General features: G+C 36.5%; 1 protein-coding gene across 3 annotated transcripts; it reads right to left on the reverse strand.

Annotated features, from left to right (window-relative positions):
- Window positions 1–2105: 2105 nt before the first annotated feature.
- Rtl3 (retrotransposon Gag like 3) lies at window positions 2106–39972 on the reverse strand. Of its 3 annotated transcripts, XM_058572406.1 has the most exons (4): window positions 39870–39972; window positions 25228–25437; window positions 24652–24724; window positions 2106–4023 (listed from the first exon to the last, which is right to left on the reverse strand). In XM_058572406.1, the coding sequence occupies exon 4, from the start codon at window positions 3816–3818 to the stop codon at window positions 2106–2108; it is 1713 nt and encodes a 570-aa protein (XP_058428389.1). In that variant the 5' UTR covers window positions 3819–4023; window positions 24652–24724; window positions 25228–25437; window positions 39870–39972. The 3 variants fall into 3 exon arrangements, with proteins under 3 accessions (XP_058428389.1, XP_046277750.1, XP_046277742.1); XM_046421794.2 differs by lacking the exon at window positions 39870–39972 and having other exon boundaries at window positions 25228–25589; XM_046421786.2 differs by lacking the exons at window positions 24652–24724; window positions 25228–25437; window positions 39870–39972 and adding an exon at window positions 4653–6058.
- Window positions 39973–72089: the final 32117 nt, after the last annotated feature.

Genomic DNA, 72089 nt, shown 5'->3' on the forward strand with positions numbered 1-72089 from the left:
TGGGAATTGTCCTATTTAGCTTCCTGCTGCCACAATCTCCTTAAGCCCTCACCACTGGGGCATACTGGTGGCTGTAAGTGAAAGGGCACACTTACTGTTTAAATTTGGGCAACTGAACTAGCCTTGCTAGGACTCTGCTCTTTGGTCAAATAGGAACAAACATACTTACTTCACTGAATTGTTCTGAGAAGGGATGAGATATGTTGTGTTGGTAAATGCCTGACATTGTAACTGGAGCATATTAGGCACTCAATGAATGGTAAATTCCTCCCTTGTGTACTTCTAGGATTATGCTCATTTATTTGATAATTGTCTAAGTAAAAGGAAGAATCCCATTCAAACGGTTTCAAAGGAAGGTTGCAAGCATGCAGGAAAATTATTAGGAACTGCTTTTACCTTTCTTCACATTGCACCTGGAGTCCCACTCTCTCCATCCCCTGGACCCTGTAGTGTGTGTGTGGCGGGGGGGATTTAAGCCAGGGCACTAGCTCCCTCTCAGGTCCACAAGTGTATAAGTTCTTTTCTCTTAAGTTGCTTTATGGGTGTGTCATGCAGGCAGCATGGCTAACAGGGCAGGAAAATCTGTAAGTATAGGAGAGGTAGCTAATAACAATCTGCCTGTGTAAAAAGCTGATTCCTGCCACACTGTTGCTCCTATGCACTGGTAAGAGCAGGTAATTAGGGACAAGTTCTAGGGCAAATTTCCCTGGTATAGGAAATAAGACCTTAACAATTTACAGGGAGGGCTGGGTCACCAAGGGGCTGTGATTACCTGTTCCGTTGCTCTTCTTTGGTTAATTTGTGAAGTCCAAGATGCTTATCTTCAAAGTTTCTCAATGTCTCTGTCATTGCTCCCTTTAATTGTAAGAATTTCCTCCCCCACCCCTTCCCTCTCCATGCAGCAGCCTTCCCCTAAACCATTTCCTCCCAGTCACTCCCCAAACTTTCTTCTGAAACTCACCTCCACTTTCCTCCTAATCCCTCCAAACCTCACCCAATCCCAGCCCCAATCCTTCCCTAATGTCTACATCTCCCCCTACTTTATCACCTCATTACCTGTTACTACTCCTGGAATGTTCAGGACCCCACCCAAACTTTGAGCCCTTTCCAATTCCCTCTCACCCTCCACCATTCCCTTATCCCCCTCCCTCAGCTAAGCCAAGAAATAATTCAAACAAGGGTAGAAATTGCCAATGTTTATTGATTCTTTTAAAAAATATCACTTGTAAATGAATTTTATTGAAACATGCAATTTTATGCTAAAGAAAATCTTGATAAGAAAAAAAAATTAAGTGGATCTAATAGCTACGATTTTCAGTATTAGTTTCTAATATCTATTCTCATGCATATTGTTAGTATAAATTGTAATTGAAATAGCCCCACATAATGTAGGGGTTGGGGGGGGGGAGGGAATTCATGCAAGGTAAATGAAAAAAAAAAAAAAAAGCAGCTCAAAGTCGTCAGGTTCAATCCATGATCCAAGAGGCAGGGTCGTTGTACAGGTAGCCTTAGTTCATAGCCAGAGGTTCAATGGAAGATTCAGAGCAGCAAATGCTGATGACAGCTGAGGTAACAGAAGACAGGTTTCCAGAAGTCACTAGGACCCAGGATCTACCCAGCAATTATTTCATCACGACGTCTTCTATTCCATCTGTGCCTGAAGCAATTGTAGTGACAATAACGTGATGGAAAGGACACAGTGCGAGTACTCCACTCGATGTTTGGGTCGTGCGTTTCCAGCCAGTGGATTCCAAGAATCAGAGGGTACCTCGGAGCATGAATAATGTCAAACTGGAGCTCTTCAACATGGTTTCCAATTTTGACTTCAACAGGTGGTGTTTCCTTGGTTATGGGTCCATTAATCAACGGACGTCCATCAACAGTTTCGAGCATCAGAGGAAAGATGTTATTGCGGATGGGCAGCTTCTCTCGAAGAACCACGGAATGGTCAATGCTGTTTCTGTAGGAGCCTGAATCCACCATTGCTTGCTCAAAGAACTGTCGTCTTCCCAGTCGGATTTCAACAGTCAGCCATAGGGTACGGGACATGGATATTGGAAGACAGGGGGACGCATATTTGTAGATTGGCCCGCCCGGGGTCCCCCTTACCGCCGGGCCTCGATGTTTCCCGCCTGCTGAGCACGTTGTGGCTTGACAGGGCAATCTCTGGCGAAATGACCAGGATGGCCACAGTAGAGGCACAAGTGGCTTTCACGGCGGCGGGCCCGTTCAGCTTCACTGAGGTGTGGACGATTACCCACAGCTTGCGCAGGCTGATTTTCAGCTGGTGGACTCTCAAGCCTATCTCTGTCTTTGGAAGGGCTTGCCCCTGGTGGGTTGGGATCAGCCTCACCACTCAGCTTCTCTTCCAGACTGATACATTGAGTGATCAGATTAGATAGGCTGGTGACTGAACTTGTGAGACACAGCTCATTCAGGATAGAACTGGCAAGCCCTTCTTGAAATTGGATGCAGAGAGTGCTTTCATCCCAGTTCAAATCTTGAGCAATAAGGTGGAAATGGGTTGCATACTGGTGGAGAGATCCCTCCCCTTGGCACAGCTGACGGGTGTGGTAGTTGGCATCTTCCAGGTTTTCTGGATTGTCGAAAGTATCCAGGAGCACTTGTAAGAAACTTTCAAATTGCTCCAGCAGGGGGCTTTGTATATCCAGCAAGGGCTGAAACCACCTTCCTGCCTCACCTGAGAAGCGATTGCCAATAAAGCTCACCAGGGCTGCTTCCGTGGGATACAGGTGCCCTCTGATTCTCATGTAACTACTCAGTTGGATCAGGAACTCAGGAAGCTTCTGGGCATCCCCATTGAAGGCTAAAGGATATTCTAGGGGGAAAGCAGCAACCTCTAACCCACTGGAGGCCTGAGGGAACTCTGAGGTGGCTGATGTATCCACCACTATTAAGCCTTCCAGGGACTCCTGGGGTGGTGCTGGGAGTCCTAGGAACTCCTGGGTATCTGAAGGATCCAGGGGCTCCTGGGGCACCCGAGGCTCCAGAGGCTCCTGGGGAGCTGGAAGCTCAAGGAGCTCCAGGTGTGCTGAGGTCTTCTGGCATTGTGGTGCCTCCTGGGATTCCTCAGCACTTGGGGCATATGGGGGTTCTGAATTCTGGGGCTCCTGGGACGCTGAGGTATCCTGGGTGCCTGAGGGCTCCCAGGGCTTCTGGGCCTCCTGGGGCTCCTGGAATGCTGTGGGCTTCCAGGTAGTGAGCTCCTGGGGCTCTGTGGGTCCCTGGGGCTCCTCATTCCCTGAGGGCTCTTGGAGTTCCCAGACTGCTGGGGTATCCAAGGGCTCTGGGGACTTCTGGAGTTCCTTGATCTCTGGGGACTCCTGGGACTCCTTGGTCTCTGGGGGCTCTCGGCACTCCCAGGTTGCTGGGGGAGCCAAGGCCTCTGTGGGCTCCTGGGGCTCCTTGATCTCTGAGGGCTCTTGGAACCCGTAGGTTGCTGGGGGAGCTGAGGTCTCTGGGGACTCCTGGGGCTCCTTGATCTCTGGGGGCTCTTGGAACCCCCAGGTTGCTTGGGGAGCCCGTGCCTCTGGGGACTCCTGGGGCTCCTGGATCTCTGGGGACTCTTGGAATCCCCAGGTTGCTGGGAGAGCCTGGGGCTCTGGGGACTTCTGTGGCTCCTGGGCCTCGGAGGGCTTTTGGAGGGGTTCATCCCCTTTGGCTGCACAGGCTCTCTGGAGCTCTGGGATCTGGGCCTGGAGGGCAGCATTTTCTTCCATCAGACGCTGCACTTGGGCCTGCAGAATTTCGTTCTCCAATTTCAGAGCAATATAGGAGGCAGCTAAGTCCTCTACCATCTTTTGAGGAAATGGGCTTGGTTTGGCAATTTGCTACCAAGAGAGATTGGGTGGGTGCTTGTAAGGTCTTTTCTGAAAGCCGCTCACAGGCAGATGTCAGGCTCCGTGAGTTTTCCAAGGGGTGGGGATTTGGGACCCGTCAAGGCTGATTACCAAGAGGTCACTGGGAGCCTCTGGAGCTCAGCAAGGGGAGGTGTCAGATACACTGTGAAGAGAGTGGGAGCTGAGGATCAGAAACTGTGGAAAGCACTCATTCAACATAAATCAGAACAAAATCTGTCCAACAGTGCTGGGTTTCTCTTATCACAAGCTCATATTCATGAACTGGTGCATAGATACTGGCTCTGGCCCCATTACATTTTAAGAATAGCACCTGACCCAGACTTTGCACGTCATTTTTGCATTCTTAACATTATATCAGAAGCAATTTCTCCATATTGTTTTGTTTTACATGGTCTTTAATTTCAAATGTCTGCCTAATACCCCAATGCAACACTTGGATTTTAACAGCTGCTTTCAGTGACTAAATCAAATATTTGAGCAATAAGGGGATTTTAGGCTCTGTGGTGGGCCAACCCAAAAGATATTTTTGGGTGACTAGGGTAGGAGGTAGGGGACAGCTCTTTCTGACACCTCAGAAATCATACCACATAAGTAACCACACATGACCAACCCCAGGAGAAAACAAGCAAAAGTTGACTAAATATATATACATGTATATATGCATATATATATATATATATATACACACATATGCGCTCAGCAGACACATGCATATTATTTATAAAATGCCTCAAAATAGTTAAGAAAATAATCTTTATAAATGTACATTACCATTCAGAGACTTAGTGCAGGAGCTCGGCTGTCTGCGTACCCATCGCTGAGGAGGGAAGTGTGTGAATGGCTGTGGAGGCTTGCCTTTTCTGCACACACTGAACTCAAACAAACACACCCACTCCCAGAACACGTTCCAACTCTCCTCTGTAACGTAGCTATTTCGAGTGTGGAAGAGTTTTTTTGACAGTACCTCACAGTTCAGAGCCGCAAGGAAAGTAGGATGCTGTGCTGATGTGAAGCAGCCTCGTGTACTCTGTCCTTGGTTACCTTAATAAATATTTGGCCAGGAAATTGGGAGTAATACCACTGCCCTTGTGAAAAGTTGCAAACATTTCTGAATGACCACAGCGGTTTGAGACTTGATTTTTTTATGTCTGTCTCATGTAACCTACGCTTACTTTATCCACACGGGGCCATTTGTTTAATTTCCACTTAGAGAGCAGCCTGCAGCCCTTCAGCCCCTTCCCCTGCCCACCTACTCGGTCTTAGGATCCCTTCTTGTAATTTTTTTTGGAATCTTTACCATGGACAGACCTAGGCTAGTTTAATAGGGTAAGAATATGAGGGAGGCCACTTTTTTGATGGGTACTTGGTTGGGGCAGTCTTTTATATCCCCTGGCACTTTCTGAATATCCTGGCCCAGGGTTCTCAGACTTTCTTGAGCCACTCTGGAGCTCCAGGCAGCACCCAGGTAGACTGATAAGGACTGGCCTCTTGCAAAGTGACCCTGCTTAGTATTTCACTTTCTTTTCTCATGCCAGATCACAATTATACCCTGGGCTTGAGCCATGTGGCCATTTTAGGCAAGGCTCAGGGGCAGTTATTTTCATCTCAGTAAGGAGTGGGGTTGGTGGTTGTATTTGGCCACTTCAAATCACATATCAACTTAGACATGATCTCAAGTCTCCTTTAAAAATGGTCAATTCCACATTAGTCAGCATAATGAGATAAACTCTGGAAATGGAATAAACCCAAAACATAACAAACTCACAATCTGGGCTAGCTGAACCTGAATGTGGAGGTCTTGAAAAGTCAAGATCTTTTTCAGTTTGAGTTTATTCTCTCCCTCCCTTTTAATGTTTTCTTTTCTAGAGGTGTACCATACATAAAAATACCACCATCAGGGCTGGGATTGTGGTTCAGTGGTAGAGCGCTCGCCTAGCACGGGCAGGACCTGGGTTCAATCCTCAGCACCACATAAAAATAAAGGCATGGTATTGTGTCCATCTATACTTAAAAAATAAATATTAAAAAAATACCACCATCATCAGGGAATGATGTGCTCTGTTGATGCTAATTTTTCAGATATCTGAAGCCTTCCTCCCATTTGAGAAGCCAAAACACTATTGTTTACTTTATGAAGAAATCAGAGAGGTATCTAAAGCATATGTTACCTGTCCTTATCCACTATTAAGTAGATGATTTGAACATAATTTGATCTATTTTAATTGTTTGGAGTCATACTTACAGAAACCCACCAGTTTCACTCTTGTAACACTGTGTTACCCTCTGAAAGCTACTGAGAAATATGAAGCAGTCTGTCTCCAAATACAAACTTACAAATTGCTATGTTTTCCAACTTCTTTTATTTTCTTATTCCTTTATATTTTGCTAACCTTTTGCTATCAAATAGCCCTTTACATCACTACCTATAAGCCAAGTATATACAAACTGGGTAAATTACTTAGCTGCTCTAAAATTTAGAGTCTACACCTCAGTTTATGAAGCTGTGAAATGGAGCTTTTAATTGTATTTAACTTTTCAGAGTTGTCACAAAGAGGCAGTGAAATGATGTATGTAAAAGGCTTAGAAAAATATTTGGCAGCTAGTGACACCCAACAATGTTTAATAATAGTGACAGTAATAATAAGCTGTAGTAGCAATAAATTCATTATAATTTATTCTTTCTTATCATCAGTGAATCAGAAAACTGGATTGGTGAACTTTCTCGAATTGTGTAGGAGTTGAGCAAGGGCTCTCATATGAATAAATCTATAGCACATGGATTTTAAAGCATTGATTTTTTTTTTACCCCTCAGGAGCTTTTATCTTTTCTTCCTGGCTGGATTATGGATGATTTAGTTTACCAAAAAAATTCTCTAGAATCAGAACTGGAGGTACCTTAGCAGGAAGATGAGATGATTAACATGGGGATTGTGGAACGGCCAAGATAGATGTTTAAAAAGTCCTTTGACTAAAGCACTGAACACTGCCTTGCCTACAGGCATATTTATTCAGTGGGTAAACACAGTGAACTTTCTTCCCCCACTCCCCTCCACTAAACAGCAAAGACCAAATTCAGTGTCTTTTGGTACAAGTTCCAAACTGCCTAAACATCGAGAATTATTCTCTTTTGAGTGGAAAGAAAGAGCTATACTGACTTTTGTCAAGATGCCTAAAGTGGTTTTAATATCCTGAATTAGTCAAGTAAGAATAGGAAAGTAATCACATCCAAACTCTCTTCATGTTTCCCCCACACTTTAATCCTACTTCTTACACTCACAACACGATGGAATTTATGGAGCCCTTAGAATGGTTAAGAAAACATTTTAAGTAAATAAAGTTTTGTTAACTGGGCAAATGAATATTTCAGGGAAAAAAAGACAATTATGTTCAGTTAACAGATATGAAAAGGCTGCACAATAATAAGAAATGTTCATGCTCAGTTATGTTAATAAGATACATATGTTGATTGTTAGCTTAGGAAGAAAGAGAAGGGAAAGGCTGAATGAGTTGAAATTCTACTTCGTACATTCCACTAAGAAACATAATTTTATTTTGCTAGTAAATGTACAATCTGAACATTTTTAGGTTTCTGCAGGGGTCTTCATCCCCCAAAACTGACTGTGATGCATTTTTAAGCAATTCAGGCTCCTAGCTTTCCTTCTTCTTACCCTGGAATATAATCAACAGGACACGTTACCCCATGGGTCTCTGGCACAATGCCCAGCTACCCCTTGGGGGCAGTCCCACCCTGGTGTCTGTTTTGTTCAACATGTTATTCCTATGATTGCGTTAGAGTTTGCAGCACTTTCTTAAATTTAACCCATCATGTGCTTAGGACAGATTGAAACTTCATTATCAACAACACACCATAACACAGCACTGGGGTACTGGGAATTCCTAATTCCTATGGATTTTGGAAAGCTGAAGAAGATCTATTCATGCATATGACTAGGATCCAGAGCACCTGGTAATTAAATGGAAACAGAGTCTATCCCAGGACAACTCTGAAGAAGTCAAAATTTGTCACTCTTTCCTATCCCTTTATGACATTTGTCATCTTCTTACTTTATTTCTTTTCCTATACTTAGGAGGTCTTTCCTCTTGAATAGCTGTCACTTTGGAAATGTAAATCCCTACTGAAGTATACTATCTTACAGGGGTTTAAAAGGAAATTTCTTGAGGGTGTTTGTTTTTTTCATAGGGTATTCTGACAGACTGCAACTCCTTCAAGACCCTTCTGTTAAGAGAGATATCCTGGGGACAGAGAGATCATTTTGGCATCCTTTAGGTCACAGCATGTTTTTGGTTTCCTAATAAGGAATCTTGTGTTAGCATATTTGCTTTATGAGTTAAATGTTGTGGTTTCATTGAACCTTAGTGATGTGCTAACCAGGGTGCCTTAGTTAAGAGCCAAGGCAACCATCATCGAAGCCTAACAGGAGTATAGGAATCCTCTGTTATAATCCCACTCCTGGGGAGGCACATATTGTAGGGATCTGGCCTTCTCTATTTCCTGGACCCCTACTCTCTGGGCTTTGCCAATATTGGTTGACCCAGAAAGCAAAATAAGTCTGAGCTGATGGTACCAAGAAGGCAGGGATGAGAGAGAAGTTGGTGGAGAGGGAGGAAGAGAAGGAAATGGAGGAAGAGGGATAGAGGGAGAAAAGCAGGGAAGAGGGAGGGAGGGGAACAAAAGGGGATGGGAGAAGGAAAGATAATATCAGAAAGTTTAGAAAGAAGCTCAAAACTTGGCATATGTACATTTTGATCAAAGGTAAAATTTAAATTTATGGTTCATCATTTAAAAAATAATGTAAAAGGTGCTTATCTTTTAGATACTAAGGCTTCCCTCTAAAGGACTTAGGTTATGGGGTGACTAAGGGGGAAGGTGGGAGTATAGAGTTGGATGATGCAGCAGGAGGGACAGAATCCAACCCTGCAGTTGTGCTGTGTACAAATGAGATAATAATTTTTAAAAGTGCTTGTTAAAAATGTGCTCATAGAAAGAACACAGGCTTTGAAGTAGGGCAGGTCTAGGTTCAACTCCCAGCTCTGCTTTTTACTAGCTGTGTGATCTTGGCCAAGTTACTAAAATTCTCTGGGACTCATTTTCCTCATCTGGAAAGTAGAAGATAATAATAGGTATTTACTGAGTTGCTGTGAAGATTAGAAATAACGTTAGTACCTAAAAATAGATAATTACCAAGTTGCAGCAAATGATAAAAATTAGCCAAACAAAATTCCTCTCTCTCAACTTTTTATATAAACCCAACTGATTGCTCCAATACATTTGTCTTTCCATAAAGTAAACTCACATTCCTTCCTTCTCACTCTTTCTACAGTAGTTATTGAGTATGCAAGCAGTTAAAGGTATTGTGTTGCAGTTGCTGCATGCATATGTGTGTGTGTGATGTGTGTTTGGTGTTTGTGTGCTGGATGAGGAATACAAAGCTGAATTCATTTGGAGCTCTTTCTTAAAGAATTTACAGGCGAGTGGAGAAGGCAAAATTCGTACATTAGTATAAATATGTAGATACCACTGCTGCTAAATGTCATCTGAGACAGTGACAGATAAACCCTCTCAAGGTGGAAAGAGTGAGTGAGCTTCTGCATATGGTGGTGGAGAGGAGTAGGGGGAGAATCTGGGAAGGCTCAGTAGAAGTGGTGGCTTTTGAACGGGCTTTTGAGTTGGACCTTGGAAGAAGGGTAAGATTTGATCATCCCAATATGGGGTAAAATTAGAAAAGTACATTCTCATCAGAGGAAACAGCAAAAACAAAGACATAGTGGTTGGGAACTGCAGCCTGTGAATGAAGAAGCAATAATTCAGCTTGGATGAAGCCTAGGGTATGTGAAGGAAGAGTATGTGTTCATAGACATAATGTGATACAGAGCTCTTCAGACAAAGTTGAATTTGGCAGAGACATGACAGTAAATGTGCAAATATTTTAAATATCATTGGTCAAGAAATATGTGATACTGACAATTCCTAACTGCCTTATATATCTTGTTAATTTACTAACCTCCTGGTATTCATTATCATTCCCTCAAGAATACCTGAGAGGTTTTTAATCTGCTCTATCAACTGATCTTCCTTCTTAATATCTCAAGAGCTTTCTAATGCAGGCTTTCTTAACACCCTGTAATTCTGACTCTGATTTCCTCCCTGCTAACCCTAACATGGGCCTCTTGGTTTAGTTATTTCATCTCAATCACTTCCTCTAGCAGCATATTTGCATAAACAAATTCCATTTTCCCATTTCCTTCCATTCCATTTCTGTCATTATTTTGTTCTTTGTCACTACTGTATTTGATTTTTCTAGCACAGCTGGATTATCTAAAACTGAGTTTCTGTTTTTGTGTATACCCCCGACAGAAAGATAGGCCCCTACTTATTCTCTGATTATTTCTTGGCTGAAAGACTGGAGCAGAAAATATCATTAACAAGGAATCACATCAGATTCCTGGAACATTTGTATTTTCTTCATGCATGCCAGCAGAGCAGATTCTACCAACATGTGCAAATGGGAAAGATTACACTGATGAATTATTTGTCAAGGACTGAAAAGGCATTTTGGTTTTTGTAATTTTTAAGAGAGTATAGAGATTTTTTTTTCAGTTGCCTTTAAACAGACCATGTGGTACTTATGGGGGAATTTTTTGCTTTCAGCATCTGTGTAACTTAGGTATGGTACAATGTAGTCACTGTGCTGCATTAGGGTGACTGAAAAGGTAACATAGTTTGAAAAATAAAGATTTTTAATTTAAAAAGAACTCTATGGAAGGCATTTCTGGCAAATTTCAAAAATATATTGTTAATCATTTCATTGTGACTGTGGGTAGTGGGGACAGAGGGGACTTTTAGTTTTCATTTCAAAACCCTCCAGTAGGCAGTACCATCCTCCCTCTCTGGCAATGTTCATTCCCTTCACATTTATACCTGCCTAGACTTGTTAGTCTCTACATTGTGCTACCCACACAGCACATCTATAATATCTTTGTTCTTGTGGCTATACCTCCTATCTGGCTTTCGACCTTTAGTAATCTGATCTGTCTTTCTAACTCATCTGAGAAGCTGCTCTTCCAAGTAGTTCTACATGATTTCCCTAGTTCACAACTACCTCTTTCTCTATCCTGTGCTAATTTGCAAATGCAGCCACATTGACTATTGATTATAGTTCTCATGATCTAATTATTTCCTGTCTCAATATCCTCTGACCAGTTAGAGAAGCTGTATGATTTCGTAGCAATTTCTCTGGGTGTGTTTCCTCATCTAAAAATGAAGGGTGTTGGATGATTTCCTCAGTTTCTTCTAACTATCTAGGATTCACATATTTGTAAAAGAGTTTTCGAAAATTCTAAAGCCCTATACAAGAGAAACTGATGTTAGGTTTGTACTTTTAAAATTCCCCATAGTTCTTACATTACCAGGTAAAATACCTACATCTCTGACAAACTGTACAACTCATCTTAAAGTTATTTTTAATTTTTTTTTAAATTTTTATTTTTTAGTTGTAGATGGACATAATACCTTTATTTATTATATGTGGTGCTGAGGATTGAACCCAGTGCCTCACATGTGCAAGCCACAGCCCCAGCCCAATCATCTTAAAGTCTAATCAAAACTCTACTGTTCTGTTTTGAGCTAACTTCCAACTTTCAAAGAAAAAAGGGAAACCTAATTTTTCACAAATTAACAGATTTGCACATTTTTCTTCTGTTGGCAGCTATGCCTTTTATTCTCGAGCTGAAAAATCACTTGAACATATTTTGATTAAATGAAGAACTAGCATTGGTAACTCATTTAAATGCTCTGCTTCATCAAGTCTGATAATTTAGAAATGTTCTGATATCATATTTTGATAACACATCCTAGAGAAACTAACTTCTCAGAAATGATAAATAATATTATTCCCATACCATGAAAACAACAACAAAACAACACTTCTATAGTACATACTAAGCACTGGATACTATACTAAGTTTTTTACATACATTAACTCATTAAATTCTTACAAGAACAGAATATGGTAGGCATTTCCCCCTCCATTTCACAGATGAGAAAACTGAGGTCCAGAAAGGCTAAATCATGTGCCAAGGGGGTTCTATAGTTGGTAAAAAGCAAAGACTTCATCTCAGGGAGACTGTCTTCAACTCTGCCCCTAACTTTCATTGTGACCATGGATAAGTCCCTTCTCTTCTGAGCCTTATTTCCTATTCTGGAAATGGGGATACTAGACTAGTCAGAACTTACCCATGGCTACCCACAGGCTTGATGTGGCCTGCAGATATTTTGATCAGTTTGTACTTATTTCAAATTTGATTAAGAGTGAGAAGATTCTACAAAAATAATCCATATTTTCAATTTCTCTTGAAAAATTGAGAGATCTGGATATACTAGTGCCACATTCCTACATGGCAATGACCAGCAGGAACTAAATACATTCAGGGAATTTCCTTTAGCAGGGGAGCACACCCTTGCTTTCAAGAATCCTACCACTCATTACTGCTTTACTCTTTTGGTTTTCTGTCTGGCTTCTTTCAGATATTTGAGCCTGAGTTCTAATCCCTGATATATAGTTTTTAAACTCCCCTCAAGCTTCAACATTTAATGCTTTTATGTGTAGTAAAAAATACTGTAGTTGCTACTAAATGCACAAGACCATGGGTGAATCCCAAAGACTTTATGTTAAGTGAAAGAAACCAAAAACCAAAGAGTGATACTGTTATATGAAGTTCAATAACAGGAAAATTCAATCAATAGTGCTGTAAGTATGAATAGTAACTAGTTTGGGGGATAAGGGAAGGAGCACAGGAAACTTTCTGAGTTTGAGTGATAGAAATATTCCATATGTGATCTGAGTGACAGTCACATGAGTGAACACATATGTAAAAAGTCATCAAAGATTTGTGCATTATACATTATGTGAATTGTATATGGTATTTTGAGTAAAGTACTTATAAAACAATGTGTCCAGTGATTTCCATATGCTGGTTTTCAAAGGGTGGCATCAGAAAAATCTGACATGTTTTATTAAAAGAAGATTCCCAGGACCTGGGGAAGACTAATGTTCTAGAATCTCTGGAGTTAGGGCTTTTAAATCTATATTTTTTGTTTTGTTTTAATTTTGATTTGTTATGACAACAGAATGCATTATAATTCATATTACACATATAGAGCACAATGTTTCATATCTCTGGTTATATGGAAAGCAGTATTTTTTAAAAAGTATTTTTAGTTTTTGATAGACCTTTATTTTATTTATTTTTATGTGGTGCTGAGAATCGAACCCAGTGCCTCACACATTCTAGGCAAGCGCTCTACCACTGAGCCACAACCCTAGCCCTGAAATCTGTATTTTAACAAGGACTGAGAACTTTAGAAAGGAGCCAGATTTGGTGACTCCTGTTTCTTTTCTCTTTCTGGCACTTTTAAATCCTGTTCTGAAATGAATTAAATTGTTGGCAGGCAGGTGGGATGAGAAGAGGAATAGTAACTTAAACTCAACAAAACAAATCTAAGCAAAGGTTTATTTTCTGGCTTGCTTAGAAGTATGCCTGTGGTTTGTGGGCTAATGGAGATATTGTGTGTGTGTGTGTGTGTGTGTGTGTGTGAAAGAATGAAAGAGAGATGGAGGGAGGGAGAGGGAGAAGGAGAGAAAGGGAGAGGGAGAGGGAGAGAGAAAGCAGCTGAGAGATTTCTGGATTTAAAGAAAGATTAGTTCTAATACTTTTACAAAGATAATCAAGAAGATATGAACAGTGTAATCAAGTTAGCTAGACAACTTAAAGGCCAGAAAGATGTAAAGGCCAGAAAGATGTGAATTAATGGTCAAAATACTTATCTCACTCCTCATTCCGAGAAATTGGTGGCAGATTTTGCCCTCAGTATGGTGTTTAAGTTGTCATCTACTCTGCCTGTCTGCTTTTGGAGACCTTCCTACTAGGTGGTAGATTCAGTACCTGGTATCCTGCCAGAACATAAACTATCTTCACTGCTAGAAATTAGTGACTTTCTCTGCTTCTTTTACAGGGAGAATTTACATTTTACAGGGAGGCATAGTTACAGTATTCATTGTTTGAACACAAAGAGAGTCCTGTATGGTAGTGCTTTAAAACAGTAGCTGCACCCCAATTGAAGAGACATTTTAACATAAAACTAGTTCTGGTGAGACAGCCAGGCTTTACATTGTGGATTCACCTGTATCTAAATCTAAATCTGTGGAAAATAGGCTGCATTCTGTTCTGAATTACTCCATGATGTATAAAACAGCAGTTTTCAGGCTGTGACTAAACCTTGTTACTCAATTTTGTAAAGCAGTAGTTTGCCATAAGCTACTCCATTTTGAGTTTGAGTGCTGAGGTGGAATGACTCTTTTTTACTTGTACAAACAAGTAAAAAATCATCTGCCTGGCACCACCATAAGGCATAAACTGATAAATGAATCATGCTAATAAGAATGACCACTTGTGGGCTGGGGTTATGCCTCAGTGGTAGACTGCTTGCCTAGCATGTGTGAGGCACTGGGTTCAATTCTCAGCACCACATATAAATAAAATAAAGGTCCATCAACAACTAAAAAAACATATTAAAAAAAGAATGACCACTTGTGAATTTATCAAATCAATCAGAAGCACATGGAAGCATGAGCATATTAAACTCATGTCAGAAAAACAAGGTACATAAGGTTATTGAACACACAAGCCCAAGCCCACCAAATGATGCAACCTCTTCACTTAAAATCCATGAAAGGAGGAGCAACCTGAGAGTGGACGTGGTAGCAACATGGTCATTCTTCAGGAACCTTGACCAAGAAAATCGCCAGTGATTAACCTCCAAATCTCTGTTCTCAGCCTTTAGCTGAGTGCAATTTCTCCTGCCTGTGATGATCATGCAAGCTCCAATCAAAGCTGATATCACAAGTTGATACTCCAAACTGCTGCTCTCCCTCTGGACTTTGACCTAGAATAAGTTCCTGTGCTTTGACACCTGTAACTCTGTGCCCTGAACAAGTTCTTTGATTGAATAATAATCTTATCTGACCACCTACAGTGACTCTTTGCATTCATATATGTTTCCTGCCTTCTCTCTCAGTTTAGCCTTCTTAACCCCTGTGGCTGCATTAACCCTTTCTTAGACTTCTATAGCGTGTGTGCGCACACACACACATGTTAAGTGTGATGTGTGACTTGAATGTTACAGATATTAGATTGGGATACAAGAACCTGTGATTGTACAGCTTGTGACTACGAAGTGACCCACAAATATTTAGTGAACTGCCACTGATGAAAGTGGTACAGCCTATGAATTTATTGTCATTCAAATAATTTCTGACATTGTGGAAAGACACAAATGTATTTGGTCTACATTAATGACATAGCACACTTAGGACAAAACCTTGCTCCTTGCTTCTCATTTCAGATATTGAATAATACAGCATATGCCTATTGGATTAACTGATGTATTGATAAGTTATTTTACCTCTTCCTCCAACCTGATTTTATTTTGTTTTTGATAATATATAGAGATTATAACAGTCACTATTACTTGAATGCCTGCTCTATGCCAGTCATAGTGCTGGCCAGATTCAAAGGCAGGTTCACTTTTCTACCACAGTAGTTAAGAGCTCATATAAGAGAATTATAGAGCTCATGATTTCAGGTTCCAGATTCTTCTGTGCTATATAATAGTAAGCTTTGTTTTCTAGAAAAAATAGCTTAGTTTTCTGAGCCCCATGGTTTTTGTCTAAAACATGAGGACAATGAATAGTAGTACCTACCTTATAGAGCTTCCTTATAATAGTCCTTATAAGATAGTAAATATTTCATAAGATTATGTATGTATAGCAATTAGCACAGTGCCTGGAACATAGGAGAACCTTGGCAGCCATTGTCATTATTTTGGTTACCCTGCCTTTCTATTTGAAAGTCCTTAGTAAATGGTAAACCCTACCCCTCAAGAAAGATTATCTAACGTTGTAGTTTACTATGAGTATTCTCTGATCACAAGTTATTCAAGGTACAAAATGTTGTGAGTAAAGTATTCTATTTTGTGACCTAAGAAACTGTTATGCTTTGTTTAGTCAGGTTTTAAAATATTTTCCAAGTATATTTCAGGTAGAATTCCATTTATAGCAGGGTGCAGTGGAACAAACTGTAATCCCAGCAACTCAGGAGGCTGAGGTAGAAGGATTGCAAGTTCAGGGCCAGCCTCAGCAACTTAGTAGGGCCTTAAGCAACTCATCAAGATCCTGTCTCAACATAAAAAAAATACATAAATGAAAATAAAAAGGTATGGAGGTTTAGCTCAGTGGACGAGTGCCCCTGGATTCAATTCCCAGTGCAATAAAACGAAACAAAACAAAACAAAAACCCTCCAGTTTTAAAACATCGATTTTCCCCATTGGGAGAAATAAGCAAAATTATGGGGCATCTAAGACATTAGGAAAATGGGTCCTGGATATCTTAATAGGCCTGGGCTCAAACCCTGCTGGTAGATATGTTATATAGGAGGACATTCTCTTCCAGGGCTCTGACTCTAAGCATCTTTAATTAATAAGTGGAAATAAAACATTGCCCCAAATGACTAAGGTGTGGACTGTTATGTACTGGGCTCTGATGTCGTGTGGGGTTATTTCTAAATTCATAACTGCCATTTTTTAGATGAATTACTATGGCTAAGTTCCTTGATTGCCCTAATTCTCAGGTTATTTTCACGTAAATGGGAATAAGTAACTCACAGGTTCTGACAATTAAATAATAAGATTTGCTTAGACTATTAAAGATAAAGTCAGAGAACTTGATGGGAAGCAGGTACCCATATTAATTACAGCAATAATGGCTATCATTTTAAGAGTTTACCATATTCCAGGAATAGTGCTCAGTTCTTTAAATGAATTATTTATTCTAATAGTCATAATACACCTGTTATGGTTTAGATGTGGTGTTCCCCAAAAGCTCACATGTGAGACAATGAGAGAGGGTTCAGAGGGGAAATTATTAGGTTGTGAGAACCTTAAACTAATCAGTGAATTAATCCCTGATGGGGATTAACTGGAGGCAGATGGGATGTGACTGGAGGAGGTAGGCATTGTGGGTGTAGCCTTGGAATATATAATTGTATCTGGGGAGTGGAGTTTCTCTCTCTACTTCCTGTTCATTTTTGTTAGCCACTTTCCTATGCCATACTCTTCCACCATAATGTTCAGCCTCACCTTGAGCCCCAAGAAATGGAGCCTGCTCTCGATGGACTGAGACCTCTGAAACTGTGAGCACCCAAATAAACTTCCTCCCCTGAAATTGTTCTGCTCAGATCTTTCAGTCACAACACTAAAAAGATGACTAAAACAATACCTATGAGATAAACAAAATTATTGTATTCATTTTTCAGTTGGGAAAACTGAGGGTCAGATAGTTTATATTATTTGTTTAAGGATGTGTAGCTAGGAATTAGGAGTAGTAGGTTTTTACATCCAGGCAATCTTTCTTCAAATCCTGTGCTCTTAAATTAGAGAAACAACAGAGAATGTGAGACTAAAAAAATCACATCTAAAACATTAGGAAAATGGATCCTGGATATCTTAATAGGTCTGGGCTCAAACCCTGCTAGTAGACATGTTATGTAGGAGGACATTCTCTTCCAGGGCTCTGACCCTAAACATCTTTAATAAGTAGAAATAAAACATTGCCCCAAATGACTAAGGTGTGGACTGTTATGTACTGGGCTTAGGGGAATTAGTATGTTAACAATTGTCCTAAAAGTAAATATATGGATACTTAAAGAGTTCTTAAATGAGTAAAATGCATTGTGCCTCTGCTTAGATTATTTTATACCTTTTCCCAACTTGTAAAGTAAGAATAACAATAAATTATTAAATATATTAGAAATTATATCAAGGACTGATTTGGGGTTAGGCAGGCTATGGGTGCTATACATGATTTAGTCCATTTAACCTCCACAATGAATTTATCAAGCAGAAACTATTTTTAATATTATTTTATAGATGAAAATGAGGTCATGGGATATCATGAGTTGCACAAGGTCATGTAACTAGCATGCAACAAAGATGGGATCCACATGCCTTGAGAGAAGGACTTGACATTGACTCCCAAAATCTTAGGTATCCAGCAAAGCAAATTTAATATCTCCAAAATATTAACATTTACAGAATAGCTAAGACTTCAATTTTCTTTCTTTTTTTTTCAAAAATAAATTCAATTCATTCTGCCTGAGAATCGATATATAGGCCTTCAAATGGCTATCCTGTCTCCCAAACTGTCTTTCAGTTTCACACTTGCCATTTCACACTTGACATCCTCTTTCACTAAGGAAAATATATTATTTTGCATTAAATATTGCCTCTGTACAGAGTTAAATAGTGTCCTCCAAAAATTCATGTCTTCTTGGACCATAGCATGTGACATTACTTGGAAATTGCATGTTTGAGGGTATGAGTAGTGAACTTAAAATCATTCTGAATTAAAGTGGGCCCTAAAGCCAATGGCTGGCGTCTTTATATGACTGCTACTCAAAGACATGGACATACATAGGGAAGATAGTCACATGAAGTTGAGGAAGAGATAGGAATGATGCACACACAAGGCAAGGGATGCCAAGAGCTACCAGAAATTAGAAGAGGCAAGGAAAATATTTTCCCTAGTGTTTGAGGGGGGACATAGTTCTGCAGATGCCTTAATTTTGGATTTCAGGCTTCCAGAACTTTGAGAGAAAAATTTCTGGTTTTCAAGCCACGTAGTTTGTGATAATTTGTTATGGCCAGCCTAGGAAACAAATATAGCATTGCATATCAAATTCTCAAAGAGAAGCCCCTGGGTGGGGCATGCTATGAAGTCAGAGACTCTTTTTGTGGGAGAGCACTGGGATGAGAGGAATCACTAGAAAGGGTAAAAGGCATTGGAACAGGGAGCAGGGAAGGGGAGAGGAAAGACACCACCCACATGTCTGATTACACAATCTAATACAGGCCCTGTGGAGAGTAATCTCCAAAGACTCCTTCAAATGCCCCTACTCTGGCCAGCTTTCTGTCCTGTACCAATATGGAATCAACAGTGAGCAGCTGTCGCCCTAGCTAAGTGCTTAGGAACTAGGAGTTGAAAACAACTTCCACACCCTGGAGACATGAGCTCTGCCCAGTCTTTTCCCTCCTCAGAAATCATCACTTGTAAGTGGCCTGGCCTTGGGGTGATTTACATGAGTACTAAAGAGTTTGGCAGGCAGGACAATGCTCCTTGTGTGGCCCCTATTCCTCTGTCTCAAGCAGAATTGGGAAATTTGCTATTATCCTTTAAAATTATCTTTTGTATGTGTTTATTTGTTTTGGTTGTTTGCCTTTTTGAATGTTCATCTGTATATTTGTTTTAACTCCCCCTCCACCCTCTGTTTGGCAGTGCCTCTCTAGGCTTGACTAAACTTGGCTTTGTTTTCTGCATCAGGTGATGTTTCATTTTGACTCACCACCCAGGGGAGTGGGGGTGACCAAGGGTGCTTAGGCTTTGCTTTGCATTTTGCTGACTGGTCCAGGGCAGGATGGCTGTTTCCAATTCATTTTACAGTTTACTTTTGGCCTAATTTGCTTCCTGGAGAAAGAATATTTGTTTGCCTTTTCATATCTCAAATGCTTCTATACTGCCAGAACATTGGGTTGGGTGGGTAGCTGTCACAATAAAGATACATATATCTGACTTTGTTGTATTCAATTTATAAATCACAATTTTGTTGACCTTGTCTTCAGTGCAGAGATTCGCTGAGCTGGAGCATGGGTTTGTAAGGCAGAGATTTAAAAAATGATATAAAAAGATATTTAAAAAGATCTGCCAAATAGGAGAGCTAGTGATTTGTTAGGCAGGGTCTGGTCAAGTTGTCCTTTCTTTCCAATCTCTGCACCCAGGAACAAAAGCTGTTCACTTAATAATTTTGCTTATGATTGACTTAATAGTACCACTTAGTTGCATGCTCACATAGACTACACTTTGTTTTGCTCTATACAAAGTCTATGAAACAATAATTTATAATGATGATTGAAGAACATAAACTAGCACATTGCTTTTGTCATTAATATTGTGATTCTAAAAACCATGCTCTCCTGGAGGGAAGAGTAAGAATTTTATTGGGTTAGGAATTAAGAAATTTGAGTTTTCACCGATTATGAACCTCCCACTGCTAATGCAGCCTTTTATAAGAATTCTGTAATATACTTTGGTGAGAATCACCACTCTTAATTTTTGTCTCCCAATCTCTTTTCTCTCACCCAGCTCAGGGCCTGATTACTTTGTGGAAATAAGTTTAATGGGCATACTACTGATCTCTAAATAAAAAGATCTCCATTTCAGTAATTATAAGGAGTACATAATTCAAAGAGTTTATTTTCTTTCTAACAATTTTTTAAAAATATTTTTAGTTGTAGTTGGACACAAAACCTTTATTTTATTTATTTTTAAATGGTGCTGAGGATCAAACCCAGAGCCTCTCATATGCTAGGTGAGTGCTCTACCACTGAGCCACAACCCTCCCCCTCTTTCTAACAATTTTACTGATATTATATTATTTTTTAAAAATTCATTGTTTTTTTCAATATAATATAGTCTCATTAGGACAGGAAATTTGTCTTATTCTATATGGTTTCTCTAGTTCCTACAATGGTTCCTTAGTAGGGATTCAATAAATATTGTACTTAGTAGGAGTTCAATATATATTTGTGAAATGAGTGAATAAATAAATCACTTCAGGAAGCTTTAAAGGTCACCTAAAAAAGTCTCACATTCTGTGACATCCTCTCTGACAAATACTCGTTTAGTCCTCCAGGAATACAGAACTCACCTTTTACCCAGATATCTCATTTTAGTATTGCCAGAAGGTTTGTCCTTATGTTGAGGTCAAATCTTATTAGGTCAAAATTTATGAATATTTTCATGCCTTTGTCTTTATCCTGTTATTTGTATTACATTGATTAAGTTTAAAATTTTTGATAGAGTGACCCTTCAAATTTGTAAATACTATATTAGGATATAGATATAATTATATATTTAAATATAGATTAAATATATAAATTATTATATATCTATATTCTCCTTAAATCTTCTCCAGATGAAATAACCTTTAGGGATTTCTCAAATGATATGCTTTTGACTACCTCTCATCATCCTGACCATTTATTTCTGTCTCAGTATTATAGTCTGTCTTGTGCACAACGTGTTACAACTAATCTCTCCTTGGTAGATGGAAATATTCATTAGCAGTTCATGGATATGGGTGTTAAAAATGTTCCATATCTAACTGTCCTGTTTCATTCAACATTTCATCATTTTGTTCACAGGACATCATGAAAGACTTTTGTAAAACAATTTGTTAAATTTAGATGTATTAGGCTTATGCCATCCAACAAATCTGCTGATACAGAGACTCCATCCAAAAATAAAATGAGGTTTATATATGTAGAGAAGCAATTCCAGCTTTTCATGCTTCTTGCCCACTTTCAAATGATCCTAAGCTATTTGTTTGAGATGACTGATGCAAAAGTGTTTGGAAAATTGAAAAATTTTAAAGCACTCAGGAATTTAAAAAGATTATTTTAACTGTTATGAACTTTTCAGATATATTTTATATTTATATATTCAGATATATTTATATCTACACATTTCTCAGTATGTGCATGTTATATATTATGTAAATAGGTATGTGTACATATATAATGTGTGGTCTAGGTGGTATGTATGTGTTTTCCATATTTCTGGCCAGAGAATCAGTGGGAAAATTGTTAATAGTGTCAGTACTGATAGCAAAACCTTATAATTAGACTTCCCAATTAAGTGATTTAGAAAACAGGAGGGTGGACCAATGGTACAGAATAGAGGACACAGAGACTAATCCACAAAGCTACAACTATCTTATATTTGATAACGGAGCTAAAAGCATGCAATGGAGGGAGGATAGCATCTTCAACAAATGGTGCTGGGAAAACTGGAAATCCATATGCAACAAAATGAAACTGAATCCCCTCCTCTCGCCATGCACAAAAGTTAACTCAAAGTGGATCAAGGAGCTAGATATCAAATCAGAGACTCTGCGTCTGATAGAAGAAAAAGTTGGCTCCGATCTACATATTGTAGGGTCGGGCTCCAGATTCCTTAATAGGACACCCATAGCACAAAAGTTGATAACAAAAATCAACAAATGGGACTTACTTAAACTGAAAAGTTTTCCCTCAGCAAGAGAAACAATAAAAGAGGTAAATAGGGAGCCTACATCATGGGAACAAATTTTTACTCCTCACACTTCAGATAGAGCCCTAATATCCAGAGTATACAAAGAACTCAAAAAATTAAACAATAAGAAAACAAATAACCCAATCAACAAATGGGCCAAAGACCTGAACAGACACTTGTCAGAGGAGGACATGCAATCAATCAACAAGTACATGAAAAAATGCTCACCATCTCTAGCAGTCAGAGAAATGCAAATCAAAACCACCCTAAGATACCATCTCACTCCAGTAAGATTGGCAGCCATTATGAAGTCAAACAACAACAAGTGCTGGCGAGGATGTGGGGAAAAGGGTACTCTTGTACATTGGTGGTGGGACTGCAAACTGGTGCGGCCAATCTGGAAAGCAGTATGGAGATTCCCGGGAAAGCTGGGAATGGAACCACCATTTGACCCAGCTATTGCCCTTCTTGGACTTTTCCCTGAAGACCTTAAAAGAGTGTACTACAGGGATACTGCTACATCGATGTTCATAGCAGCACAATTCACAATTGCTAGACTGTGGAACCAACCCAGATGCCCTTCAATAGATGAATGGATAAAAAAAATGTGGCATTTATACACCATGGAGTATTACGCAGCACTAAAAAATGACAAAATCATAGAATTTGCAGGGAAATGGATGGCACTAGAGCAGATTATGCTAAGTGAAGCTAGCCAATCCCTAAAAAACAAATACCAAATGTCTTCTTTGATATAATGAGAGCAACTAAGAACAGAGCAGGGAGGAAGAGCAGGAAGAAAAGATTAACATTAAACAGATACATGAGGTGGGATGGAAAGGGAGAGAAAAGGGAAATTGCATGGTAATGGAGGGAGACCCTCATTGTTATACAAAATTACATATAAGAGGTTGTGAGGGGAATGGGAAAATAAACAAGGAGAGATATGAATTACAGTGGATGGGGTAGAGAGAGAAGATGGGAGGGGAGGGAGGGGGGATGGTAGAGGATAGGAAAGGTAGCAGAATACAACAGTTACTAATAGGGCATTATGTAAAAATGTGGATGTGTAACCGATGTGATTCTGCAATCTGTATTTGGGGCAAAATTGGGAGTTCATAACCAACTTGAATCTAATGTATGAAATATGACATGTCAAGAGCTTTATAATGTTTTGAACAACCAATAAAAAAAAATTAAAAAAAAGAAAGATAATTAGGCAAATTATGAACTCTCCTTGGTCTTTTGTTTCATTATGGCAAGACACAAACTCAAAGATGTAACAGTACATGTGGTCCTATTTGGAACCTTAAAAAAAAAAAAAAAACAATGATAAAAAACACTTTTTTCTTTCTTCTTTTTTTTTCCTCTTTAGTAAAGCACATATTCAAGAGAATACAGTCTGCAGGAAATCTGGAGGAAGACCTTCTATGCTCAGGGTCCTTGTCACCCAAACTTCTATTGTTCCAGGTAATACTACATTTTTTTTATGTGTGAGTGAATTAACTACATTGTATAGGTTCACTTTGAATATTTCTGAGTCTGGGACATAGATTTATTAGACATTAAGTTCTAACCTAAAATGTAGGACACTAATAAGAGACCCTAATCAAATTAAACATTTGAACTCACTAAAAGCAAGGGCTTTTAGAAACCGATAAAAATTCAAGTGTGTATTCTCTCTCTCAAAGTACTACTGTTTGTTCTAAATTAAAATCTTTCCTTCCAAGTCATTTGCCAATTTGATTAGTAGTTCCCTGCCAGTTCAAAAATTCTGATTCATTAAGTACGGTATAAACACACCAGTATTTCATTATTGACTATAAAATTCAATGAGTTCAGGTTATAAATACACATCACATCCTGTTCTCTTAATGTTTGAATTTTATTGAAAGTTAGTTTTCCTTAAGCTTAAAATTTTGGTCATTTTCATATTACTTTCTTAACATCTGCCATAATCCTATCACTTTTATAATTAATTGCTTACTATTTTTTTTTCTTTAAATTGATTCTCTTCTAAAGTTCAAATATCTATTGTATCCTTTCCTAAACATTATATTTGTTGACATCATGGGCTTTCTGTGCTAGATAATGTTAAAGAAAGTTTGTCTACATATCATCTAAATTTATCTATAAATCACAAATAGTATACATATCTAGATACATGAAACCTTCTGACATGACTTCTACAGTCTTGACTCAACTGTGTAGGGCTTTTATTTATATGTATTCAGAACTTCAAAAGTTCATTGTAATATAGGTGCCAAAAACTGGATCAGCATTATCCTATGTCATGTATTTGTGGGAAAGAGGGATGAGAGAGCTGGCCATGAGACTGATGAAGGAGGAATTTGTCTCATCACTTTTCTCCCTGTGCCTCTCATGCTGATAGTTTTAGAATTTTCTTCAATTTTCAGCCATCTATTGTATGCATGGTTAATAATTCCTTGAAAAGTTTGCTGGATTTTACCTTTTGCCTTGGAAGAGGTTAGATTTTAGCATGATAGAAACATTCTGGAAATATAATTAAAAAGCAAAACAAATTTACCTCTCACAACTGATATGAAGCTTCAGTTGTTTTAGTTTTAGGGCTCAGATGAATTGGTCTATGGCAGCTGCAGCTGAAATAATAATAATATTTAGGGTACAATTAGAATTGTACTGAACTTCAATATAGCTGATTCTCTTTTTCTGCCTACTGTTGGGTAGTGTTCTACAGATGTCTTAGATCTAGTTGATTAATAATATTGTTCAAGTCTTCTATTGTTGATATTAAGCCACTGTTTTTTAATTTTAAAAAATTTTTAGTTGTAGATGAACACAATATCTTTATTTTAATTTATTTATTTTTATGTGGTGCTGAGGATCAAACCCAGGGCCTCATGTGTGTGAAGCAAGCACTCTACCACTGAGCCAAAACCCCAGCCCATTGTTTCTTTTTTTTTTAATATTTATTTTTTTTTGTAGTTGTACACAATAACTTTTATTTATTTATTTATTTATTTTTATGTGGTGCTGAGGATTGAACCCAGGACCTTGCATGTGTGAGGCGAGTGCTCTACCGCTGAGCCATAAACCCAGCCCCCACACTGTTTTTTTATTGAAGGTAGGTCATTAGACTCACCATTGAGATGAGTACTGGGGTCTTCAACAATTACTATTGAATTGTCTCTTCTTTCAATTTTGTCATATATTTTGCGGTCTGAGGCTCTTTTGATTCTAACGAAGGACTTTTTGCTGACATCATGGGCTTCCTGAAAACATTTTAGTAGCTACATCTTCTATCTTATAACGATCATTGAACCCTTTAGATCTCCAGCTCTTGAGTCAAAATCTGACAAAAAGGAAGAAGAGCATTGTCATTACTCTAAAGTTTTAAGTTTACAAAGTCAGTTTCATCTTCAGAAAATGTTTATTTCTTTGTAGTTGTTATGTCTATAATTCAGAGTGTTGCCTGACTAAGGCTTTATGGGTCAACCTACTAGGCTGTCTTCAAACATGTCAAATGACCTTGAGTTCATGTGCTCCTTCTCAACTTTGCTATCTCTAAATAAAACAAAATCCATATTCAAGCAAGACTGAATTACCAATATGAGTATTGACTAGTCTTTATTACTATTATAAAGAATATTCCATAATTTAAGGTAAAATTTAAAGAAATACACAGGTTTTGGTTTTTATCAAAGATGCACAATGACTTCTTCACAAAACTGTTGAGACAGTTTAGAGGGATCACTACCAGTGAATGACATTCTTATAATGTTTTAACCAGGTAAACTTCTTTATCTTTTGCTAAAAATCTGTAACTAAATCTCCATGGTCACTTAATGTTGCTTCCTGGATCAAGGACTGACAATATGATAAATAGATATGAAGTTTTATCAAATATCTCAAGTTTTATCTTGAGGGAAGACCTCAAGAAAAAACAGTCAAAGGTCTTCATGCCTATTGATTAGTGGTTCTCAATCTTTAATATATTTCAGAATCACTGGGAACATTTTTTTATAGTAAGGATTTCTGGGCCCCACTCGAAGAGATTCTGACCCTGTAGACCTAGTGTGGGGCCTAACAATTGGCATGTCTATCAGGTTCCCTTGTGAGACTGATGTTGCTGATCTGAGGCACCAGACTTTGAGAAACGCTGTATTTGGGCCACATATGTAAAAAAGTTTCATGGTATTTAGATAACATCAACATTTTCATAGGTTATAAATTAAATTCCTGAATGAATGTGACCTAACTTTCCTATGTAAATATATGAATATACTACAGTGAATCTAACTATAATGTGCGTTCAAAAGACACTAATTAAAAATATTTTTTGAATTATGAGTAAATAGCAGAAAGATTAGTAGAGGGAAGGGAATGGGGGGTGGAGAAAGGAAAGGAAAGGAGAAATAATAGGGACTGAATTAGAACAAATTTTATTCCATGCTTTTAATTATATCATAGTATATTCTATTGTTATGTATAAGTAAAAAGAACCAATAAAAATAAATTAAAATCAAAATGTCACAGAGGAGAGAGATGAACATTTATTGAGATCTACTGGGTCTGATGTACTTGCCTGTTGCCTTACACAGATATTTTATTTAATTTCATTTTGACTTCATAATCCATACTTTTCAGGTTAAAAAATGGAACTTGGCCAATTAACTAACTTTCTGAAGGCCACAAAATTATCAGACCTGAGAATCTCAGACCTGAGATTCAAACACAGGTCTGTCTAGCTTTAAAGCTTACATGTTTTCTGGTAGATCATCTTGGCAGATCCATTTAAAATTTGCCTAAATATGATTCTTAAATTTTGCTCAGAGAGGCAGAATTTTATAGAGGAAGTGAAATTAAGTGAGTTCCAGGACAATCAGTTTCCATCCCTGACTCTGCCACCAATATTATCCTTGGATCAACCAGTTCACACACTCATCCACTACCTATCCACCTGTACATCTATCCATAATTCAATTTATCCATTCATTCATTGAACATTTTTTAAGCATTCAGTATTTTATCCCTTCATTATATGTGCGTATGCTTTCCCTTCTTGGGCCTCACTTCCCTCGTAAGTGCAATGAGATGGTAGAACTTGATATTTAGGGTCTCTTTCATTCTTAATGCAGGATGATGTCCAAAGCTCCTTGAACAATAAAATTTACAGATTTTTCCACACAAATAAAGTTTTCCCTCATAAAAAATGAATTCAAAGGACAATTCCTGTGTAATTATGGAGTAACACTACTTGTATATGAAAAACATATACTGCAAAATATCTTGATCATTAAAATGGGGTCATAGTGGAAAACTTTGGTAGTTATAGCAAAGCTATTGTTAAATATTTCATGAAAATATGAACTAAAAAGTTACAAAAGCATAATTTACTAAATTCCAACAACTTCAAGTGCACCTAGACATCAAGGGATTTTTTTGAGGGGTACCAGAGATTGAACTCAGGGCACTTGACCACTGAACCACATCCCCAGCCATATTTTGTATATTATTTAGAGACAGGGTCTCACTGACAGGGTCTCGCTTTTGCTGAGGCTGGCTTTGAACTTGTGATCCTCCTGCCTCAGCCTCTCAAGCTGCTAGGATTACAGGCGTGAGCCACGGCGCCTAGCTACATCAAGGGATTTATATTGAATAAATAGTTAAAGCTAAGTTGATAATTTGTGACCATCTCATACTAAGAAGAATTTGAATTTTCAAGTTCTTAAAATAAATTGAATAATATTCACTTCATTCTTTATGAAGAAGACTTTTCATTTGATCTGTAAAAGTCTTTTCTCAATCTTGTTCTGTTTTGTTCACTTTAAGAAAACTCTTCAGAGGATCACATGCAAAACAAACATGACACAACAACGAAAAGCAGCATAAATGGAACCATGTGAGTGGGGATTGTAAAAAGCCAATGATAGTCAAGCTTTGCAAGTGAATGCCAGATTTGTCTGGGATTGAATTACAGCGTGAAATGACCTCATTCTTTACACAGATCTTGAGTTTTGGGTTAGGTTTGGCAATGAACAGAATAGGAATTTTTACCATATCTATCTCTATAGCTTTTGCTGGGCAACTTCAAAGATTTACCAGTCTAAATTAGTTCAGATTTTAGATCTTTGAACTTTCTTCTGTACTTGATGGAAGCAAAAATATTTATAAAAACTGTAATGCCAATCAGCCAAAGAGGCCCCTTCTTTGAAGCCATTTTTTATTACATTTTACATGTATCAAGATGGGAGATTCATTATCTGAGCCATTCCCAGAACTAGAATGATTTGCATAAGTTTGTGAATTTTAGCTGTCCTGTTTTCTAATAGCTCTTTCCCATTGGTTACCCTTCCAAAGGAGCAAACTAAATCATTCACTATGACAAAAGGAAGAATTTATTGGAAAGTAGATTACAATTGTCTTTTGACTTTGATGGAGGAGCTGTCACAAGAAACAGCACTATTTGAAGATTCAGAAACTACTTAGACTCTTGCGAGTTACATATATTTTTAATAGAATGTTAACAAGATAACTCCAGAGGAGCTTTGTTATCATCAATTGATAGCATACCCCAAACATTGTTTCTTTTTAAAAGAAATTACCAAAAACTAAAATATACATATTAAAAAAATTCTCTCTTTCTCAAAAAAAAGAAAAAAGGAAATCATTGTATAGATATGTACATGCACTCAATATAGCAATATAATTTGGACAGTATTATTCCTCAGTATTTCTCCTTTTCCCTTCCCTCCCCTCCTCTTTCTTCTTGGTCCCTTTCTTCTATTCTAATGATCTCCCTTCCATTTTCATAAGATTCCCCCACCTTTTTATTTCCTTTTCCTCTCTAGCTTCCACATATGAGAGGAAAACATATGGCCCTTGATCTTCTGAGTCTGGCTTCTCTTAACATAATATTCTCAACTTTCATCCATTTTTTCCTGCATATGCCATAATTTCATTCTTCTTTATGGCTGAATAAAACTCCATTGTGTATCTGTACCACATTTTCTTTATCCATTTATCCATTGATGGACACCAAGTCTGGTTCCATGGTTTTGGCTATTGTGAATTGTGCTGCTATAAACACGGATATGCATATATCCTCAGAGAAGGTATTCCGTCACCTGAGAAAATGCCCAGTTTCCTGTCACAGTAACATAGCCTCGGGACAAATGCTGTAGCATTGGAGCTCACTTTTCAATATTCAGAAGAAGCAAAATGAGAACAAATTTTCACTGACCCTCAAAGGGAAACATTGGCAGCACACTAAATATTCCTTGTGAAATAAAACAGTTGGAGAAACACCATGAACTTCTATTGATTCAGTTTTGATAGTAACTATGAGTTTCAATAGTTATAGAAGACCAAAAATGCTCTGCTGTTTTTGGAAGAAAATGAATTGATTCACATGTTCAATGAACAACAAATGATTTGGGGTAGTGCTTTTCTTTGCCCTCTACTCACAGTTATCACTGTGCTTTACCTGGAGTTCTCACTATAGAGAAAACAAGTAGGATTTTCCATAGATAGACTAATGAGCTTCTTTAAGCTCTGAATTGCTATCATGGTTCAAAGATACTATAAGTTTAAAACTGAAATAACTCCCTGTAGCCAAGTGCTTTGACATAGGTTGGAAATAAATGATGGATTTTGTCAAATATGTAGGAGTTGGGCTATAACTCCTGAATACTAGTTCTAATATTGATTCCTGGCCAGGTCTTGAACAACAGGCTTAACCCCATTTCTTTTCTTGCTTTCATTTAGGTTTTTAACCTCCTTTTATTCAAGTTTTTATTTGCTCAATGAGATAACAGGCTGGGACTATGTGGTTTGGGTGGGACGTTTCAACTAGCTTCAGAAGTTTGTACTCATAAAGGCATGCCTGAATTTGTCCAGGAATTTCATAATTATTTTTGCTAATGGTAAATGAAAACATGCCATGGTGGATTTGGTTTCCTTCCACGGATGTTAGAATGGATGTCTGAATTTCAAAAAGAAGATTATTAAACTGACCATAAAGCCTCAATTTTAAATTCATTGTGCTGTGTTGGAAAAAAATTATCTTGGGCAAATCACCTAATTTTTCTGGGCCAAATTTTTCTAATTTGTCAATTGGATTAGCAACACCTTCCCACCAACCCTCAGGGATATTACAAGGATCAAATGAGAGAAAATGGGAATATATTCTATAAAGTATAAAATCTGTATAACTGTAAAGTATTATTTACTCCATAACCTTTTAAAGTGGAGGAAACATTCTAGCCCAACCCTATCATTTAACAGATAAGGAATCTGTGTTAAAAATTTTAACAAGATCATCCAGCTAGCAGAATCAGAACCAGAATCCAATTGATTTGATCCTTAGTCTAGAGCTCTAAAAATCCAGAGTTATAGAAGCTAGAGGAAGTTAAACTCTTAACTCTGCATAATACTTGAATATATTCTCCCATGCCCTTTAAAAGTCCACTCTGTGCTTGTTCACTTCTATGGATGGAAAACTTATTATAATCTAAGGAAACATTCTATTTTTGTTGGAAAATGTGTATATGGAGGTTAGCACTCCATATCTTTTTATAACTTTTACATACTGGTTCTTATTTGTTCTCAATAGCTGAAGGAAATAAGTTCAGTTCCTTTTCCCATGACAGGCTGAAATACTTAAAGGTAGCTACTGTGTTTCAGCCCCTGTAATTCTTCTAGGGAAATTCTTAGGTGGAGCAGCTCAATTTCTTTTATCTGTTCATTTATAATTTAAATGTTTACAAAAGTAGTTTGTCTAGCACCTGCTATGTATCAGTCACTGTACTAGATGCAGCATATACTAAGATGAATAGGACATGATGCCTGCTCTGAAAGAGCTCTAGGTAAGAAAGAAAAAATCCAATAACAGTTCAATAAGTGTTATAGTGGAGGTAAACTGAGGGTGCTGACAGGTCATAATCTCAGCCTGAAGCATGGAGGGAAATGTTAGAAAATATTTACAAAAGGTGATGTGCTAGCAAAAATCAGAATTGGGAATGATGGTGGGAAAACAAAAAAAAACATTTGGGGAAATTGTTAGTTGCTCAATATATTTTGAGTGAAGGATCTCTGTGGATATGTCACATGAGATAACAGTGGACAAGTAGGCAAAACTAGACCCAGTGAGCTTTTAAGTTTTCTTAATTTGTATGTGTGTGTGTGAACACAGATGCATGTGTGTGTATGATATGTGAAGCAGTGGATTCTCCAATCAAATATAGTTTTATTTATTGAAATTCTTCAAATCTGTGTAAAGATCTCACTCATTTTGTGTGTGGGGGGGAATCTGTTAAATCATATTGATCTTCCAGCTACTGAAATATCAAGTCTTTTTTTACCCATTGCTAAATCAAGCCTTCCTTGATCCTGCTCTGTACAGAGGACTCTTTGTATCGGTGTGCAGGGTTTTACATTTATTCTGATTTGATTCTTTTCATTAGAATTTATTCAGTGTTTCTGTCAAGATCTTTTTGACCCTGATTCTCTTATAGATTAACTTCTCCCTGTTTTATGTCATCTATTATTTCCTTAATGCCATGTTTTAAATTTTATTAGAGTAAAAATTCTCTTAATTTTCACAAAGGATACTATAAGTTTAAATGCACAAGCTGATTTTTGGCAAAATTTTCACCCAATTATATGTGCAATGGTAACTTTAAAAAAACATCAACCCTTGGGCGAATTTACTTTTGTTTGAAGTAATGAAAATATTTGGCACCCAGAGAAAATAGAATACTTATTTTGATAACTTGCCTCATAGAGATAAGAACAATAGCTATATATTGAAATATGACCTTCTAATTCTTGTTCTCATGATAGTGTATGTACCTTGTTAAAATTAAATTTCATTTGCTGTGTCATTGTTTCATTTTCAACCAATATATTTGATAAAATACAAATCATAACAAATGATTACTTGAATCGTTTGCATGTGTCCCTGATATTAAGCAATTATACCTGTATGGGCAAAATTAGGTTTGCTATGGAACTGATGAAATTTGAAGATTTCTGGCCTTTCTCTATGTCAGTAGAATTAACCATGAAGACATATTTTACTAGCATGAAGGGATATTGTAAAGGATGAAGACCAGTTGTTATTCCCTTAAACTCCATGACATGCCTTACAGCTTATGCAGACACTAAACAGAATGCAGCTTTCCCATCACCTTAGAATGGAAACTTTTGAAACTCAAAGGGCCTCTGGAGAGTATCTCCAACTTCCTCAATGCTGGGGCACCAAATGGGAAAACTATTTGCTTGAGGGTGTAGTTTGTCTGACAAGTTAAACAGTTCTTAAAACCCAAAGTGATCCCACTTGGTCAGCTTTAGATTTTTGTCATATATGTAGATTTTACAATTCCTACCTAGAAATGACTTTGATCAGCAAATCCTACTTTGAGTAAAGCTAGTCTTTAACATATCTCTTGACTTGGGATTCAAGATAGCAGGGAGTGGCTGTAAAGAGTGAGCCAAAATTTCTTTTGAGCACAGTGCTACAAATGGGTTAAAATCAGTGAGCAGGGACTATTGTGATGCCATACTCCTATTTGTATTTGTTCCATTTACATTGGTTTTGTAAACCAATTAGGAATACCATACATAATTAAATTCCAAGGAAGTAAGCTTCCTAGGACCGAGACTTTTTTCCCCTTCAGTAGAGAGAAAAGCTTCATTTCTTTTTGAAGATGTCAGGGCCCCTGACTCAATTCAAATTCAATTTGAACTAGGGAAATCTGAAGCACTCTCTAAAAACATTCCGTTTTTTTTTTTTTTTAAACTGGACCTGAGTATAGTGTGAGTATAGGTTTATAATGTAATTTCTGGCTTATTTTACCAGCTATGGCATGTAGGTTGATTTAGTAGTGACCTCTGTTCTTTTTGCTTCCTGGTGGGAAATTACCTCAATAGTGTCTCTACTTTCCCATTTACCAGCATTGATTATCTTTTTTTTTTTTTTGCCATTAGCTTGAAAGAATTGACAATTACCAGTACTCTTTCACCTCCTTGTTATTTAAAAAAGAAAAAAAAAACAACAATGACAGCTTATCAACACTTGGTATAATTATGACAAACAGGCAGGGCTGTTGTTGGGGTAGCAAAGACAAGTACTCTTTGCTGAGTACTTCCACGGCCTTCTATATATTTTGACACATTTTTCCTCACAATAACTCTGTGAGATACTAGTTTTCATCCTCTTTAACAGAGGAAATTGAAACTCAGAGAAGATAGGTAACTTGCCCAAAGATATCTAGCTTGTTAGTGGTGGACATGGTATTCAAACCCAGGTTTGTGTGATTGCCAGTGTCTGAGCTCTTAATTACAACCATGTTGCCTCCACATTAGAGAAATTCACAAAATCTCATAGTGTGTCTACAAAATCTGTATATGAGTAGTGTATGGCAGCAAAGAAATAAGAGCCACATGAGTCTGTTGAGTGACAGATGAACTAGAAAAGGTGCAGGCTTTAGAATAAAAAGAACTTGGTTTAATACTAGCTTTGCCAGTTACTATCTGAGTGACTTTAAATAAGTAATTTAGCTTTTTGGGGTCTAATTTTCCTTACCTGTAAACTGGAAAAAAAAATTACTTCATAGAGTTGTAATAAGGATTAAACAAAGTGATAAATTTTAAGTGCTTGAAAAATTAAAGATTAAAATGCATGGTAAGTACTAGAATTAGAATGGCTGATTTTGCTGTTATTATTAAAGTTTTCTCAGATTGGGAGATAGGGATGAAAAATGTACCCAGATTTCATTGTTTTAGGATCCTTAATCTATCTAGTGTAGAATAGCTAATATGCTTTTACATTTCTAAGCAAATACTTAGTTAGATACAGAAATTTAAGGAGATTGAATGGTTTTTAGAAATATTAAGTTTATACTATATGTATGGCATTGTGTGGGATGCAAAGACATATATGGTCTAGAGAGATGATACCACTGTTATACGAGATCTTGGCCCATGTTTCATAGAGTACTATATTCCAGGTTGCAAGTATAAAGAGAGATCTATACATGGGACAATGGGAAAATCAGAAAAGGAAACAATGACTGCTTGCTGGGACTGAGTGCAGGAGGTAGCACTCCAGTTGATTTCTCTTGATTTGGAAATCAAAGAGGAGAGGGAGTAGATAATTTTTATTAGTCTTTTTAACACTGATATAATTTATTTATCTTTTTTCTATTTTGAAGCATAATAAGGCTTAGTGATTACAACTGCAGGCTGGGGGCCAGATTGTCTAGGTTCAAATCCTGACTCAGCCACTCTTATTTTTACTTATTCATTCTGTGACTTGGTGTTTTTATCCTGAAAATGGGATAGTAACATCACCTTCCTCATAATAATTTTGTAACATTAAATGAGATAAATGCACATAAAGCACTTATCACTGTGCCTGCCTCGTATCAAATGCTCAATAAATTTGAGCTATTTTTATTATTATTACTAGGTCTTTGAAACTGCTGCTTCTGACATGTTTACTCTTTTAGCTTCCTTATAGTGAAATTTTCATGAATCACTATATTTTAAGGAATAATGAAGAAAATGCAACAAGAGAGGTGTAAGCTGAGTGCTGAGACGGGAGAGGTGTTTTGCTTTAACAAAACTATAGTGAAATATTGGTAAAACATCAGCATTTAGAGTCTGACTTGTGTCCTTGTTTGAAACTTGGTTTAATTCTACACTTGGCACACAGTACATGTTCAGTAAATTTTTGCTGAATGATTTCATGTGTCATGAATAAAATAAATTTTAAGTTTTATTTTGCCATTTCCTACTGAACAGAGAAAGTATTTAAAATTCTCACACTTGCTCTGATCAGAGCTAGGCTTATCCAAAGTAATCCTTCCACTCCGCAGAATATAATTAAAAATCATTCCACATTCTTTCATTAAATATACTTCAGAAAATCTTTGAACAGGGCCTCAAAAATATAAAATTAAAATGTTTAATTTGACCTTTCTCCCTTTTCCATCTGTAATAAGATGTGTAAAGAACAGCAAATCTAAATTTGACTTGTTATATTTCCCTTTTTTGTAGTGATTCTAAATGTGGAAATCATACCATAATAGCAGATTTCCATCAATTATTTTATTCTTCATCAGTGCAGACAACCATACCAATACCCTGCTCTAGTATATCCCTCTTGAGGTTTTTCTTTGTAAAAAAGATTCTGATTAAATTTCTTTGTGTTTGGAGGGTTATTCAGAAAATGTATGAACATGAGTTCCAACTTGTTTTGCTTACAGAATGAATAAAGACACATGGCCAGCTAAGATGATATTAATCTCAGGTCATAATATGGTATGATCAAAGACAAATTTCTGTAGACTGAACATTTGAGGAAAATGCATGTCTTCCTATATTTGTTTTCTTGTTTTCCTCTGCAAATTGATGCATACTTGTGTACTTTAGAGACAGAAACAAGAAAATGCAATTGCCATTGATTATAAGGTTTGTAACAGTGAAATCCAGGTCTGGATTATTTCATACTCCCCATTAACTGGCACTGGGTTTCTCCTTGAAGGCATTGACGACTAATTTGTGAATAAACAAATGCATTTACAATGTAATGTTATAACAGGAATGAGTCTCAGCCCTAGTAGAGTAAAGGAAAGGGAAAATGAAGTAGAGTGAAAATGAAGAAAAAGAACTTAGAGAGGAGAATAGGGAGTGCTGACATCAAATTTGGCTGACTTCCATAATGTAGCAGTGGGCTTGCCCTGGCTGGAGTAATTGCAGTGCTGTTGCATGTGAGCATCTGAGCAGAAAAGCAGGCAGCAATGAAGTCAAAGATCTAATGAAATATGTACTCTCTGAACAAAACCAAACTTTTAGGTTAGAAAGGCCACAGCCTTTCTAACATCCCTTTGCAGTATGTTACTGTGAATCTGAAGTGGTTCTTTGCTTGGTTCTGTTTCCAAAATAGCCCAGCAATGATTGCCCTTGTTATAACACTTCAACAATTTCCCCCCTTCTCATTTCCTCTCATCTTAAGTCACTTTAATTCTAAGCAGGATTTAAGACTCCAATTTTCATGTGTCACAACAAACACTGAAAATTCTTTTCTTTCTGGCTTATGGAAAATTGTTGACTTGGACAACACTAATGCCTTCCAGCTGTAGTAACTATTCATGTGCTAAACTAAGGATGTTGATACAAATGAGGCTAGGGTATCCTTCCTGAAAAACTGCTGGCCTGGATTTTGGGGAGCAAGTAAGTGACCTGGCAGTTAACCTGAATTTTTTTCTTTTTTCCACATATAGACCTATCTTTTCTTTTGCTAAAAGAAAGAAAAAGGATAGAATAATGTAGAAAACACACTCCCCTGAAATACTTACAATCTGGTTACACATCTTGCCCTCACTTCACTCTCTTTTTATAGCTATGGATTTATTTCCTTTCCTCTTGGGTTTTGGGGCAGCTGTAGGTGAGACTTTGTACCTTTTCTATAAAGACAATTGACCTAGCATATGTCTGAATCTTTCTCAACATCCTTCATTAGCCTCATATTATTTTAGTCCTTGCCAAAACTTTCTGCTTTAACAAAGATTGATGTTCACGGCTGAACTGTAATGCACTGGGTTCTATCTCTTCACTTTTTCCAGCATGGGCTATTGGCCAACTTGTAAAAACAGCACAGTTGGGGCTCAGTCCAGCCTTTACTTTCAGGTTCCCAGTGATCTCATACTCTCCACATTCTCTTGTTCTACTATCAAGATGGACTTTCTGTAAAGAATCTAATAAGTGGATGTGCAGTAAGACGTAACTAAGGGGGAAATTTTGCTGGGTTATCTCTCATAGGATTGATTTACATTTTCTCAGAAATTCAAGCTTTAAGCCACTAGATGACTTGCTAATGATACAGTTTCTATTTGGGAAGGTTTATCCCCTCTATAGGCATTAGTAGTATGCTTAGTCTGTGTACACAAAAGACTGTTTCCAATTGATGTATACTCTATTCCTTTCATTTTTGTTTAACTTTATTTCTGATTTTTAGTCCCAAGTTGTTTGGCTTTGTTTGTTGAGCTTTTCTCAATGTGTCTGTTTCAGGAAGTGCAGGAGAGGTCTTTATTTGGATGAGCACAGAGAAGAAACTCTGCAGTAAGATTGCCTGGGTTGGAATCTTAGTCCCACCATTTGCTTACTGTATGAATTTGGACACATGATTCAGCCTCTCCATATCTGAGTTTCTTCATCTGTAACATAGTTATAATAATAATCTCTACTGCATAGGTTGTTAGGAGAATTAAGTAAGAACATATATAAAATGTTTACAAAAGTGTTTGAATAGTATACATTATCTTAGTGATAGCAATTATTTTTACTATGTTCCAGCTTTCCATTTTCACTTGTGAAAGTTGGTGTTCAGAGAGAAATTGGGGTAGTGTTAAAAATAAAATGCCTTAGTAAAACAACTGTGTGTGTGTGTGTGTGTGTGTACTTTCCTTCATTCTATGATTCCCAGAAAACATCCAAAAAGGTTATATGGGAGTGTTAGCCTGCTTAGAGTAGCTGTTGTACACATAGGGTTTTGGGACTCATGTCCCAACAGGGTGCTGGTATGTCATTTATAACACAGGTGTTGGTAAATGCTAGTTAAATTTCTTAAATCTGAAGGGATATTTAATCTATGAGGTGTCAGACCTAACTTCTCACCCCATTTCTATGTCAGTGGACAGAATGTCTACTTAAACAAGGGGTAATTTCTTTGTTGGCAAAAATGGAACCATCACTAAAAGCTGGAAACCAGCAGCTGGAAAATCTGTACATGGAAAAACAAATGACCGTGGGCAACAGAAATTAGTTACCTTGGCAGATACCAGACATGTCCCATACACATTCAAGACATACTTAATGTGAAACTCCAGCTAGTCCTAAGCAAAGCCATATGTTCATTATGAAAGACAAGGAAAGTTAAACAACATTTTGAAAGTTAGGACTGTTGCTTGTAATCAAGAATGGATATCAAATGTTTCCTGAATATGAATAACAGTTGAATGAAATGATATGTGATATACACAGAAATGATAAACAGAGAAAAGTGAAGAAAATCAGACACTTTGCATTTTTAAACATACTTATATGTATTTATCACTAAAGCATCAAGAAGAGGCCCTGAAAAATCAAGTTTAGTTTAATTCACTAGAAAATATATTATGTGAAGACAATTCTTATATTCTCTGCAATTTATAATAGTCTATTTACATTATTTTTGAAACAACTAAACAAGATTTGAAATAAAATTGGTCACAATTGTAATTTAATTCAGACATTAAAAACTTTTGACATAAAAGAGCATGTGGAGAAATATTAGGGAATCTATCAAATTGCCAAACCATCAAAATGTTACTTTCCATTATAAAAACATCTTAATAAAACAAAAACAATGAAAAACTCAAACATCAAACTTGAGATTTTGTTTTATGATTTCTCTGAGTCTCCCATTGTTAAAAATTAAAGTCTCTTCCAGGAAGATGGAGGAAATATATTTTTACCTATTCCTTTTAAGCTAAAAGTGCTGCACATAATATATAAAACAAATATAAGTAGACTCTGAAAGGTAGAGAGAAGTCAACAGACCAGCTAGGGACCTCAGAGCTTTAGAAAGGACATGATGGTGAGTCCCTTTTCTTCTTCTGGACTCATGTATCCCAGAGTTGAAGAAACAAGTGACTTGGGAATGCTAATAGGCGCAGAAAAAAATCAGCCCCAACAAAAGCCTTCCTTACATTCTGGTTATTCATCAAAAGCCAAAGCACTGGCAAAGAGGCATTTTATTTAGCAACACAGAAAATTTTGAGAAAAGAATCCTCCTACTCTCAACAATCACTACAGAAAAAAATGTCTATGGTTTCACCCATATATGTAAGGTTGAAAGAGATACCCAGATTTACCCACTTGTGATCTTGTAATGAGATTACCCAACCCTTTTAGTGTCAGAGAAGACCAAGTAGGGAACCAACACTTTCATCCCTACTGGTCAGCAAGAAGTTTTTCCCTCTCTAGTGCAAATGGAGACTACATGGGAAGCCTGAACTTCCACCCGACCTGGCAGCACAAAGTATTTCTCTACCTTTATGCTAGAGTGTTGTTAGATGAGGTCTAGTGGAGACTCAGGACTTTCACTATTACCCAGCAGTGAAAAGATCGCCTCCACTGTGCCATCAGTGGAGACTACCTGCAAAGCTAGTACTCCCAGTTCTCTGCTAGCAGTTAAGAGGAAACACTCCTCCCTGAAAACATCAGTTGGCAATAGAGACCCAATAAGGAACCAAAATCTCATAAAAATATTTAAAAATTCAGTTCTCAACTACCAAGAACCAGTAAAATTTTAAAGTGAAGAAATACAATCAGTAGATGTCAGATTTAAATAACAGAGATGTTAAAATCATCCGACAATGAATTTGAAACTGTTATGACAAAAATGCTTTATGAACAATTATGAACAATAGAAACAAATTAAAATAGTCTCAGAAAAGAAATAGAAAGCATTAAGAATGATAAATAAAAAATTTAGAACTGACAGATATAAGTGAAATAACTTTAGGGGAATGAGCTTAAAAATAAAATGAAGGTCTTAGAGGAAAGAATTATGGAGAGGACAGATGCAACAACAAGGATAAAATAGGGCAAAAAAAAAAAACAGAACTCAGGGACATGAGGGACATGTAGGAAGATAACAATATATTTAACATTGGTATCATTGAAGTCACAGAGGGAGAGGAGAGAAAAGGATAGGGCTGAAAGAGTGGCACATACCTGTAATCCCAGTGGCTCAGGAGGCTGAGGCAGGAGGATCTCAGGTTCAAAGCCTGCCTCAGCAACAGCAAGGTGCTAGGCAACTCAGTGAGACCCTGTCTCTAAATAAAATATAAAATAGGGCTGGGGATGTGGCTCAGTGGTCAAGTGACCCTGAGTTCAATCCCTGGTGTGTGTGTGTGTGTGTGTGTGTGTGTGTGTGTGAAAACTTCCCATGTTTAAAGAAAGACATAAGCTCACATATTGAGGAAGTCAAGCAAATTCCAAATAGTAGAACCCAAAGAAAACCAAATCAAACATATCATAATTAAACTTCTGAAGACTAAAGACAAAGAATATATCTTTAAAAAAGCCAGAGAAGAAAACAATATTTTTTCATATAGGGGGAAAAGTGCTCAAAATATTATTAATTTCTTATTGGAAACCATTCAATTCAGAAGGTAGTGGCACAAAATTTTTCAAGTGCTGAAGGAAAAAAATTGTCAACCCAGAATTCTATGGTCAGCTAAAAGTATTATTCAGGAACGAAGGGGAAATCAAGACACATTCAGAGAAAGGAAAACTAAGCAAGTTTTTCACTACTAATTTAAAAGAATGACTAAAGGAAGTTCTCTAAGCAGAAAGAAAATCATAAAAGAAGCAACCTTGGAGTTCTCTCTGCTTCCTAGTTGTTATGTCCTGAGCTGCTTTCCTCCACCTTGCCTTTCTGCCATGAGGTTTTTCCTCATCTCAGGCCCAGAGCTATGTATAGAATTGGCGAGCTATGAACTGAGACCTCTGAAATCATGAACACCAAATAAACTTTTCCTGGAGGAAGGGGCGGGGAGAGGCGGAGGAGGGTGAGGGGTGAGGGAGGCAACACCCTTGGAATATTAGGAAGGAAACAGAACAGGGTAAACAAAAATATGAGTAATATAACAGGCTTTCCTTCTTTTCTTGAATTTTATAATGCTTTATCATTAAAAGTAGCCCTGTCTGATGTGGTTCTAATTTTGTCTGGTATGGTGCTAAATGTATGTAGAGAAAGTATTTGAGACAATTATATTACAAAAGGGAGGGTAAAAGAACAAAAAGAAAGATATGGCTTGTATACTTCACTTGAAGAGGTATAATGATGACAAAAACAGACTGTGTTGTTGTGCACATATAAAATCTAAAGCAACAACTCAAATAAATATAAGAGACACCACAAAGTGAATCAAAATGATATCTAAAAAAATGTTCAAGAATCCCAAAGGAAGTCATTAAAAATAAATTAGAGAACTGAAAACAGAGACACGAAGAAAACAAAAAAAAATAATAATAACAGTCTTAGGCCATAACATATCAATATTACTTTCAATGTAAATCAGGTGAATATACCAATTTGAAGATAAATACTGGCAAAGTTGATTTTTAAAATGACCCAACTATATGTTGTTACTAGAAACTCATTTCAAGAATAATAATATAATCAGATCGAAAGCATCAGTATTGAAGAAAGCTATAGCATACGAACATTAATAAAAGGAAGCAACAATGGTTTTGTTAAAATCTGAAAAAGTGTACTTTTGGACAAAAAATTGCCAGTGACAGAGAGGGACATTATATAATGATAAAATAGTTAATCAATCTAGAGAATGTAACAATCCTAAATGGGTATACACCAAACAACAGGTCTGCAACATACATGAAGGAAAAACTGGTATAACTGAAAGGATAAATAGATATAGCCACAATTACATTTGGGGACAATTGCTTCTCAATGATTGATAGAACAACCTTGACTGATAGAAAATTGTCATGGATATGGAATAATTCTAACAAAGTCATCACTTAACACTCCTAATCAATATTTATAGAAATGTTCCACCCAATTAACAACAGAAAAATTTTTTTAAGTAGCCACCAATCACATAACAAGGCAGACCATATCCTGGGGCATCAAACAAAGCTTAAATTTTCTAAAAGAATGAATCATAAACAGTGTGTTATTCAAACATAACAGAATCAAGTTAGTAGTTATTTATAGGAAGTGAATAGAACAAAAATTCAATCATTGAAAACTAAACTTTTCTGAATAACTAATGTTTCAAAAAGTATCTCAAGGGCAATAAAAAAGAATACATTTAATTCAATGAAAACATAGATAAAGCATACGAAAATTTGTGGAACATGTTAACAAAAAAGAAAGATTTAAATCAATAATCTACCTTGAGAAATTATATAAAAATGCAAAATAAACCCAAAGAAAGCAGAATGTAGGACACACTAGAGATAAGAACAGAAATCAATGAATTTGAAAACAGAAAAATAAATGGAACAAAATTTGGATCTCTGAAAAGATCAATAAATTGGCAAACTTTTAGCAAGACTTACAAGGAGATGATGATAGAAGGGACAAATATCTAAAATCAGGTATGAAATACAATATATCACTATAGGGCCTTCAGATAACAGATGAGTAATATGGCAATACCATGGACAAATCTACATTAATAAAAAGGATTGATTTCTCAAGATATACAAAAGTACCACAACTCTCCTAATGTGAAGTAGATTATTTAAATATCCTATAACTCTTAAGGAAATTAAAATTGCAATTTAAAGCTCCCAAAAAAGGAAAAATTAACATTAATTATACACAATCTCATGAGGATAATATTACCCTGATAACCAAAGTAGAAAAAAGATATAACCTAACAAATGAAACTAACAAAAGTACAGAAAAATATTCCTCATGAATATAGATACAAAATGCTCAAAAATTATTAGCAAATAGAATTTACCTATATATGAAAAGAGTTATGTATCATGTCCAAGTGTGTTTTGTTCCAAAGATGAGAAAGTTGATTCAGTATTTGAAAATCCATTAATACAATCAACCATATTAAAATGTTAAAATAGAAAAATCACAAGAATATATCAATTAATGACAAAAAAAATTGTTTGACAAAATACAATGCCCATTCATGATAAAAACTCTCAGAAAAGTAGGAATACAGGACAACTTCCTCAACGTGGTGAAGTGTCTCTAAAATATCTGTGGTTAATAATATATTTTTCCTTTATCTACCATTTATTTATTTATTTGTTTTCACAGAGCTACATCCGCAGACCTATGTTGTATTTTATTTAGAGACAGGGTCTCACTGAATTACTTAACACCTCACTTTTACTGAGGCTGCTTTTGAACTCATGATCCTCCTGCCTCAGCATGCCAAACTGCTTGGATCATAGGTGTGCGCCACCAGGCCTGGCTTATTTTATTTTTTAAATATACTTTTTAGTTGTAGTTGTTGATGTACCTTTATTTTATTTATTTATTTATATGCCATGCTGAGAATCAAACTTAGTGTACACATGCTAGGCAAGCTCTCTACCACTGAGCTACAACCCAAGCTCTGGTTAATAATATATTTAATGGTGAAAGACTAAATGCTTTCTGCCATAAGATCAAGAACAAGGTAAAGATGTCCTAGCTCATCAGTCTTACTCAAAATAATCCTGGGATTTCTAGGCAACGCAATAACTAATAAATTAATTCAACAAGTTCACAGGATGTAATGTCAATATAAAACTTATTTATGTTTCTATATAGAACTAGTGAACATGTGGAATCAGATAATTATAATATAATGCAACTTTCATACCTAGTTTCTGAAACTAACAAAATATGTACTGGATTTGTATATTGAAAACTATAAAACTTTGATGAATGATATCAAAAAATGTCTAAAGAAATGGAGAGATACACTGTGTTCATAGATTTAAAAAATTAACTTGGTAAAGATGTAAATTCTCTTCAAATTCATCTACAGGTTTAACTCAATGCCTATGAAACTTCCCAGAAAGGTTTATATAGACACTGATAAGACTGTTCTAAAATGGAAGGACTAAAGTAAAATAGCTAACATAATTTTGTAAAAAAAAAAAAAGTGTGTTGTTAAAGAAACAGTCTACCTGATTTTAAGAATTAGTATGAAGCTACAGTAGTCAAGGCTTTGTATTATTTGCAGAGATAGAGACATAAATAAATGGAACAGAAAAGAGATCCTTAAACTATACTACAGAGCAATAGTAACAAAAACAGCATGGTATTGGCACCAAAACAGACTGGTAGACCAATGGTACAGAATACAGGACATAGAGACTAACCCACAAAATTGAAATTATCTTATATTAAATAAAGGTGCCAAACACATGCATTGGAGACAAGATAGCCTCTTCAACAAATGGTGCCAGGAAAACTGGAAATCCGTATGCAACAAAATGAAATTAAACCCCTATCTCTCACCATGCACAAAACTCAACTCAAAATGGATCAAGGACCTAGGAATAAAACCAGAGACCCTGCATCTAATAGAAGAAAAAGTAGGCCCTCATCTTCATCATGTGGGACTAGGCCCCAACTTCCTTAATAAGACTCCTTTAGCACAAGAATTAAAATCAAGAATCAATAAATGGGATGGACTCAAACTAAAAAGTTTCTTCTCAGGAAAAGAAACAATCTGTGAGGTGAATAGAGAGCCTACATTTGGGGAAAAAATGTTTACCCCTCACACATCAGACAGAGCACTAATCTCTAGGGTATATAAAGAACTCAAAAGTTAAACACCAAAAAATAAAAATAAATAAATAAATAAATGGGCCAAGAACCTGAAGAGACACTTCTCAGATGATTGATGTACAATCAATCAACAAATATTTGAAAAAATGTTCATCATCACTACCAATTAGAGAAATGCAAATCAAAACTACTCTAAGATATCATCTCACTCCAGTCAGAATGGCAGCTATTATGAAGACAAACAACAATAAGTGTTGGCAAGGATGTAGGGGAAAAAGGTACACTCATGCACTGCTGATGGGACTGCCAATTGGTGCACCCAATATGGAAAGCAGTATGGAGATTCCTTGGATAATTGGGAAAGGAACCACCATTTGACCCAGCTATCCCTCTCCTCAGTCTATACCCAAAGGACTTAAAGACAACATACTATAGGGACATAGCCACATCAATGTTTATAGCAGCACAATTCACTATAGCTAAACAGTGGAACCAACCTAGATGCCCTTCAATATATGAATGGATTAAAAAAGTGGCATATATACACAATGGAATATTACTCAGCAATAAAAGAGCATATGGCATTTGCAGGTAAATGGATGGAGTTAGAGAAGATAATGGTAAGTGAAGTTAGCCAATCCCAAATAACCAAATGCCAAATGTTTTCTTTGATAAAAGGAGGCTGACTCAAAGTGGGATAGAAAATGGGAGAATGGGAGGAATAGACGAACTCTAGGTAAGGCAGAGGGGTGGGAGGGAAAGGGAGGGGACATGGGGTTAGAAATGATGGTGGAATGTGATGATCATTATTATCCAAAGTACATGTATGAAAATATGAATTGATGTGAATATATTATATATACAATCAGAGATATGAAAAATTGTGCTCTATATGTGTAATAAGAATTGTAATGCATTCCACTGTCACATATAAATAAAAAAGAAAAAGAAAAGACATCCCAGAAATAGACTGCACAAATAGACCAAACTGATTTTTTAAGAAATAATCTTATATTAAGCTATAATTCACATACCATGCAATTCATCCCTTTAATTATGCATTGTGTTTTCTTTAGTATTTTCCCCAATTTGTGCAACCATCAGCATTAAATCCAGAATATTATAATATCCCTGAAATGAAACTTCATACTCATTATCAGTCATTCCCCATTCTTCTCAAACTCCTAGCCACAGGCAACTCCTTACCTACTTTGGATTTTCCTGTTCTGGACATTTCATGTAAGTGGAATTACCCAATATGTGGCATTTTGCATCTGACATTTTTAGCTTAGCATAATGTGATCAAGGTTTATCCTTATGGTATAGATCGGTACTCATTCACATTTATGAGGGAGATAACTAATTCAATATAGGGAAGATAGCATTTCTCAACAAATAGTTCTTTAGCACTATGATATGCCATAAAACATCATCCATAAATCAAAAATCATTTAAATTGAGCTTCATCACATTGAAAATTTTGCCTGATGAAAGACTTTGTTAGAAGGTGAAAAGATGGAATAAAAACTAAACTCAGCAAAGTTTCAAGGTACAAAATCAACATTCAAAAATATTAGCACTGTTATATGTCAAGAGTGAATAATCTCACATAGAAGTCAGAAAGCAATCCCTTATAAAATAGCTACTGAAAAAATACCTAGAAACACATTTAAGGAAAGAAGTAAAAGATATCTACAGTGAATATCATAAAATAGTGGTGATGGCAATTGAAGAGGACACACAGAAACAGAATGGTAACCTGCATTCATGTATTGGAAGAATCAATATTATAAAATGTCAATACTACCCAAAACAATCTATAGATTTGGTGTAATCCCTATTAAAATGCCAATGACCTTCTTCATAGTCTTAAGATGAACAATCCTAAAATTTGTATGGAACCACAAAAATCCCTGTATAGCCAAATCAATCTTCAACAAAAGAACAAAGGGTCTTTATACTCTCTGACTTCAAAATACACTAGAGCTGGGGATATAGCTCAGTTGGTAGAATGCTTGCCTTGTATGCACAAAGCCCTTGGCTCAATCCCCAGTACCACACAATCACACACAAAATACACTAGAAAACTGTAGTAATCAAAAAAGCAGTATTGACATGAAAACAGATACATAGACCAGTGGAACAAACTAGATGGCCTAGACTTAGGCACTCAACAACTCAGAAAGACCTCAGCTATAAAGAAAATATAAAAAAAAAAGTGTTGGGGATATGGCTCAGTGGTTAAGCACTTCTGGGTACCATAAACAAACAAACAAACATACAAAAAAACTATAATGAGATATCACCTCACTCCAGTAAGAATAAAGAAAATGTGGTAAATTTGCACAATGAAATATTATTTAACCATAACAAGATCCATTCATTTGTATCATCATGAATTAAAGCAGAGAGAATTATGTTAAGTGAAGTAAACTGGCACAGAAAGACAAGTAGCACATGATCTCACTCATATGTGGAACCCAAGAAGGTTGATCTCATAGAAGCAGGGAAAGGAATGGTCATTACCAGAGATGATCACATGGCACCATATGTACAATTGTTGTTTTTATATATCAATTAAAACAAATTTAATTAATTTAACTAACACATTAACAGCAAAAATTCAATACCTAATAAGCACTATCTTAAAGCTTGAAGGAAGTTTGAGATGATGGCACTAACCATGAAAAATATGGCACTTATTCATATGCCTATTATTTGGTTTAGCTATACAAGCAACCCTTTGTATGAGTCAGGAAAAATGAGGCACTAAAATTTTGTAAAAGGTTTTACTAAGGTTAGGAAATGAAACTAAGTTCACAACTAAATGTGTGCTCTGTAAAAGTTCAACAACTATGGGTATAATCAGTTAATTATGCTATGCACATATATGAATAAACCACAGTGAATCCCATATTTATGTATATCTATAAAGCACCAATTAAAAAAACAATAAATAAACAAATAGAAAGACTAGTAGAGTAGAGGAAGAGAATAAGGGGCGGGGGTAAGACGGGAAGAGAAAGATGAAATGCTGGGAACTAAAATGAACCAAGTTATATTTCATGTATGAATGATTATGTCAGAATTATCACGACTATTATGTATAAATAGAATGCACTAATAAAAACATTAAAATACTTTTCAGAAAATGTTACATTAACTTTATTTCCTACTTGCTCCATACATTCTGACTTGAACTAATCTCTTGAAAGCATAGACTTTCTAAAAGCCACTTACTACCTGTGTTCTCTAACCGGGTACACAAGACTAGCCAAAGCCTTCATACTTTTCCAGTACCTGAGTAGTATAGATATCAATCAATGTAGCTCTGTAAGCCTCTAGACTAGTACACTTAAGTTGCAACCCCTATCAGATCTCCTCTCACCTGTGGGAGCTCTCTTTTCCTCTCAATTAAATGAATCCTACTCCTTTTACTTTCCCCCCAAAAAACTAGCCAATTTGTGTACAAAAAAGAAAACCACATATTGCTGTACTATATGAAATCATTCCCTTGCTAAATTTCAAAAAATGTCAAAAATAGTGATCTGAAAATAAATGTTTATCACCTCTTTATTGATAGCCTCAATTTTTTTCTAAAACTGGAAGGATCACCTAGGTTCCTGGATAGCTCAAGCATTTATGTATAATTATTAAATTAAGGGAATTATTTTAAGTATCATCTTTAGAAAAACTTTTAAATATATAAATGTATAACATAAGCATGTGGAAATTTTTTCACATTGTACCAACTAAGGTTATAACTTTTTAAGTGATTTTGTATCTTGAATACTAGCTTTGTATCATGCAACTAGTATTCCAAATCTATAGCACAATCTATAGTAATACAAGCTGTATAATTATTATTTCCAAAATTTCCATACCATTCCATCCCCTTGAATTTTAAATCTTCCATACAGATGAAAGCAGTCCTTCTGAAAGACACATAGCACATTATGCTCCTACATATTTTGCATCACAATCAAATGTTGTATTAATGACAAGAAGCTCTTTATTTGTGGGAATGTTTATTTACATGAAATATAAAAAAAATTATTGATAGTGAAGCTACTTGACTGTGTTTCTTTTACATAAGATTCCTTGAGAAATTTTATTATAGGTGGGCTGGTACTATCTGTCACAAGTGATTCATCTATGAGAACAACATTTTCATGATTAAAATAGTTGACAATATCCCAATTTCATTTTGAAACACCAAATTTTCATTTTTTAAATTTTTAAAAATTTTTATTTGTTCTTTTTAGTTAATATATGACAGTCGAATGTATTTTGACATATCATACATCCATGGAGTATAACTTCCCATTTTTTTTAGTTGTAGTTGGACACATACTTTTATTTTATTTATTTTTATGTGGTGCTAAGGATAGAACCCAGGGCCTTGCATGTGCTAGGTGTGTGCTCTTACTGCTGAGCCACAACCCCAGCCCTAACTTCCCATTTTTGTGGTTGTACATGATGTGAAGTTACACTGATCAGGTATTCATATATGAACATAGGAGCATTATGATTGATTCATTCTATGGTGTTTACCATTCTCATCCCCTTCCCTTCCCCATGCCACCCTGTCCAATGTGGTAAACCTCCACTCCTACTCCCCCACCCCATTGTGAGCAAGCATCCACACATCAGAAAGAACATTCAGCCCTTTATTTTGGGGGGATTGAGTTATTTCACTGAGCATGACAGTCTCCAGTTCCATCCATTTATTGGCAAATGCCATAATTTCATTCTTCTTTGTTGCTGAGTGTATATGTACCACATTTTCTTTATCCATTTATCTGTTGAAGGGCACCTAGGTTGGTTCCATAGCTTAGCTCTTCTGAATTGAATTGCTATAAACATTGATATGTGCCACTGTAGTATGCTGATTTTAACTCCTTGAATATAAACTGAGGAGTGGTAAAAAACCAGGTTCTATTTCTAGTTTTCTAAGGAATCTCTGTACTGCTTTCCACGATGGTTGTACCAGTTTGTTGTCTTACCTGCAATGTATGAGTGTACCTTTTCCCCCACATCCTCACCAATATTTATTGTTACTTGTATTTGTTTTTTAAAAATATTTTTTAGTTGTAGATGGATACAATCTGTTTATTTATTTATTTTTATGTGGTGCTGTGTCTCACATGTGTGAGGCAAGCACTCTACCTCTGAGCTATAGCCCCAGCCTGTTACTTATATTCTTGATAATTGCCTTACTGACTGGAGTGAGATGAAATCTCAGTGTGGTTTTGATCTGCCTTTCTCTAATTACTATAGATTTTGAACTTTTTAAAAATATATTTATAGACTGATTGTATTTCTTCTTCTGTGAAGTGTCTGCTCAGTTCCTTTGCCCATTTATTAATTGGGTTATTTTGGGTGTTAAGTTTTTTTGGTGTTAAGTTTTTTGAGTTCTTTATATATTCTGGAGGTGAATGATCTATCTGAAGTGCACATGGCAAAGATTTTTCTCCCATTCTGAATGGCTCTCTCTTCATATTCTTAATTGTTTCTTTTGCTGAGAAGACGCTTTTTAGTTTGATTCCATCCCATTTTAAAAAATATTTTATTTTAGTTGTTGATAAACCTTTATTTTATTCATTTATATGTAGTGCCGAGAATCGAATCCCGTGCCTCACACATACCAGGAAAGTGTGCTTCTGCTGAGCCACAGCCCCAACCTGCATCCCATTTATTGATTCTTGATTTTCCTTTCTTCTATTCAGGAGTCTTGTTGAGGAATTTTATTCCTAAGCCAACATGATGGAAATTTGGGCCTACTTTTTCTTCTAGTAGGTGCAGGGTCTCTAGTCTAGTGCTTAGGTCCTTGATCCACTTTGAATTGAGTTTTGGAAACACCAAATGTTCTTAACCTCACATCAACTGGATGAAGTTTCTTCCTAATTCTCAGTTGTTACTAGGCACATTTACTTATAGAAGTTCATACTTTATCCTTTATAACTAAGAATAGCAGGAATAGAAAATTCCAGAACAGTACTCAGCAAATTCTTTCTACAGATGTATAATTGCCAGCTATTAACAACAATAGTATCATGCCATTTGGTCTCCAAATATGCTTCTCCTGTGTTGCAAAATAAACTCATTCAAAGAGGTTAACAGTCTTTGGATCTTCTTCAGACCTTAATATAATATAAAAAAAAATTTTTAATTAACCCTAATCTTTATTTATTTTACATGGTGCTGAGAATCGAACCCAGTGCCTCACACATGCCAGGCGAGTGTGCTACTACTTAGCCCTACCTAGCCCCAGACCCAATATCAAAATTTTTTACATAAACTCTGGATATCTTTACATTTTTTCTTGACAAGACTTTATGGCAGTGCACTGTAACAATAAATTTAAAAAATTACAAGATTCTGAAACAACTGTTTATCTTTTTTAAGGTCCTCCCCCTTTTTGCATTTGTATTAGTCACAGACATAAGATGACCAACACAAGGAGGAACATTTCCATGATGATTTTGCACTGCATAAATAACATGTTTATGAATGATAAGCAGAGACTATACCATGGATGCGTCCTTCATTAAGTTTGTAATCCTTGATACTCAGTTAAGTTTCATCTTTTCAGAGGATATGTATATACCAGGAACCGGGTAATCATTTCACTATCAGAAATCGTTGATGGATTAACAGCGTGACACAGATGCTTTTCTTTTTTAATGGGACAACATTTACCAATTGACCAATATGTGCCACAACTGTCTTCCCATGAAATGTTTGACAGTCCTCCTATTCAGTTTCCTGTAGTGGTATACCTTATTGTCCAATTTCAAGATTTGAAATACACAATTTCTTTAAATTGCCTTTAAGTTTCTTTTAATTATAAAGATGTGATTTACAAGACCCATTTCTTTGTATGCTTTAAATGTTCATGCTGAAATCCCATCACTTAGTACAATATCAGCACTTTAATCATCCTGATACTGTGGACCCATGTGTGCAAGTGTGATTATAGGTTGCATATCTAACTGCATCTTTAGCCACACTAAAGATGTTATATTCCTCTTGAACTCTAAGCTCCTGTAGCTTCAAAACACATCCAGGTACCTTTCACTCCTATTGATATCTGGGTGCCAGACAGCTCCCCATAATGCTTGGTATTTTTAAGTGAGATGATTCTTTGTATATGGGACAAAAAGAAAAACTAGTAAATAAAGTAACCACTTATTGGGAGGGAGATAAATCTATTACAGACTAAAATAATAGTGCTATGAGAAGTGAAAAGTCACTACAGAAACTTAGTGAATCAAATTGATTTCTCTCTAAATTGAATGAGCATTGGGAAATGATGTGAGATTTGTTCAGAGATCTAATACCTCCTTTTACTGTTCAAAGTCCTCAGTATGTTTCTTTTTTCTCTTTAAAGGCAACCTTACTTTTTATTTTTTATTTTTTTGTGATACTTCTACCCTTCTGTTTGAGTGGGGCTAATTGCTTTCTTTTTTTTCATTTGATGTGAATGCATTATTTATTATTTTCCTATGTTATCTCATTCTTTTATTTTTTCTTTGTTCTTAATAATTATCCATGACAGTAGAATGTATTTTGACATATTATACATATATGGACTATAATTTCTCATTCTCCTGCTTGTACATGATGTGGAATTACTTTGGTCATGTATTCAAATATGCATATAGGAAGGTAACGTATGATTAATTCTACTATCTTTCCTATTCCTATTCCCACTCCTTTCCCTTCTTTCCCCTTTGTCTAATCCAAAGTACTTCTATTCTTCTCTACCCCACCTTATTGTGAGTTAGCACCTGAAAATCAGAGAAAACATTCAGCCTTTGGTTATTTGGGATTGGATTATTTTGCTTAGAATAGTGTTCTCCAGTTCCATCCAATTACCTGCAAATACCATAATTTCATTCTTCTTTATGACTGAGTAATATTCCATTTTGTATATACTACATTTTCTTTATCTATTCATCTGTTGAAGGGCACCTAGTTTGGTTCCATAGTTTAAGCTATTGTGAGTTGAGCTTCTGTAAACCTAAATGTGGCTGCATCACTATAGTATGCTGATTCTAAGTCCATTTGGTATAAACTGAGGAATGGGATAACTGGGTCAATGGTGGTTCTATTCCAATCTGAGGAATCTCCATATTGCTTTCCAGAGTGGGGCAACTTTTTTTTTTTGAGAATATCACTTCCAGTCAAGAGTACTCTTCTAAATGGCCCACCATGGACCAATTGTTTTCTTCTTTTTCATGCCATTTCTCTCCCCAGAGCCCCATTTTCTGTTACCTGTTTACATTTTCATGGCCATTGAAAGCTTAACAACTTATAAAACCATTCTCAGTTTCTTTTCCCTCTCTCCCTTCCTTTCCCTCACCTCTCCTGTTCTCTCCCCCCCATCTTCTTCCTCTTCCTCTTTTTCTTTCTTCCTCTTTCTTTGTTTCTTTTCTTTTCTTTCTTTCCTTCTGATTCCACACTTCCCAAACAATTTCTCGAACAGTATAAGATAGCACCATCCTATGTAAACCTACAATGGCACATATAGTGTGCCACAGTGTAATTTTTACCCCTTCTTTCCTCCCTCACTTCCTTCTTTCTTTCTTTTTTTAGTTATGGGATGAAGTGGTAGAATATTCAAATTTTCATGGATTTTTAAGTAGCTCAAAATGATCATTATTATTAAAAAAATAATTTCATACTTGTAGGCTGGATGTGGTAATTCATATCCATAATCCCAGCTGTTTGGGAGGCTGACGCAGCAAGTTTGAGGTCAGCTCAGGAATTTAGGGAGACACTGCCTCAAAATAAAGTAAAAAGTAAAAAGGTCTGGGACTGGGCGCAGTGGTACACACCTGTAATCCCAGTGGCTCGTGAAGCTGAGGCAGGAGGATTGCAGTTTCAAAGCCAGTTTCAGCAACAGTGAAGCACTAAGCAACTAGGTGACACCCTGTCTCTAAATAAAATAAAAAATAGGACTGGGGATGTGGTTGAGTGTCCCTCAGTGAATTACCAGTACCAAAAATAAATAAGTAAATAAAAATAAAAAGGTTTGGGGATACAGCTCATGGTAGAGCACCCCTGGCTTTATTCACCAGTACTACAAAATAATAATAATAATAATAATAATAATAATAATAATAATAATAATAATACTTATGAAATAGAAAAAGCTAACAGTTTTCATCATAACATGACAGAAAGTAAAATCCAAGTATGTCTCATTTCAAAGCACAGGCCCGCAGCTACTATAGTACTCTAAAGCTAAGAACTGTTTTAACAGTTTTTATCCTTTGAAGTATATAAAATTAGTAGTTTGTAGGTATATTTATAAAATATTCACAAAATTAAATGAGTTTACCAGCTGAACCCCTGGAGAGAAGGCTTCATTTTGTAGAAAGCATCATTTGAAGATGGGGTTCATTGAATAACAACCAGTAGCCTCAAAACTTAACTCACTAAAATTGCAAAATAGAAGCTACCATGTTTTAAGTTTTGAAAAGGCATTAATTACTTTATATAAGTGTACTATTATCTTTATAAAATAAACACGTGGTTCTGATTATGAATGACTTACCAAGAATGTACTGTATTTAGATGGAAGTAAAACATTATTGCAGGAAGATGTTTAGGAAAATGGTTTAGCCTGGAGCCAAAGTTCGGCATGGAACATGCCAGCTACCAAATAGTACAGGGTTAGTAACATCAGTTAGTAACATCATGAAACAGACTGAACAATGCAGAATCCTATCCTCACTTCCCCTACTACTCAAAAATAACAATGGAATTTTAATTTTAAAAAGGCTATGGAATGGCCACATTTCCTCTCAATATAGTCGATAGTGAAAAGGTCAGGTAAAAATTCCGAAAAGAGAGTTATGTGTGGATATTCAGGTTGTTTCCTCCCCAAACACTTTATGGGTCACTTTTCACATTATGAACAGATACTAAGTTATATGAAAAGAAAGGAAGAGGACTCAGAGATTTCATATTTCCCAAAGAAGTTCTTGAACAGTAGAGGAGAGCACCATCCTATATAAATTCACAGTTGCATATATAGTTACTTACACACCTGGGAGAGCACGCATGAACTTATTGCTCAGCACACGTGTGAATCTATAACTTGTGCCTGCTGCACTGCCGATGGGTTCCCTGGGGATGCTTTTTTCCTCTTACCACTCTTAGAGTCTCACTCTAGACTCCCATAAAGATTCCAAACCTGATATGGTCATCTTATCTGGAGGCTGGGGAGAGGAGCTGAAAATGTGAACAGATCTTGTAGAATATGCATCCTAGCATCTATCCAGGATATTTGTAAGCTAGCAAAGTACAGGTGCATTTGTGCAGGCATCCAGGGCTGTCACCACATAGGGGAACCATGTATATTTTTCAGATTTAAAAATAATTTCATGACTTATGTGTGTATTTAGTTGTAGATAGACACAGTACTTTTATTTTATTTATTTATTTTTATGTAGTTCTAAGGATCAAACCCAGTGATTCACATGTGCTAGACAAATGCTCTCCTACTGAGCTACACCTCCACCCCTTTATTTGATTTTAATTGAGGAAGAAGCAACTTTTTCCCAATTTACACAATGTCCCTAAGTGTAGGGCAAAGCTCATATCTAATGGAGAACCAAGGGTGGAATGGAGTGAAAGAGGATGATTTCAGGATATATTTTTGCAAATGAATGTCTCCTTTTCTCAGCATCCTTTACAAGTAGTAACTTATTTTTATACAGTCACTATGCTTTATATATTGGAAATGCAGAATGAGGAGTTGGTAGTTTGGGATTATAAAATCTAGTGAACAGAATCATTCTACTTAACTTTTATATGGAACTTTACCTAAATTAACAAGTGTTTGAGCCTGCATTTTTATATCATTAAATCATCTTTGACAGTTGAAATAGCTCAAATTACAAACCACATAATTTTTAAAATTATCAGAATGAAGCATGCTCAGCATAACGTGCAAGTCTGGAGAGATATTGTAGAGATGTAGAACACAGTAGAATTGACAGTACTGAAAGCTCACTTGTGGAAAATTTAGAAATGAAAAAATCATGTCCTTGAGGCACTGAGGCTCAAAAGTTTCCTAGACAAACATGCCAAAAAAGAAAACTACAGAAAATACCCATATTTAATGTGAAGAAAGAATGCTTCACATAATTCTAGCAATCTGAATCCAACAATATATAAACATATACACCATGACCAAGTGGGATTGTGCCACAAAAATGTACTTTAACATCTGAAAGCATATTAATGTATCCATGTATACCCATGACTTTCAAGTTTCCTCATGTCCCTTTGTATGTCTGTATGTCTGTGTATTTTGTGGTAAGAATACTTCACTTAACATAGATATGTTTATTAACTTCATGTGAGGATGGTGTCACATGTGTATGCATATTTCCAAATTTTTTAAGTAAAGTATATTAAAGATGTGCTAATCCAGTCATGGGAGCATGCCTGTAATTCCAGCTACTTGAGAGGCTAAAGCAGGAGAACTGAAAGTTTGAGAGTAGCCTGGAAAATTTAGCAAGACCCTGTCTCAAAATAAAAGCATACGAAGATCTAGGCATGTAGCTCAGTGCTGAGTACCCCTGGGTTTGATCTCCATTACAAGAAAGAAAGAGAGGAAGGAGAGAGAGGGGGAGGGGGAGAGAGAGATCTGGGAGAAAAGAAAGAAAGTTACTTTTTCTTTTACCAATAATACTTAAAGATATTAAAATAATAGAATACACCCTATTGATAAAATTAAGGAAAAGTAAACATTTTCTGGACATAAAGAATGATTTGTTGTATAAATGTACATTTGTGTACAGCATATTAAACTAATGCTGTTTCTAATTCAGTGTGGCTTACTTTGATTTATTTACTGAAGGATAGAAAATATGAATTTCTAAGAAATACCTAGAATGTGAAGGAGTGGGTGAAATCTGCATTTTTCTGGAGTATATTTAGCTTTCATCAATGTAGAAAGTCATGATTTGACCTTGCATAATGAAGAGGATAAAGATTCCATGTGGAGAAAAAGGAGTGGTAAAATGGCCATTTTTCAGGATAATTATGGGACTCAAGCCTGCTATAGCAAGAAAAGGTCACTTTCAGATTGTTGTAATAGGGCCATTATCAAGGTCACAGTGCACCATATTGCACCTTGGAGGTGGGGATATGTATCAGGTGACAGGAGTTGAGGATGAAGACATGAACTTCCTTTTGATGACTACTCTTCTTCAGTGTGGGAGGTGAGGACCAAGTGTTTCTGAGAAAGATACAAGCAGGCAGTCCAGTTCTAAACAATAAACAGGATTAGAAGTGCTGGGACTAGTAGTGCATGTCTCAGCTTGGGAGGCTGAGACAGGAGGATTGCAAGTTCAAGGCTAGCCTCAGAAACTTAGTAAGGCCGTAACATACTTAGAGAGATCCTGTCTCAAAATTACAAAAAAAAAAAAATACAAAATGAAAATGCTGGAGATGTGCCTCAGTGGTTAAGCACCTCTGGGTTAAATCTCCAGTATGCAGGTGGGGGGGGCAGAACAGAACTGGGATTTCATTGTAGACAGACAGGGGGACAGACAGGGGTTGACTGGTAACTGGTATGAAGAAACATACACAAACACACACACTTACTCAAGAGTTTACGCTTGCATGTTAACCTGTACACAGTATGATTCCAACTTTTGCTTCAGGAAACTTCTAGCCAAACAAGATCATTCAACTTCATGGTGTACTGGGGATTGAACTCAGGGGCACTTGACCACTGAGCCACATCCCCAGCCCTATTTTGTATTTTATTTAAAGACAGGATCTCACTGAGTGGCTTAGTGCCTCCCATTGCTGAGGCTGGCTTTGAACTGGCTATTCTCCTGTCTCAGCCTTCTGAGCCTCTGGGATTACAGGGGTATGCCACCGTGCCTGGCCAACTTCATGTTTGTGTACTAGGTTTTCTCAACTTTGCTTGTGCAATGCCCTTTCTTTAGAAAGTACCATTTCCATCTTTGTACATCTGAATACTTCATCATCTTCAAGGTCCTGCTAGCTCATGCAGCTGCCCTATCCTTTACCTACATAATTCATTCATACCCATTTATTTATCCAGTCAATACATATTTAATTTGTTGTTACTTGAGTCAGTTATTGTATAATCCTATAGATGGAAGTAATTTCAGTTTACTGAATCCTTTTAGCAATTTATTTGTGCCTTTTTAATGATATTTACCATATTCAGACTATGATTTCTGTGATTATCTTTCTTAAGTACCATGAAGGCAGAAAGCATGCTTATTTATCATTATATATCTCACAATGATCTGTATATAGCTGGTATGTATTTTTATGATCCCTTGAACCCTTGGTGAACCCCAAACCTCCCCTATTTTTCTTATTCTAAGTTTATTATTCCACAATATGCCAGGAGAGTCATTGAATCAAACAGCCAAATTCCTTGATGAATGATTTTCTCATGAAGTCTAAGCTTACTAGAAGATGACATTTAAACATGTTTTTACTTCACAAAAATAATACTTCCCAAATTTCCAGTTTGTTATACAGATGGAACCACAAAAAAATGAGTAATTTGAATCAAGATTTCAATAGGCCAAAGTTGCCACTGTGTTAAATGGACAATAAGATTTCAAGGTTGGAATGATTTTTTAATTTATTTATTAATTTTAATTAGGTTTATATGACAGCAGAATGCATTTTGATTCACTGTACACAATTGTAGCAAAACCTTTCATTTCTCTGGTTGTACACAATGTAGCGTTGCACCATATGTGCAGTCATACATGTGCCTAGGGTAATGATGTCCATCTCATTCCACCATCTTTCTTGCTCGCATCTTTCCTGCACCCTCCCCACCTCTCCATCTCCTTTGCTCAATCAGAGTTCCTCCATTTTTTCCCATGTCCTCCACCCTTATGGATTAGCATCCACTTATCAGAGAGAACATTCGACCTTTGGTTTATTGTGATTGGCTTACTTCACTTAGCATGATATTCTCCAACTCCATCCATTTATCTGCAAATGCCATAATTTTATTCTTTTTTTAATGCAGGGTAGTATTCCATTGTGTACATATACCACAGCTTCTTTATCCATTCATCTTTTGAAGGGCATCTAGGTTGCTTCCACAATTTAGCTATTGTGAATTGTGCTGTTATGAACATTGATGTGGCTGCATTACTATAGTATGCTGATTTTAAGCATTTTGGGTATAGACTGAGGAGTGGGATAGCTGGGTCAAATGGTGGTTCCATTCAAGTTTTCTAAAGAATCTCCATACTGCTTTCCAGATTGGTTGCACCAATTTGCAGTCCCACCAGCAACGTATGAGTGTGCCTTTTCTCCCACATCCTCACCAACATTTATTGTTGTCTGTATTCTTGATAGCTGCCATTCTGACTGATGTGAGTTGAAATCTTAGAGTAGTTTTGATTTGCATTTCTCTAAATACTAGAAATATTGAACATGTTTTTCATATATTTGTGGATTGAATGTATATCTTCTTCTGAGAAGTGACTTTTCAGCTCCTTAGCCCATTTACTAATTAGGTTGTTTGTTTTTTTGATGTTAAGTTTTTTGAGTTCATTATAAAGATGGGTCTTACCTGAGCACCAGGTCTCTATTTTGATAAAGAGAGCAGTGGATGCCTTTCTTATGCAAGGTGGGCAAGTAGAATATACTAGTTAGCAATTCAGCCTGAGGGAACACCTTTGCTGAAACCAAACTATAATTATCAAAAGGAACTAGTCACCAGCCAATGACAGTGGATGGACCTATAAATGATTTTAATTTGAAATAAAAGAGGTCAGAGCAAAGTTAAACAGTACTGTTTTCAAAATAAGACTAGGTGAAGAAGCTGAAAGAGTACAGACCAAAAAAAGTGGAATCTCTGTGGTGTTTTGACTTGGAACTGTGGACATTTTTGAAAAAAAGGTGGTGGTGGTAGTGGTGGTGGTGGTGTAGATTACTTATTTTTCACTGTTGCCTAATGTTTTATGAGAAAGCATGGGGGTAAAAGTTTGAGGGGTGTTTGGGTTTAATATTTCTTGACAGTGTAATCTTTTAGACTAAGACATGGTCTCTAATGGAATGTGACAGCATCACTTAGGGCATTTCAACATGGATTGTGCAATATTCTTGAAGGCTAATCATAGAAAGCATTTCCATACTGGCAAAAAGAGAAACTGTACTAAATGTTTCTTATCTTTCAATTGATGATTGCTTCCATGTTTTTATTGTTTTGTTATAACACATATTTGAAAAGCCAGCTAGAAAAATAAAAGGGGAATTTGGTTTGGAATGCATTAGGTCGTCAGTAAATGGAATGTGGTTAAATGAAGATAGAAAAAAATACATGTCATGGACATGTGTCAGATGAAGAAAACTGGCATAGAAGTTGTGAATAGGCAGCTAGCTGGTTTCAGAAATCAAAAGAATGACAGAGTAGAAGGAGCAAAGAGAAAAAAAAAAAGAATGACTTCTTTGATAGGGAATGTTATAATTGGAATGAGTTCTTTTAAAAGGAAATCCACTTTGCTTTATACTGTTTCCATGGTATCTTCATAGAAAGTTATTTGGGGGCACAGGGGTTAAGACTGGTATTGGGAAAATGGTCCAAGAAGAGTGTTGGTCCTTAGCTGTGTCCTGCCTATACCCGTGCCACTTAGGAGAGCATTTGAATAGGACTTCAGAGATGACTTTTCCATCTACCCTATCCTCTGCTGATAGATGGGAGAAATTTGAATCTAGGAATGTGGAAGGATTTAACTAAAGTCACTGTATATTTATAGTAAAGGGACTAGAACTGTGTTTTGACTCTAAAGTCAGTGATCTTTCCAATACATCATCATGTTTATGGTGTTCCGCCTTTCCTTTTAGTCTGTCTAGCTCCCATGTCCTTAGCACTTAGGCTTCTCCTCCAAGTAGGACCCAACAACAAACTCAGCTCTTCCACTTATCCACTGTTTTATTGTACACACACATCATCAGTCTTCCCCCATCATTATCAAAACATTTCTTTATACTAGGTAATAGATAATAAAGCCACATTAATTTGTGATGGCTATTTGTGTATTAAGTTCAAGGAACAGTATACTTATTGTAAAAGTATCTTATCCCAAAGAGTGACTGTCATTGTAGAAATTTTAACCAACAAAGCAGGCTTCTGGAGAAATATTTTAGGTAAGTGTAGTCTTTCTAAGGTTCTCCAAATCATATCACATACATGAGAACTTACTTGGCCTAATCAACAAGTTGCCCATTGTTAGATACACTGGTTTCTCCACTTTCAAGGTATTGAAATGGCCTGCTACCCGCTGGACTGGCAGTTATTTTGAATTCTAGTTTACTGTGTTATTATATTTAGGACTTGAGTCCTTAATAAATTGCTTCTTTAAAGGCAATTTCAGTGACTTACCAGCACATTGGATCTGGATAAGACATAAATCAGACCTATTATAGATTTCTGAAAAAGAAAACCTTACCAAAAGGACACTTTGCAGTTTTATTTCAGTTTTTATTTCTGTTTTTAATCATAAATTGGCCATGGTTCACTGGAGAGCATATTAAATCACCCAGAAAAGGTTTCCAGCCTTTCTACAAAAAGGGCTGTCTTTTGGGTACTTTTTCCTATTGCAAATATTCTTGAAAAACAGACTTCTTGGCTTCTTTTTCAGTAAATGTCCTTGTTCCATTAGATGAAGCTGTTCTTTTTTCCTGCAAAACTAATGTATAAACATTTTGAAATATAGTAGCCTTGTAATCCTCTTAACATATTAGAATTGTTTAATAATTTGAGCTGCCAAGTCAGCTTGACTAAAATCTGTGACATGCACATATGCATCTAAAAGTGACTGCTGTCTTTCTTTACTGTTATAAAATTGCAGCTGGGGAGATTCTCCCACCCACCCCTATCCCCCAGCACTTTCTGGTTTATGGTAAGAGAGGATTTCTTTAAATGACCGTGTCCTAGAATGGGCCTCTGTATGGTCAAACAGTATATGTCAAACTTTTGAAAGACCTTTTTCTTCTTCATGTGCTGTGCTTTGAGGAATGAAAGCCCATAAACCAAAGGCTCTGGTATGGAAAGAGATGCCAAGGTCACAAACATTTACCTGAAAGAAGTAATAGGATATAAATGCCAAAAGTGAAATGAAAGTTGCTGTGTACCGTTTTTGTGGGTAATGTAAAGCCAGAATCAGAATTTTCCTGAGGGATGGCAAAAGCACATGTTTTTCTTGCATCTCAAATATAAAGGAGAACAAGTGTTGTATACTTAAGCTTCATTTAACATAGTTTGAACAGTCTTTTTCTGCAAAGTGAGAGTGAGGTTAGAAAAATGAGTACAAATTGGAATTTGCAAAGAACTATCTAGCAGGCTGCAGTCATATGCACGTACAGTCTTCTCTTCCCAAGGAGCATTTTATTAAGTCTTCAAAGTGCTTTTTCAGGAAATATAATTTAGCCCCAAAGTAAGCTAAATTACTTCTTTTTCGTTTCACTTTATTTCTGTTTTTCTTTTTTCATTTTAAATAGGATTAGATTACTTTGATTTTGTTTAAACCAATAGAACTGAAAATATTGCCACTTTTATGTAGGTTTACACTCATATATCTGTCCCTTTAATTATATATTCTTAAAAATGCCTGGCCAACCAACATATTCTATGACAGCTGTATTACTGTTACAGATTTTTCTGTCAACAAAAGTGATATATTCTTACCAAAATTGGCTCTTTTTATTTCAAAGATGAGGAGGAGTTACAGTTGAAACTATGTTGGCTTGATTGTTTTTTTAATGACTATTTTATATGGCTCTTGAACATTTGCTCTAAGAACAATGGATGTTGCCTTAAAAGCTCTTTATTGGAGTTTATTTTCTAATTGGATAAATAATGGTCAAGTTACAATATTTAGGGCTAATAATGGGGCTTCAATAGGGATGGAATTGGGCATAAAAACAGAGCCAGCTATGTTGAGGAAAATGATAGAGTATCAATTTCTGTGGATATTGTTATTTGGTGAATAATGTGCAGTAGCACAGATAACCATTTGAGTAGTCCCAATAAGTTCCTGTTTTCCAACAGTAAGGAGCAGGAGACCAATATGATGAGTTATAAATACATTATAGATTCTGTGACCATAAACTTTAATGCCTGAAAATGTGAGGTGCAGTTAGTGATTCAGGTTGGGTTGCCATTTATAACAGTTACTAATCTTAAAATTATTGGAAGTATTTTCCTTCAAAAATATTTATCTTATGTTAACCATTTAATGAGGAAATATATTCAGGAAGTATGGAAAATTTTCCTGTAACTAGAAGGAGGCTAAAGGTTTTACAACTACTCTTTTTACCAACCAGGGATCATTATTACTGATGCAAATGTGTCTGATGTCTGAATCCACCACAACTTTGTGGGTATCAATAAGTTTTCTTCTAGTGGGCTGGGGGAAGCCTCGGTGGGTTAGGAATTGATAAGTCGTTAAGTCTTCTGCATTCTCTGATGAACTCGCTCCCTGCCCAATGGCCCACTTCCCTATTGCTTTAAAATCAGACCCTGCAAATGGTGAACAGCTATCTAGACAAGGAACTGTGCCTCCAAACTGATGAGGGAAGCAGCTGCCCTCTAGAGGAGGGCTGAAAGAGGATTAGCCAGGATTCCTTTTGGGGGCAGGCTGCACTTTGAGATCCTCAGAAAATTGATAGCTTCCAAATGTTTTTTGTGTTCCCTACAGTAAAGGGTCTCTGAGGCAGAGCCAGACATAGGGCTATACACAAAGGGAGATTATTAAATACATACTTCCCTTCATTGTGCCTCAGCCCTTTACCCCACCCAGGCTGAATTGGCTAAGATTAGTTGAGAGAAATACTTTTAAAACAATGGGAAAAACTGGAATAAAGATCACCACAATGAAATAACTCATGGTAGAAAACACTCATTTAAACATCATTAACACTCTGCTTTCTGGAAAATCAACAATTATGCTACTAAAAGTGCTCAGAGATTTGGTCATACAGCCATTCATCACCTGAACCTGACTAAAACACCAAGGAATGGCCTGTGATCGATCAAATTGTTTTTATTTTGACCTCCATTCCCTTCTCTCTTACTTAATCTCTTAGGCTAGCAGCCACATCCTGTCTTCTCCCTTCCTCCCTATTCTGGACCCCATTTCAATGACACTCTTGCAATTCTCACAAGCATTTTCCATTCCTTTGACTCCTTCACCTTCCATTTCACAGCTTTGGCAATCCCTGCTCCGTCCTGGCTCAGTTCATTGGTCTACTTTGCCTGTTCTTGTTCCCAGGCTGCTGAAGACCCATCTGGGGAAAATTGCATATCCATGCTCATTGGCTCCACTACAAATGCGTGCTTTCCAACCTCAGCTGGACCCTCAACTCTTATCCTTAATCCTGTTCTCATCCGTAGTTGGCTTCTTTTACCATTTCTCACAGCAGCTGTTCCAAACCTTCATTTCTCTTCTCAGGCCCCCAATTCTGGCCTCCTCACTTTGAGCAGATGACCTACATTTCTATTTCAATAAAAAATGCTATTAGGTGACAATTTTCTCCCATTTTCCCGTCTAATATCCCTGTAGTCATTCATCCTTGTCCTCCTCCTGTATCACTGAGCCTCATTTTAACTCTTTTCATCTTTCCTTATATCTTGCAAATGAGTTCTAATATCAACTGTTTTCTACAAGCACCAAACCTTTTATTATTCCTCCTTATAACTCAAACATCTGTCTCATAACTTTTATATCTAAACTTCTTCATGGCATAGTTAATGTTTGATGTCTGTGATTCTTCCTCTTCAGTTTACTTCTCAGCACACATTTATTTGGATGTTGGCTTCTAGGTTTCTGCTAGGCTTGTCATAGAGGAGTTGTAAAAATTAGCTGTCCCCCTGTATCTCTCCTGTCTTATTTCTTGTTTTCCAGAGGCAATAACTTTAAATCTGGCTGGTAAATTACTTACCATAAAACCACTTACTTCCAGCTTCCAAAACTATGCTGTTTATTTCCTCTCTGGTTCTCTTTGTATCAGTGAATTTATGACTTAAAAATACATTATATTCAATGGGGTTTCAGGGGAGAATAATATGAGATATTTAGGTTTAATCAGTGGTATTTGTTTGGAATTACCATTGTCTTTTTACTGCTTCTGTTACTCTGCCTGTCCCTTTTAAGAGTATTGCTCAATGCATAGTTCTCAGTTACTTTTCTCATTCCCTTCTACGTGCTCTCCCTGTGTGATCATGTTCACTTCTTTGTCTTCAACTGTGTCCTTTATGAATATGACTCAATAATCTGTATCTCTAGTCCTGAATTTTTTTCCTCATCCACAGACCATCCATATAAATACTAGGATTTTTTTTTTTTACTAGGTGTCCTATAGGCATGTTAAATATAACCTATTCAAAACCAAACATTTTCCCCTTCTAACTGGTTCTCCTCCTGCCTTTCTTCTTCTAGCAAATGTTATCATTCAGTTTTCTAACCTAGAATATGCAGAGTCATGCTCACCCATTTCACCAAAAAAAGAATCTGTTTCATGAAAGGGAGAGATAATATCTCATTCATTTCTCTATCCCTAGCCATTAGCCCAGGCACTCACATAAAAGTTTGTTAAATTGATGGGAACTTGCTTTCAGAATCTAAATATAGTGCAAAGCTAAAGTCACCATATAGACAAAGAAACACATAACAATGTGTTCAGCGTATGTGTGGTTAAACTGTTTATTTTATGAAATTCTTCCTTGACATGAAACCAAGTTATGCATGATTTATTTATGATTAAAAGCATTTCTCCTGTTTTGTTTTAAAAATTGTCAGGTTCTTAGAGAAATAAAAGCAATTGTATGACTATTGCTTCACTCTATTATCTCTCTAAATAAAATTTTGGTTTGGAGATTCAAAACTCCTGTGTCTTAATGAGGACCTCTAAAGGTTCTTTTTAAAAGCACCAGAAATTATGTAGAAAATATTGTAAAGTATTAGCTAGCTATAAATTCTTCCAATACAGCTTTTTCTTACTTCTTGGAGAAGGCATTCCACAGTTGTATTTTGTTAAATACAAATTGAGTATCCTTTGTCTGAAATGCTTGGTGCCAGAAGTGGAATTATCTGCATACACATAATGAGATAGTTTGAGGATGGAACATGAGTCTAAATATGACATTCATTTTTGTTTCATAAACACCTTATATACATAACCTGAAGGTAACTTTTTTTTTAAAGAGAGAGAGAGAGAAAGAGAGAGAGAGAATTTTTTTAGAGAGAGAGAGAGAGAGAGAGAGAATTTTTAATATTTATTTTTTAGTATTCGGCGGACACAACATCTTTGTTTGTATGTGGTGGTGAGGATCAAACCCGGGCCGCATGCACGCCAGGCGAGCGGCTACTGCTTGAGCCACATCCCCAGCCCAAGAGAGAGAATTTTTTAATATTTATTTTTCAGTTTTCGGTGGACACAACACCTTTATTTTTATGTGGTGCTGAGGATCGAACCCAGCACCCCGCGCATGCCAGGTGAGTGCTTGAGCCACATCCCCAGCCCCTGAAGGTAACTTTATTTAATATTTTTAGAGTACTGGTGGTTTGACTGAAACGCATTGCAAGAGGTTAAGGGTGTTAAAGTTTGAGTTTTCAGATTTGAGATGTTCAACCTATAAAAAATAATAAGAAAAGCAGCAGCCCCCTAGGACATGTGGGGGAAAAGCAGACTTAATACATAAGAAGAATTAAGTGTTCTCTTCTCCACTTTTTCTTTTGTCTCTAAATAGGAACAACTAAATCTACACATGAATGTCATCATGACATTTCTTTGGATTTCACAATAATTAAATTTTCTATATACTCTTTCTTAATGTTATAAGAAGAATATATACTTATGGATTTTTACTCACAGATCAATCATTCCACATCATCCAATTAAGTTTGTTTATACACATTCAGTTTGCAGCAGTTTTTTGGATGAATGTTTGAGTAATTCTGTTTCCAGTTTAGATCCAAATATTGTGAATTGAACTCATATTATTTTTCAGGCTCTGTGGTAAAAATGGCTTATATATTTTCTTATTTAACCCTTGGAAGCAGTGCCCCCAACTTGAAAAGTAGGGACATTTAGCCTTTCTTTTGCAAATAAGGGAAAAAGATGCTTAAGAAGTTCAGAGGCTTGCCCAGAACTAATTATAGGTCAAATAAATAGCAGGCCTAGGATTTGAACCTAAGTTTCTTAATTCCAATGTTCTTCCATTTTAGAACAGAATATCTTATTCAGAGATATCTTTTGGTAGGTTTATTCCCCTATTGCACAGATGAAATCTCATACCACTTTAGCCAAATAATCTTTTATTTAGTGTCCATTATGGTGAAATTATTTCTATTGAGTTGAGTGAAAATATGTTTGGTACCAATGACATGAAACACTGAAAATATAGGCATTTCCCTCTATCAATAGATCGATAACAACTAGGTCCAGACTTATGCAGAGGTGGAGTGAGTAGTGAATGTTGAGATTTAGTAAGTACAGATTATTATACCTGAAAGGAATCTAGATAAATGGTCCTGTTTTTCAGAGAGGAAGACTGAGTTTCATGGAAACCAAATGACTTGTTTAAAATCACATTGTCAATTAGCAGCAGAGCCAGCATGGGGATTCATGTCTTGGTTTTAATTTCTCCTGTTTTACAAGGGGAAAAATCACTCTTCCAGCTTGCTAATGTGCCTGAAAAATCCATCACCATTAGGGGATCAAACTTTGGAATTTACATTTTTTAAAAAAATTATTTACTTTTTTATTGATTAAAAATGACAGTGGAATGAATTACAATTCTTATTACATGTATACAGCACAATTTTTCATATCTCTGGTTGTATATAAAGATGTTGACGCCAATTCGTCTCTTCATACATGTACTTTGGATAATGAAGTTTAAAAACATTTGCAGGTAAATGGATGGCATTGGAGAAGATAATGCTAAGTGAAGTTAACCAATCCCCCCAAAAAAAACAAATGCTGAATGTTTTCTCTGATATAAGGAGGTAGACTCATAGTGGGGTAGGGAAGGGGAGCATGGGAGAAATAGATGAATTCTAGAAAGGGCAGACAGATGGGAGGGAAAAGGTGGAATGGGATTTACATTTTGTATTAGCATACTGATATTCTTGAAAGAAACAAATAACTCACACTGTTATGAGTTCTCTAACTGTCCTTGTATACTATCAGATCCATGGAGACAGTTGAGGGTTGGATATTCTGTGAGTGAAAGATAGTAAAGGGCGATTTTGAGTTGAGATGGGTTGGAGGAAAATCCAGGTCCCTGACTGCAAAGGAAGAGGGTCGCTTTAAGTGATTCTGGATCATCCTGAGGCAGCTTGAAGATGTAAGGCACTTGGGGAACTATGGAGAAGTGATAGCACAAAAAGAGGGAGGACATATAAAAATGTATTGCTAGCAAATGAATATGAAGTCTGCCAACTCCACAGTTTTGGCCTTAGGTAGCTGTGGTTTTTTTTAAATGTAATTATTAGTTGATAACCTTCTACAAATAGGCCAAATTGAGATTTAGAGAAATGTTTTTGTGCACCTAAGGATTTATATTTATTTTTTAATAAATTGGGCCATAATCTCTGCCCACTATTTGACCCTGTGTTTCTTGAAACCATTATCAGAACATCCTTTCTTCTCATTACTCTAAGCATGCATATGACCCTCACAGTCAATCAGCCCTACGGCCAATTTTGTCCCCATGGACAATCCAGAAAGTGCCTGTTGACTGCTTTACTTAAATTCAGGGATGCCTGGTGAAGTCCTTTATTTGATAATTACTCTAATTTGTTCCAAAGTAAAGTGATTAAGCCTGTCTGGTACAATGTGTCCTTGGTTAGTATCTACATTTTTGAATGCTTATGGTTTACTTTTGCTTCAGGGCTGACAGATTGTTTGTCATGACTTTTGCATTTTACCTATCAAGGAGAAACTGTCAGGAGACATCTTGCTTTATTTTGATGGGGAATGATACTTTCCACTTTTGTTTATTCTCTTTTTGAATGTCTGGTAAATTTTTAAAACTCCTTGCCCTGAGTTCTTATTTGACATTTTAGGACCCCCGGCTTATAGGTCATTGGTTTTTGTATAGATTTCACATGTCTGATTTTTCTCTCCTGGAAATGCTACAAGAAAGAATTCATCTGCTCTGTGAGAGGTCTGGTAGGAGGACTTGTACTCAAACTGTTTCTGTTCTTTGTTTGGAGTCAGCTCCATGACTTTTAAATTTCTTTGTGTGAGTGCTTCTTATATAGAGAGCTGCAATGTCCTGCTCTGGGACATGCTGAGTGGCAGAGTAGCAACAGGAATGAATAAAACGTGGACATTGTCCTCCATTAAATTAGAGCCCAGTGAGAGATAACATCACACATATGAATAAGTTGATAACTAACACTGTGTAGTGAACACCATTGAAGAGACTTAAAAGTAGTGCTATGGGAGCACAACATAGGGAAAGATTATATTTTTTTGGAAAGTCAGAGAAGGCTTCGTGAAAGCAGCAAGAATGTGAGTTGAATTGTAAAGGATGTATGGAATCCAACAAGCAAAGAGGGATACTAAAGGGTATTGTCTGACAGAGGGAATATGATTAAGTATAGTCAGGAAAGGGTAAATATATCAGTGGAGTGAAAAATTTGGACCTTTTGTCAAAGGCAATGGGTTACAAATGAAGGATTTTGAGCATTAGAATGCCATGTTCTAAGATAGCCTTCAGAAAGGTCACTCTGATAAGGGATGAGCTTGGGATGGTTAAACTTGGAGCTAGGGTATCCAGTTAAGAGGCTGTTTTAGTAGTCAGAAAATGCAACAATAACCTGAGTGAATCAGGAAATGTGAGACAGGGTGAGATGAGGGGATATTGCAAGTGATATTTAGGAAGATTTAGTTTCTGATTAGATGTAGGGAATTGTAGAAAGCCTGAGTAATCAAAAGTGCTTCTGCTAACATAAAACCTAAGAAATTCAGAAGAATATTGTAAAGTACTGCACTTTTGAGGCATTTTACAGATTGGCAAATTGAGTGTAGAGAGAGATATGATGTCATCTTCCCAAGGTTACTTGACAGTAGGACAAGAATATGAGTTTAATCTATTCTGGGGAGAAATTCATTATTCTTTCCTTGCTACCATATTTTGTCATACTTTATAAAATAATGGGATTTAGTAGAAACTGAAGATGCCTTAGTCATCATCTAGTCTAATATTTTATTTTTATAAATGTGTGCTCTGAGGCGCAGAGAAAGGAAATAATTTGTCTGAGGTCCTGTAGTTGGTAAATCATGGTTTCTATGTATTTGAGGGGGAAAAAAGACCAGCCAAGAATGCACTACCAGAGAATATCATAAATATATCATCCAAGGAAAAAACTGTAGAAGTAATTTCACAAGAATACTTATGTCCTATAATACAGAGTGGAGTGCGGCCTGGTAAGTAAATAGGAACCACCAGTGGAAGTCACCATGACCAGTTGTGAGAATTGGTACTAGAGTATTCCTTGATGTGACTACCAGTGAATAGTTAAATTACAGCAGAGATAGGTTTCTCATTGTTGAAGAAAATTGACTCCATTTTTGACTGAGAAAGCTACATTAGAAAACTGTTCCGGGGCTAGAGTTTGTAGCTCAGTGGTAGAGCACTTGCCTTGCATGCGTCGGACACTGGGTTCAATGCTCAGCACTGCATAAAAATAAATAAATAAAGATATTTTGTCCATCTACAACTAAAAAAATTTTAAAGTCTTATAATACTTATTAAAAGAGAATAAAGAAAGCTGTTCCTTAGGTGGAGGGAAGGATAAAATTTTCTCCTATTTGATTCCTTTCCTAACAATGAGAATACCATAGAAAGATGGAGCAAGTGCCTGAAAATATTCAACATGAAAAAGAAAAGCTTTCTTGATCTTTTCCTTTCTAATATTGTATTTCTTCTTGCTACCTGAATTTGCTTTATAATCTGTTTCCTTCCTCCATCAGATTTTCAGAATCCCACTTATGGTAGAGTAACAGATGTGTGTGTGTGTGTGTGTGTGTGTGTGTGTGTGTATGTTTTGAGTAGGAATAAACTTTGTGGGAGTCTCAAGTGCAGTGGGTGTGATTTGGTTTAAGAAACAGTACATATGGATGCAGAGCTAGGGAGGGAGCTGGGCACATTAGAAGATGCCAGAAGTGGCTGATATGATGGAATAGCAGTGGATAGCCCAAATGATCAGGATACTAAGGGAATAAAATAGGATCTGGTACTTGCAGAGTAACAGATGTGTTTTAGAACATATGGACAGGGGATAGAAGGCACAGAATAAGTGCATGGATTTGTAGATATTCTTCCAAATTCAAACTTCCTTGGCTCATGAAATCTAATACATTCATGAAGTCTAATACTTGATTAACTATTTATATATTTCTAACTAACCTAGAAAATTTGCTTATGTGAGTGGAGCAGATTGAAAATGATTTAGTTCTCAGGCAGACCAGAGATGAACAAATTAATGGTGCATATTTATTTATTGTTTGTTTTGGTACTGGGGATTGAACTAGGGTGCTTAACCACTGAATATCCAATGGTACATATTTAGAAGCTATGAGTTAAATCATTGTAATAGCTGAAGGCCAAAAGATGCCAGAAAGCACAAAGAGGAGACTATCTAAAAGATCAATGGTGCAAAAGTCTACATAGTAAGGTAGGATTCAAAACTAAGTTAAATAAAAGAACATGAAGGTTAGGAGCTGGGGTTGTGGCTCAGTGGTATAGCACTTGCTTAGCACGTGTAAGGTACTACGTTTGATGCTCAGCACTGCATAAAACTAAATCAATAAAATAAAATAAAGGCATTGTGTTTGTCTACAACTGAAAATATTTTTAAAAAAGAACACGAAGGTTATGAATCACCTCTGTTTGCTCTTAATATGCTGCTTTAAATGACAGCACTACATGTGTCAATAACATGAAAATACATGGAATTTTTATGGTAATTTTCAGGGTGTTTTAAACCATCAAATCAATAAATAATTATTAAGTTCCTACTAAGTGCAATATTTATGCAAGGATCTGACCCAGGAGCATTAAATCACTGAACCACATCCCCACCCATTTTTATTTATTTATTTATTTATTTATTTATTTATTTATTTTTGTTGAGGCAGGGTCTCACTAAGTTGCTTAGGGCCTTGCTTGCTTGCTGAGGCTGGCTGTGAATTCATGATCCTCCTTGCCTCAGTCTCTTGAGCCACTGAGATTATAGATATGTGCCTTGGTGCCATGCTATGCTAAATATTTGAAGGATACAAAGGTTATTAAAATAAGGCTTCCTGTCTTAGAGCCTTACAAATTAATGTGTGGAGTGTGGGGGCAGACAGGATAAATGGATGAAAGCTCAACAGCAACATTTAAAGAATGGTTAAAAGTTCAGAAGGTTATGATTAGACAATCAATGTAAAAGCCAAATGAAAAGGAATGATGTCAATTTTGCTATTGTGAAAATACAGATTGGTGTGATTAGTGAAGGATTTATGAAAGAGGTAAAATTTGCATTTAGTGAACAATTTGTACTTTGAGAGTACTTATACATACATGGTGTCCCCCACACACATGTGCACAATGATGCATGCTATTATATAGTTGT

Source organism: Marmota monax, unplaced genomic scaffold, assembly GCF_021218885.2.
Source record: "Marmota monax isolate L192 unplaced genomic scaffold, Marmota_monax_Labrador192_F-V1.1 WCK01_AAM20220418_F8-fsc00258, whole genome shotgun sequence".
Classification (NCBI taxonomy): Eukaryota; Metazoa; Chordata; class Mammalia; order Rodentia; family Sciuridae; genus Marmota; species Marmota monax.

Coding starts and splice junctions, on each gene's coding strand:
- Rtl3 (XM_058572406.1), bottom strand. CDS start 3,818: ATGGTAGAGGACTTAGCTGCCTCCTATATTGCTCTGAAATTGGAGAAC.